The 72089-nt window shown below is 45.5% G+C and overlaps 1 protein-coding gene across 1 annotated transcript; it reads left to right on the top strand.

The window, feature by feature from the left end:
• The first annotated feature begins 35259 nt into the window (after nucleotides 1-35259).
• On the top strand, nucleotides 35260-53619 carry LOC136525932 (uncharacterized). Its single transcript, XM_066518755.1, has 2 exons — nucleotides 35260-35551; nucleotides 53258-53619. The coding sequence occupies exons 1-2, from the start codon at nucleotides 35260-35262 to the stop codon at nucleotides 53617-53619; spliced, it is 654 nt and encodes a 217-aa protein (XP_066374852.1).
• Nucleotides 53620-72089: the final 18470 nt, after the last annotated feature.

Genomic DNA, 72089 nt, shown 5'->3' with positions numbered 1-72089 from the left:
ATGTATACATATAGAATCTCTCTCTAGATATGCATGTGATATAGATAGAATTACTAATAAAATATCCAGTGATATATAGATAGAATTACTAAATAAAATATGCATGTGATATAGAGATAGAATTACTAATAAAATATGCATGTGTCAATTACTAAAACAAAATTAAATCTAACATATATATAGAGAGATAGAATATAATTACTAAATCCAATTAAATAAAATAACACACATATATCTAGATAGAAGTAATTACTAAATCTAATTAAACCCTAACATATATACATAGATAGAATTACTAAATCAAAATTAAATCTAACACCATATATAGAGAGAGATAGAATAATAATTACTAAATATACCAAAAGCTATAATAAAAAAAACTATCTAAAAAAACTATCTAAATAAAGTACTAATTAAATTTTAATACATTTAATCTAATTAACATATATAAAAAACTATCTAAAAAACTAACTAAAAAACTAAGAATAAACTACTAATTAAATTTTATACATTTTAATCTAACATATATATAAAAACTATCTAAAAACTATCTAAATAAACTAGTAATTAAATTTAACATACATTTAATCTATCATATATATCAAAAACAATCTAAAAAAAACTAGAAACTTTGTAAAAAATATGGCCGAGAGCAGCTAGCTAGCAGGCTAGCTGGGGCAGATGGCGGGCCGGGCAGGGCGTGCTGGCCGACCACGGGGTCGAGCTGAGCGCCTCGCGCGAGGACGACGTACGGCGGAGACGAGCTCAACGGCCGCCGGGCGGGGCTCGACGACGAGGCCGGGCGGGGGTAGACGATGACGGCGGCGCGACAGAGATGAGCTCGACGGCCGGGCGCGGCAGAGACGAGATCGACGTGTAGATCGAAAAGTAGAAGATGAACAGAACATGAACTATTCGATATATATAGGCCGGGACCCTTTAGTCCCGGCTGGTAACACTAGCTGGGACTAAACGCCATTTAGTCCCGTCTGGTAAGCCGAACCGGGACTAAAGGTCCAACCCTTTAGTCCCAGCTCGGCTTACCAGCCGAGACTAAAGGAGCTTTGGTCCCGGTTGGTGTTACCAGCCGGGACTAAAGGTATTTTTGGGTGGGCAATTCCGCCCACCCTTTAGTCCCAGTTCCTGGCCTGGGCCGGGACTGAAGGCCTAAAAATTTTAGCAGCCCGCCAGAGTAATTGGAAAGGCCTGGGATTTTGATTTTGTTCTCCTTGTTTAATACTAGGTTAATCAATTAATTCTATAGCAACTTCAATACTTTGCAATATTTATTTTAAAAAATACTATTGATCAAACTAATTATTTATTGTAAATAGAAAAATTTTGTACCTAAAGTTTATAATTTCTTTTATGAATATAGAATATAAATGTTACTAATACTAAGTATTTTGTTAATGCAAAAATATATTTGTAACTTAAAATTAATAAAACTAATATTATTCGATAGGAAATTTATTATCACATTATTGTACGTCCATGTTTCAATTTTTTCTCGGTTTTTTGACCAAATGACATAAAAGTTTTGTTGAACCTATAAAAATAAAGAAAATATAGTATTTTTGTTCTACAACTTTTTCAAATAAAAAAATGGCCTATATAATGATTGTATATTTTGATGAGTTGAACAAACTTAATATTCAAAACTTTTCAATTTGAGACAATCTAGGGTTCCGAAAACTAGTTTGTAGGCATCGAAATTTAAAAATCATAAATTTGAACCATCTAAACTTTCTCAAATGGAACGTTGACCAAAACAACAATTGTATATATTGATGATCTGAACAAACTTGGTATTCAAAACTTTTCAATTTGAGACAATCTAGGGTTCTGAAAACTAGTTTGTAAGTGTCGTAATTTAAAAATCACAAATTTGAACCATCCAAACTATCTCAAATGAAAAGTTGACCAAAACAAAAATTGTAGATCTTGATGAGTTTAACAAACTTGGTATTCAAAACTTTTCAATTTGAAGTCATTTAGAGTTCATAATACTAGAGTCAAAGTGTTGTTTTTTCATTTGACCAAATTTGACTTGGTCAAACTTGCTCAAATGAGACACTAAATGACCTCAGATGAAAAATTTTTGAATACCAAGTTTGATCATCTCAGCAAGATCTACAATTGTTACATAGCTCATTTTTCGATTTCAGAAAGTTTTATCAAACACTAGTCACGAATTCTTGAATCTCATATAGACTTTCTAAAACTATGTCACACTTGTGAAATTTGAACTACATTTTGTTCAAACTTTCTCAAATAAAAAAATGGCCTATATAAGTATTGTATATGTTGATGAGCTGAACAAACTTGGTATTCAAAACTTTTCAATTTGAGACAATCTAGGGTTCCGAAAAACTAGTTTGTAGGCGTCGAAATTTAAAAAATCACAAATTTGAACCATCCAAACTTTCTCAAATGGAAAGTTGACCAAAACAATAATTGTAGATATTGATGAGTTTTAAAAAACCTTGGTATTCAAAACTTTTCAATTTGAAGTCATTTAGAGTTCATAATACTAGAGTCAAAGTGTTGTTTTTTTCATTTGACCAAATTTGACTTGGTCAAACTTGCTCAAATGAGACACTAAATGACCTCAGATGAAAAAACTCTGAATACCAAGTTTGATCATCTCAGCAAGATCTACAATTGTTACATAGCTCATTTTCCCATTTGAGAAAGTTTTATCAAACACTAGTCATAAATTCTTGAATCTCATATAGACTTTCTAAAACTATGTCATACACTTGTGAAATTTGAAACATATATTAAACATATTACAATGTGAAGTCATAACATATTACATAATATCCATCTCTAAAACATAATATATTAAACATGCATCGTTGTATCATGCGGGCCCAACAGTGAATTTCTTCTTGACGTATGACCCTTGTTATGATCCTGTCGTAACCATGGAGTGTCTTCATCATTTAACATGATGCTTGGATCTTTCTTCACTATAAAGGGTGGAATTCAGACATTTCTTTCATAATCTTCTGACATGTCTGACTTGTCTTCAATTCCCACTATATTTATTTTCCTAGAAAGAACTATGTGGCGCTTTGGCTCATTGATCATTGAGTTGATGTCTTCGTTTTTTCATCTCTTTGATTTTGTAGACATGTCTTTCACATAGAACACCTGACTCACATCGGCAGCAAGGACGAATGGTTCATCTTTGTACCTAATATTATTGAGGTCCACTGTTGTCATTCCACACTCTTTGTCGACTGTTACCCCTCCTCCGGTTAGCTTCACCCGTTGACACCGGAACAAAGGGACTTTAAAATTAGGTGCGTAGTCTAGTTCCCATATCTCTTCTATGCGTCCATAATATGTTTGTATATTCCTAGTTGGATCTGTGCCATCTATGCGAACACCACTATTTTGATTGGTGCTCCTTTTTATCTTGGACAACTATGTAAAATATATTCCCATTTATCTCGTACCCTTGGTACGTGAGGATATGCCACGATGGTTGCCTAGCCAACAAATACAGTTGCTCATCAATATTATCATCGCCTTGACATTCTTTTCGCAACCAACCACTGAAACTTTCCATGTGCTGACGCCTAATCCAAGCTTCAGTCTTCCCTAGAAACTTGGATCGTAAGAACTCCTTATGTATCTCGATGTATGGATGCACCAATGACGAGTTCTGAAGAACTGTGTAGTGTGCTTTATTGAAATAATCGTCTTCCATGCCAATATATGTTTTCTTCCCTAAAGTTCCTTTACCACTGAGTCTCCCCTCATGTCACGATTCGGGAACGCCAATCGGGGCAAGGTCAGGAATAAAGTCAACACAGAACTCAATGACCTCCTCTGTTCCATAGCCCTGGGCGATGCTTCCTTCAGGCTTAGAACGGACTTTCACATATTTCTTCAAGACTCCCATAAACCTCTCGAAGGGGAACATGTTATGTAAGAACACAGGTCCAAGAATACTAATCTCCTTCACCAAATGAACTAGGAGGTGTGTCATGATATTAAAGAAGGATGGAGGGAACACCAACTCAAAGCTGACAAGACATTGAACCACATCATTCTGTAGAGTAGCTAGTTCCACTGGATTGATTGCCTTCTGAGAAATTGCATTGAGGAATGCACATAGCTTCACGGTGGCTAGACGTACATGTGGAGGTAGAATTCCTCTTAAAGCAACTGGAAGCAATTGTGTCATAAGCACGTGGCAGTCGTGGGACTTTAAGTTTAGGAATTTCTTCTCTGGCACATTTATTATACCCTTTATATTGGAGGAGAATCCCGATGGGACCTTGATGCTACTTAGACATTCGAACATGATGTCCCTCTCTTCTTTGCTAAGCGTGTAGCTAGCAGGACTTAAGTAATGACGTCCATCATCTGTCTTCTTTGGATGAAGGTTGTCTTGTTATTTCATGCCCTGCAAGTCCTGGCGTGCTTCAAGTGAATCCTTTGGCTTCCCGTACACACCCATGAATCCTAACAGGTTCACACAAAGATTCTTTGTCAGGTGCATCACGTCGATTGCGTTGCGGACCTCTAGGACTTGCCAATAGGGTAGCTCCCAAAAGATGGACTTCTTCTTCCACATGGGTGCATGTCCCTTAGCATCTTTGGGAACAGATTCACTGCCTTGTCCCTTTCCAAATACTACTTTCACATCCTTGACCATTGCAAGTACATCTTCCCCTGTTCGGTTATGAGGCTTCTTCCGATGGTCTGGCTTACCTTTAAAATGCTTCCCTTTCTTTCTTACTTGGTGATTCAAAGGAAGGAATCGACGATGGCCAAGGTACACGACCTTTCGACATCTTTTCAAATATATACTATCAATGTGTGCATGCATTATATCCTTTGTTTATCTGACCTGAAAGATTACTTAAAGCAGGCCAATCATTGATTGTTACGAACAACATTGCTCGTAGGTCAAAGTGTTCTTGTTTGTACTCATCCCAGACACGTACACCTGGTTGGTTCCATAAAACTAGAAGTTCTTCAACTAATGGCTTCAGATAGACATCAATGTCGTTGCTAGGTTGCCTCGGACCTTGGATGAGGATCGGCATCATAATGAACTTCCGCTTCATGCATAACCATGGAGGAAGGTTGTAGATACATAGAGTAACTGGCCAAGTGCTATGACTAGTGCTCTGCTCCCCAAAAGGATTCATACCATCTGTACTTAAGGCGAACCTTAAGTTTTTAGCCTCATTTGCAAACTCTAGAAATTCCCTATCTATCGCTCTCCACTGGGACCCACCAGCTAGGTGTCTCAGCATATTGTCTACCTTACGGTCTTCTTTATGCCACCGCAACAACTTTGCATGGTCTTTATTTCTGAACAAACGTTTTAAGCGTGGTATTATAGGAGCATACCACATAATCTTGGCAGGGATTTTCTTTCTAGGATGTTGTTCACCCTCGACGTCACCAGGATCATCACGCCTGATCTTATACCGCGATGCTTTACATACCGGGCATTCATCCAAATTCTCGTATTCATTGCCATGGTAGAGGATGCAGTCATTAGGACATGCATGTATCTTCTGGATTTTTAATCCCAAAGGGCAGACAACCTTTTTTGCTTCATACGTAGTGGTGGGCAATTCATTTGGCTTCGGAAGCATCTTCTTTATGAGGTTCAATAAATTCCCAAATGCCTTGTCGGATACACCAATCTTTGCCTTCCACTGTAGCAATTCTAGTGTTGTACCCAGCTTTTTTTGCCCCTCTTCGGCCGTCGTGTATAGCAACTTCCTATGATCCTCAAGCATGCGCTCGAACTTAACTTTCTCTTTTTCACTTTTGCATTCTTGTTGTGCATCACGAATGGCATCGCCAAGAGCATCACCGAGATCATCTTCTGCCGCTACCTCTTCTTCATCTCCCCCATTGTAGTATCATCAAAGGCACCATACTGAGCAATAATGTCATCAATGTCTAAATCTTCTTCTTCACCTTCTTCCATCATGACCCCGCTTTCTCCATGCTTAGTCCAACATATATAGTTTGACATGAAACCTGACTTAAGCAAATGTGAATGAAGACTCATTGAGTTTGAATATTCCTTTAAATTCTTACATAGGGCACATGGACAGCACATGAAACCATCCCGCTTATTTGCCTCGGCCACACCTAAGAAATAGTGCACACCCTCAATAAAGTCTTGGGAGCGGCGATCAGCATTGTACATCCAATGGCGTGACATAATCTGCATTACAAGCCAAATTATGAAAACCTTGAACATAATTAAGTATTTTATTACATAACATAGATGACACACACACGGTTGATTAATTAACTAAGCCTGGCTACAACGTAAGCAATCCCAACTATCACTAAACAAACTAAAACTACAATGCACTTCAGTAACATAATTATTTCATGACCGTATGCAACTAAAATAGACAAATCATTCGTCTGTTGAATATCAATAAGCTTCTCCTGCTGGCTCACTGCCTCATCATCAGCAGCCGCTACCTCAAGCGCACCCGAATTCTGCACGTATGTAGCATAATCTTCCTCCCAGTACCAACCATCGCATCCATTGCCCTCCCACTGAAATTAAAGCCAAAAAATATTTAGTCAAAAATATTCAAGAAAAGCAGGTCAATTAGCCATAATAATCAAATGCGTAAGAAACTCACATCGCGATCCGGGCACTTGTAGAAAACACGACCCTTGTTGGGTCCCTGTCTCTTGACTCGGTACTCCATCACAATCTTCTACTTACACTTACCGCAGATAATGAGAGGGAGTTCTGGCCTTAGTCGTTTCGCAACTGAACAAGAGGCCGAGGATCCGGTACCAGTTGTCATCTACTTTCTATACTTATTTTTGCAAACTAGTGTAAATTTCACATTTTCTAAAATAATATATTTAAACAAAACTAAAATTATTTATTTATCTAACTAAACCATGAAATATGTATTATGTATAATAGTAAAATACCAAACTATCAAGTGATTTTACTATTGTAAATCATCATGTGATTTTGAGCTAAAAATGACATAGAAATCATAATCAAATCCACCATATCAAGTTACTTTCTATACTTATTTTTGCAAACTATTGTAAATTTCTCATTTCTAAAGTAATATATTAAAAAAATATTTATTTATCTAACTAAACCATGAAATGTACTATATATACTAGCAATACTAAACTATCAAGTGATTTTGATGAACTAATTTAACTTTTGTTTATTCAAACATATATGCAAATCATCATGTGATTTTGAGCTAAAAATGACATAAAATCATAATAAAGTCCAACATATAAAGTTACACATGCATCTACATCGCAAAATGAGATAAGCTACTGATAAAACATAAGAGGATTAAGTTTGTTACCTCCAAAATCGAAGAGCAACACCAATGGAGGGGGAGAGAGCAAGAACAACAACAAGCTGAAGAACAGAGGCAGTGAGTTTGAATGGAATGGCTCGGGCTCGGGGAGGAAGAAATGAGCTGGTCTATAGGCTAGGATAATTAGTCCCGGTTAGGGGGCCAAACCGTGACTAAAGATTAATCTTTATTCCCGGGGCATCACCCAAACCGGGACTAAAAGCTTTAGTCCCGGCTGGTATTACCAACCGGGACTAAAGGTTTACCTTTAGTCCCGGTTGGTAATACTAGCTGGGACTAAAGATCCCTGCCCCGCGGATGACCGTTGGGCAGGAACCTTTAGTCCCGAGAGCAAAAAATGCCGAGGCTAATGCCAAATTAGGATATCGTTCTAAAGTCTGTTCTCTAGTAGTGCGTGGAGCAGCACAGCCCGTGCGTTAACTTCACTTGCCGACGCATCAACCAAGCTCCATCAAGTGTCTGCACCGAACGTCACCCTACCAAAAAGGTGGAATTCTCCTAGTACTTTTAAGTAGTAGTAAAACACTAGCACTAGTCATAGCACATGAGAATCCTCACTAGGAGACATTTGGTAGAGAGTTTATACTAAATTTTGAATGCTAAAACACTAGGACAAGCCCACATCACTAGGAGAATTAAAAAATTCTGGTTGTGTCAGCTGGAAGGGCGCGTGGAGAAACCGCCCCACCCACTAGCAGAAGGCCCCAAAATGACCTCGGGGGTTGTGTCAGCCCCTCCGCCAAGGATTCTGGGACCCGACAACTAATGGGCACCCCATGAACCCTCCCCGAGTGTGATGAAAGATCAGAGCAGCGGGCATTGAGCGGTGGACCCAATGGGAGCCACCCGAGCCCGATGTGAAGAACGCGCCGACCACTGCTAAGTGCAACTCAAGCCAAGGAGGCCTGCTACCGAGTGTCAGAATGGCACCGAGCCAAGGCCCCGACACACCAATCACTCGACCCTTGGAGGCCAAGGTAAGCGGGGTGCCCCACATGGGCTCAGAACTGGCGGCTCCTCGATGAGTTAGCTAGGCCCTCGCTTGGGCTTTCCTCACACAATGCTCAAACCAAGCATCGCCGGGCTCAAAAGCTGAGCGCACAACCAAAGGCTCAGGCGCCCCTAGAAGGGTGTCTGATCCAGATAGCAAAGGTATGACCACCCTGGTTGACCCAGTCACCAGAGATCGGGTTCAGCCCCTCGTTGTCATCGTGGACTCGACCCGGAAGGCCACAAAGGGTTCAGGGGCTCCTGACGAGAGTCAAACATAGGGGTATGCTATGTCCTCTGAACAGGAGAGCCGACAAATAGACCCGCTGACCAATCTCACAGAAGGAATCAACAACAGCCAGAGCACGATTGTGGCCACTGCTCGGGGCTCGGGAGCTCGACAGTGCCCCAGACTATCGAGCAATTGCAGCCCGAGCATGAATTCGACCCAGCACATATCCGATCCAACGCTTGAACGATGAACCAATGTCTTGATCCATGGGCAACCTGCCAGGCATCCGAGGCCTGGTAGTTATGGAGATTCCACGTCATCTGCTCATTCAACAGAAGCGAGGCCTTGTCAGCCACTTCTTCAACAAGTTTACGCAACCAGCGTGACACAACAGGACAAATGACTTCATCAACTCCTAGGGCAGCGGGTTCTAGGGCCCAATCATCAACCCCTTAGGCGGAGTTCCTTCATAGCCAAGGAAGCCTTGAGAAGGTTCACACGGGGGAGGCCGCGCCGTACCAGACAGCTCGGACAGTCAGGAGCCAGGCGGTGGCTGTGGCATCAGGTAGCGGCTACAGCTCCATTGACTCCTCCCTACGCAACAAAGGCGATGTCCATTCACGCCGCGATAAGGTACTTGTGTACCCTAGTGTACATGGAATGAAGACTAGAACCCAAAACCGACTTGTGCCCGACGTACCCGTCCTTGGAATATAAGGGCAGGGTCGGCTCCTATAGAGGGTGGACGATCGAACAATAGATAATTCCCAAACAGACAAACTTGACAACCCAGCTAGAGAATGCCACTTCCTTACTCGTTGAGGAAGAACACCGATGAACCCGTAGGATAGCACCGAGCGATCTCCTATCAAACTCCCGATATCCATCATTGTAATCCCCAATTTGGGTGCTCTGAACACGAAGAACACTACACTACTTAACGTAGGGCTTAGAAGCCCAAACAAGGATATATTATTGTGTCTCCCTTGTGTTTTTGATTGCTCGAGCCACCAGAGACCCACATCAACATCTAACGAACAACCACGATACTTGCCACGGTTACGGACCTGTGACATATGTGTTTGCCAAGAATGGATGGCAAATAATAATAGACTTGCATATGATTTTCTCCTGTTTGAGCGCACACTACTATAGAATTGATAATCACCGCCGCCACTTTTACCGGCGGTTTGCTGAAAACCGGCGGTGATACTCATCACCGTCGGTTCGTATTATGAACCGTTGCTGAAATGATTTTCACTGTCGGTTCGTGTTACGAACCATTGGTGAAAATGATGGCGATTATCACCACCAACGGGTAACATGAACCGTTGGTGATGACCTATGGTTACAGGCGGTTTGTGTTACCAACCGGTAGTGATGGTTGACCCATTTTTACTACTGGTTTGTGGTACCAACCAGCGGTGAAAATCATTTCACTAACGGTTCGTAATACAAACCGGCGGTGATAAGTTATGGTGCAACGCAATAAAATTCATAACTTTTTCAAACAAAGTCGAATAAAAACAAACTTTATTATCAAAGTTGTAGATCTCGATGAGATCTACAAATTTGAAGTTTTTGACTTTTTAATTTAAAATTATTTAGGGTCCCAAAATTCTATTTGACCCTCTTATATTTTAAAATTCAATTTTTTTGAATTGTACAACAACCTTAGATGAAAAATGATCAAAAGCAAAGTTGTAGATCTCGCTGTGATCTACATCTTTGTAGTTGGTAACTTTTTCATTAGAAATCATTTAGGGTCACAAATTTGTATCTAAAGTTCTAAAACTTTGACATTCAAAATTTTCAAAGGACCTCAGATGAAAAATTGATCAAAACCAAAGTTTTAGATCTCGCTGAGAACTACAGCTTTGTAGTTGATGACTTTTTATTTAAAATCATTTGAGGTCCCAAAAGTATGGCTGAATTTGCACATATTGAAATTCAAATTATTCAAATGACTTCGGATGACGAAACCACCAACATCAAAGTCGTTTAAGTTCCTAAATATTCATTTTAAAATTCTAAGGAGTGAATACTAGGGAAATGAATATGTCATATAGACACAAGTGACTTAGGGACGGAGTGGTTAGAGCAGCTATACGTGAAGGCCCATCTCTCAGGCTCAAATCCCAGCATCGTGTAGTGTGCGGATTTCTGCACGAAAAATCGTGTGACTTGTGATGCGTGACCTTGCGGCTGGTGGGGCCTTCTCGGGATTAAAACAAAATTTTTGCTATTTTTTGGCTCATTTTTGTGATTTCTGCAAATCCTAGTCACCATCGGTTGGTAACACAAACCGACAGTGATAACCTGTCATCGTCGCTGGCGCGTAACCAGCGGTGATGAAGTTCGACTATCACCGCCGACATTCACCGGGGTCAAAACCGTCGGAGAAGGGGTGTATGGAACCGGTGGTGATAAACTTTCTGTAGTAGTGCCACTCATTTTAGTAAGTCTTACCATATTTTTCATCAGTGAATAAGCTGAAATAATGTAAGACTCACTCACTGAGCGCCGTTGAAGAGACCGTAATTTTCTATTTTCTAAAAAAAGTATATTGTCAAGAGCATTTACGGGAGATCATACTACTAAAGTTGTTGCATTGGTTGTTAGCATGGTGGCAGTTGGCCGATGGGGGCTTAGAAAAGAAGCTGGCAGTTGGGAACATATAGATGCACGCTCTGTGGCAACTCGCAAATAAATTGCGTGCCGCTAAAATCATTGGGAATTAGTTTAAAATCATTGGGAATTTCTTTTAGTTCGGTGTTATTTTGTCTGGATCACACCTGGTCATGACCACTTGAATTCGGCGGCTGCATGCTTCAATTTTGCAGGTTGTTGATTTGGCGTGGTTTTTGTTCCGTAACCCTAATTCTGACATGAAACCGAAATGCACATTACGTACGTGTACGTCCTGCACATAGCGCGCTAGCTGTGTGATGCAGGACGACAGGACGTACATCCGACCACGTACGTAGTAGAGACACACGATCTACGCGCCGTCTAATGCTTGTGGGTTATGGCATCTCGAAGAATGCCCCTTCATGTCTTTGTTGTCATACTCACATGCTTTCGGTTCATGCGCATGTTTTGAAATTGATCGAAATTTTATCGCGCTAACAAACGTGATCTGCTAATGGGTTAAAACCAACCTCGTACCCAACCCACTCCATATTAAACTAACTCTCTTTAACAGCCAATCCATATTAAATGAACCCTCTTACATAACCGTTGACACTCAAATTAGCCAACTCGGGTTGATTTTGGAAATTACAGATTAGACTTCACCATGATGTTTCTTTCGTTGAGACAATCAAAATGCATATATAGAACGCCAATGTTGAGTCTATAAAAGAAAACCCTTCCAGAATGATTCAGCCCATGGTAACCAGCTAAGTCGGTTTTGGTAACCCAGATCGAGTTGGAATTGTATTTTTGACTGATTTATAAGGGATTTCGACCTCCTATGTAATAAATCTACCCAACCTATAAATATAAAGGGCCACAACCAATTGAGGAATGTAATCACACCAAATCAATCTATATTTTATCTTTTTACTGTTTTATATGCTTTTTATCCCTTAAACCCTACATTTCAATCCCCCATATGATGTCCTACGGAGAATCTCTATGGTGTTTGTAGGCGTTCCAGGAGACCTTCCCAACTCAAGAACAACCTTAGGTGCGCCTCCACGACAGGCTTGTTCCTAGATGGCGTTTCTCAGTTCTTCATGGTAGATCTACTGAAACTGAATAAGCCAGTTTTCCCTGCCTTGCTACAAATCAATAATCAAAGCAATCTAAGGCTATCTCCAACAACAACATCCAAAATACAAGACCAATTCATCCTTTGGGTAGCGCTACATGCAAAGGGTTCAATACCAATTCGGCATCTTCTCCAACAACAGGACTCAAAAGAGAATTCTTTCTGCAAATGGATTTCTAGAAGAGAGGATGTGTCGCAGAACGGACCAATTTATAAGAGCACAAGTACAATGGCAGCCCGCAAGCGGTCACACTGTCATACTTGAGCCCATATAAACCCGGTAGTCTGTCGAGTACCACGACGGGTCTCAATAAACGATCCACAAACAACCAATATCGTACATGATTCAATATATATGTCACATATTACATAAAGTTCGCAGATACATTTCCATCATCAGAGTATGAAATAAAGTTATTACAAACCAAGTTTGATAGATAATAGCGGAAGCAAATTAAGTTCAAAAGTAGCATTTGCCAACATAGTTTAATACAGTGCCAACATACGATCACAGTCCACAAAAGCATATATAGGGATTAGTAAAGAAGCCTGCCCAAGGCTTACTCCTCATCCACAGCGGGATATAAGCAACTCTTGCGATATCCATGATATACTGTGCCATCTGCAACAATGGGAATAAAACCCTGAGTACGAGAAGGTACTCAGCTAGACTTACCCGTCATAAACCAGAAATAAATTGACTCCAAGGATTATGCAAGGCTGTATAAGTGGAGGTAGCTTGACAACATTTTACATAAAAAACGATTCACTCAGTTATACAATTATAGTTCTGTCATCCAGTTAATTATAACTATCTATCTCTAGATTAGAAACTATCCTGTGCCAAACATGTGATATATCATTTTAAGAGCATACAATAGTAACCATAGCAGGTATAGTAATCCCATGTTTATCCGAACCATTATATTTCATAATACAATTACTACGATGTTGGTACTAGCCAAATTTCTCACTGTCTGGGAGAGACGGCGATTCGAATCGATTTCAACCAGCTGGGAATTTATTCCTAATACAAACCCAGGCAGATCAGATCAACGGTCACCTTTGGTACAACTCAAGTATACATTTCGCGGGTTCGCCCAATGCCGCACAATCAGGGACAACCAACTGCCAGGACGTTCAGGTCCAGCCTGCCCTTGGGCTCACATCTGGCTCCCCGCACATCCTTACTACCATCCAGAGTGCGCACTCTTACAGAGCGGGGCGAGCGGGGCCTGACTTGAGTTGAGCTACTCGGCTTCACGGTCGGAACGAGTTATCCGTCCAGCTACGTGATAGGCATGCGTTCAATCTTGTCAAACAGCGCCAACAACGGTACGGTCCTTAATCGGTACAGATGAAATCACATGAGTCAACCTACACATAGACTCCACCCGGCCTCCATTTACTTTTACCCCATGGTTATTTTCTATGATAGCAAATATAGCCAACCGTGCATCGGTATCCACCTATATCTCGCGGGTGACAGGAAATCACCTGACTTCTACCGGTCTAAGCAGGGCTAAGCATATATTTGATCCTAAACCTACAAAGGGTTAAAGGTGTATATATCTGGACAAGGTAGTTCCATGCATCAGGGGTTTCCAGACAACTCTTATAACCTAATGCATCAATCATAAAGGACTCAAGTAGTATTTTGTAAAACATTGGGAGACTTAGAATGCTCCGGGGCTTGCCTTTCAAAAGGAAGTAGGGCGGTAGTCAGGGCACTCCGGAAGCTCTTCTAGGGTCTGCTCCTCTTCGTCAGGAGCTGTGGCTTGAGGAATCTCCTGCTGGTCCCCTTCCTCTCCTTCGTTGAATTCCAGCAACGTTATTTCCTTTGTCGATCCTATATGCATGAATATGGCATAAGATATTACGAATGCATACATGCTGAGAAGTATAGTGTGATGATACATGATGAATGCATTCTTTTAAGTATTCTTAATAGCATGGTGTTAAAGTAATAACAAGTGCATCACATTTTACTGAGTAGGTGCATATCTCTTCTTGATTACTTAATCAAACACTTCTACCATTCATTTACTACACCACAAAATAGTAGCTATTTGTTTTACTCATAACTGGAGTTATATACATTGAAATCATATGGTTGTGGACATTATAGAAAGCTTATGAAATTGTCTACAACTTCATTTTAATACTCTTAAGGTAATTCAATAGTTATCTAGGTCAAACAAATCAGTCAATCAAATCTTTCCATAAAGTAAACATTTCGGATAGCAAACTTATAGCAGCTAGAACTCTAAAACCCTAAGGCCTGTGACTGTGAAAATTTAACATAAGGTAGATTTGTAAGTTATCTACAACTTTGTTATTAACAAGTTTTATAGCAAAGATCATTATCCACATGAAATCATCCACACAATCAAAACTATACATGCAACCATGTATTTGAAATATAAAGTGATAATTAGTTAGTTGCATACAATCAATGGCTTCTACACCTTACTATGAACATCAATAGTTACTATGCATCACAAGAATCATAGAAAACATCATGGTGAACCCTAATTTAATTACTTAAATGCCTTTATTAATTTAAAGACCATATTTAAATCATTAGTGCCATACTACTGTACAAAAATTTGCATAGCAATATATTACATATTTTTACCCCTACAAATTTCCTTAGAAAATGCCATTTATTAATAAATAAATAGAAAGACCATATTTAAATCAAGTTTACAGCAAGCTTAATATTTTTAATAGCCAGAGCATGTCAATACAAAACCAACAAAATTGGAATCACAATTTTAGGAGTTTTCTAGCTCAAGATATCTATTTTAAAAGATTATTAACATTCAAAAAATATTTATCTAAATACATTTAAATCCCCAATAAAAATATCAGAAACTGTACATACCATATTTTTACAAAACACTACACTTCATGAGGGACACAACAAAATTTGTTTCACAAAAAATGGACATCTAGAACTCAACTTATCATTTTTCAAAGTTTGCATCAAATATGAAAATAAATGAACTATCATTTGAAACTGTGTCGCTGACAGCAGGGGTCCACGCTTTAGATGGGCCCGCGCGTCAGCGAAACAAAACAGGGGAAGCGGCGCTGCTCGATGCGGATCGGCCCCAGCTCATCGCCGGCGATCTCTCTGGCCAAACCAACTGCACAGACGTGGTCTACAGACCAAGGCGCATTGGGTGACCTAGGTAGTTAAGGCGCGCGTGCACAGGAGCGTGCTCGTCGCCGGCCATGGTGGCACGACAGAGCGTTGCTGCGGTGCGCCGGCCATGGAAGGCCACAGCGGGGCTGAGCAAAGAGCACACAAGAACCACGGTGACTACACGGATCTATTACAACTATCTAGGTGACGCGAGGTGCTCCGACGTGCTCCGGCCACGTGCGCGGTGGCGTGGAGGTGAGAGCACGGCGACATAGGTTGCCGTGTTCCACGTCGGTGGAGCAACGAATCATAGTAACATTATGACACAAGCTAAAACACATCCTAACCAAGCCCTAACGCGAAGAATATGGAAGAATGCGTGTGCGAGTAGTGCGGCGGCTCGCTCGCCGTGGAGGCGGCCATGGTGGCCGAGATCTCCGACGAGATGAAAATGGTGAATACGCCCTCACCGAAGCTCGTCAGCTGCTGAAATCAAGTCGAGGAGGTAGAGGGGGACGTGGCGTAGCTGTGGTCTAGACGTAGGCGGTGGCGGTGTGGTGGAGCACGTGTGAGGTGACGACGGAGATGGTGCGGTGCTCGGCGGCGCTGTGCTTTTCCGCGGCGAGAGGAAAGACGAGCAGCCAAGAGCGAGGGAGCGGGTAGGAGTGAGTGGGAAGGAGGCGTGGGGTGGTGCAGATAATGAGCGCCAGCTCTTGGTGTCGAGGGCCTGTCGCCGGCCAGCGTTGGCCACGCGGTGGCCATGCTCTGTGGCCGGTCGGCCACGACCCGGCGCGGCACGGCAATCTTCAGTGCCTGAAAACCAACCTGACGACGTGATTTCGAAGCCGCTAATATACTAAACTAAATCGAATTTGAGCACGTCGATAAAACGAAAAGTGTAGACCTATGTACCAGGTACAAAAGTTCTTAAGAAACCTTCTCCTAATTCGCAATAGGTGGGGAGTAAAATCAGCCCAAAGTTGAGCTCGTCACACTGTCAGTGAAACATGACTTAGCTAAAATTCTAAGTGTTGAAAATAGTGCAAAGCTGATTTTTGTGAGCCCATTTCAAGCATGTTAGGAGCTGAACAAGCTTATGACCCAAAAATAAAAGTTGTTCCTTTCATTAAATACTACAACTTTGCTTTAGTAACTACATCCATGCAAAGTTTCTATCACATAGTTCAAGCTAGGTCAAACATGCTACATTCAAATGATGGTATACACTTAAACTATGACCTAGTGACCAAATTAGCCCTAGCCATGAATACCAAAGTTGTTCCTAATGACATTCCAAACATGTTTAAGCTATTCCTTGGGTCACACAATCATTTCATACATTGGTTACACATAAAGCTTTCTAGGTCAACATACATAGCATCACTTAAAGACTTGATCATGCAAAGTGACCTTCACGAACATTGTTCCACTAGTCATCCTAAGTGTAGCTAAGATGTTTTAGTGACTCACATCAACCATTTACATGTATTCACTCATGATCATATGTATATATTCAAGGAAACATAGAATAACAAGCATGTTTCATATGTTTCAATCACATGTTTCAATTGTAAAAGCTTATATATGAATGTTCGATGCTCATGCTCATGCAATGCAAGTCAAATTATGCAAGCCTAACACCTAGGGTGTTACAGGATGTCTATATTTGGGTTGTGCCTCTCAGGCGACCCAAAATAGATCTCTCATATAGGTACTCTGTTGGAGGCTGATTTTAGGTCTCTTGCTACCCATTTTGGGTTTAGTTTCCCATATGGGTTCCTTGTTGGAGACAGTCTAAGAGATCCTTTTGATTAAGATGGATTTCCTCTTTAAAGATAAATAGTCACATTGCCAAATCCCTAACCTCTATTGTTTTCTCATACAAATCCCAACTGTACTTTTGATAATTTTTAGTTTTTTTGATTGAAACTATTGTGGAGCAAAGCTCCCTAGGAAATATATTGAAAAACAAGGACAAGTTATAGGGGTGTTAGCTAGGAGCTAACAGGAACAAACCTTACAAAGGGAGGACTACCACTTACAAAGAATTCAACCAAAAGGAAATTACCTGTTGAGTTTCTGTGTTAATGTGTTAATGCAACAAAAGTGGAGCTTAAATTCACTAATAAAACGAGCCTGCCAAGTAGCTGGGGAGGTGATTTTATTGTTGATGTAGTCATTCCTCCCTTTCCAGATACACTAGGCCGCAATGAGGAACAGATCCATGAAGATAGGTGTACGAAGTTGAGCTCTCTTCTACATGATCATTTGATAGACTCCCCTAATCGACCATTGTATGCCTAGCATAAACCATCTAGTAATACTAGAGGTGCATTCAAAACACAAGTGCATAATTGTTTCCTCAATGTTATCCTGACAGTCCCTCATCCATGTGTTTCTTCCACCTTCTCAAGATATTCCTTGTGTTTAGACGATCACCAGAAGTAACCAAGTGAAGAACACTTTACTGTTGGCATATATTTTTCAAATCTAGATATATAGGCGGCATTATGGAGGTGAAAGCATGGTTGTACTAGTTGCTTGAAGTATAGCTAAGTGCCAAATGTAAGACCAGACATCCTCATTATGATTAGTATCTCGAATATGGTCTAGAACATTCTGTAGGAGGTGAAGCTTATTAAAAGCCGACCTTGACATAAGCAATCTAAAAAGCAGAAGAATATCGTCCTCAAGGAGAGCCTTCTAAACTGAGATATCCTGCCGCTTGGTGAATGAATAGAGGATGGGGAACTTGATACTTAGAGGTTGGTAATCAAAACAATCTTCCCAAAGACTAATTGAGGAACCATTATCAGGTGTACATTTAGCAATGCCTCTATATTAAATGTGAAGCTTCAAAATATCCCGCCACGAAAAAGAACCTTTGATGGGGGGACACAGGTGGGGCACTTTGATGCATAATAAGAATCCCAAACTAAGTGAACCCACAACGCATCTTACCTGTTGTAGAACTTGTCAAGTTGCTTCAAGAGAAGAGCTTCATTTCTACATATGTAAGTTTTGTACACCAAGACCCCCTTATCTTTTGGCACTACGACTGAGTTGCAAGCCGCTAAATTATAACCCATGGCATCAATGGCATTTCCTCTACAAAGGCAGTCTTTTCTAAATTTGTCAATGACTTCAATGACCGTTTTGGAAGCCTAAAGGAGCACAGGTAGTAAGTTGGGAAGGACGACATGACTGAGTTTACTAGTTGCAGTGTCCCACAGTAAGATAAGAAGTGGAGCTGGCAGACAGTCTTTGCTCTATTTTGCATATTAAAGGTGCAAAATCTCTTACCAGAGGTTTGGTTGTTCCAAGAGGAAGACCAAGGTAGGTGAAGGGGATTGTTCCAAGTGTGCAACCAAAGGTTCCAATTAGAAGATTGAGGCGGAACATTTGATTATTCAACATTGATGGGAATCATGCAGGACTTCTGATAATTTATTTTAAGACCAGTTGAATATGTAAAACTCTAAAGGAGTGCTTTAAGACAGAGAGGAGTTGTCTGATGTCAGCTTGCATAAGAGAAGAGTATCATCAGCATATTGAATTATTGGAAAATGATATGCGTCCCTATTTGGCAGGGGTCATCCATGGAGGCCAAGGGTGTAGGACTTGTTGACAACACTTTGCAACAAATCTGCAGCTATGACAAACAACAGTGGAGAAAAGGGGGTCTTCTTGGCTAACACCCCTTCTACAACTGAATTCCTTAATAGGCACTCCATTGAGAAGAACTAAAGAAAAACCTAAGGCTAGGATACTCTTGATCGAGTTATTCTATCTGGTTGGGAAGCCCATAGCTGTCATGATCTGCAAAATGGTAGTGTGTTCTACTTTATCAAAAGCTTTTTTGAAGTCCAACTTAAGAAAAATTATTTCTCTTCTCGAGTGGTGAAACTAATGGAGAAATTCAAAATTCCATCCAAGGCAGTCTTGTATAGTCCTTCCTTGCAAAAAAAATCATATTGATTTCTATGAATAACTTTCAAAATGTTCTTCTAAAGCCTGTTGCTCAAAATCTTGGTCATTATCTTTATTGAAGTATTCAGCAAAGAAACTTTGGCCTAGAGGGGTTTGGTTCTTATGATGGAAGAAGTGTGTTTATTTATGAAGTTTTCAAGAAATTTTACTTGTTCCGTCATAGGTTTGTGTGTAAACCAACCTCCGGCAGTCACGTCTAGGCATAGGTCAGCATCTATGTCAATACCCGAACAAAAGAGACGCAATATCATGCCATCGGGTAAAGTCAAGTTTGGGTTGGAGTGAATTAACTCTGAAAATCTAGCCTAGGCTGCACGTAAAGACTCCTTCTCATACTGCTCAAAGTCAAGGATTGCCCTTGGTAGAGGGTCGATATGGGATATAGGGAAATTGCAAGACAAAATTTGTCTTTATGTTCCTCCCAGTCCCCATTCGTACTTCCTACGAGAAGAGTGTACCATTGCTTCATCTTCCCCATGAGAGAGAAGGGAAACAATGTCCACTTTAGATTTTCTTGTGTCATTCCAGAGATGCTCAGGCATTAACACATTTCTTCAAACTCATGCAGGTGATGGTAGGGGTTTTCATTATGGTGCCCTGAGAAGGGTAGTGCCTGAACCATAGCTTTTAAACTAGGGTGGAGTTCACAGCCAGATGAACGATTAGGTTTTGAAACTAGTGATGGCTTGAGGAACTCCCCCTTTGAAGCAGAAAGGTTAGAATTTTGAGTTGGCTTCATGGTGAAAAAGATAAAAACAAAACTATTTTGTTTTTATAAAAATAAAAAGATACAAATATGAGGATGAACTACATTCGAAGAAAATAGCAACCGTTCCCTGGCAACGGCTCCAGAAAGCTTGTTGGTATTTCTTAACATTTACAGAAAGAATCCACAAGCGTATGGAATTACCGTTGTAGCTTTCACCTGGAAGTATTTAGGGTATCGTATTTTCCACAGGGAATGGAGGTATTTCTTGTAGCTAATCCGTCCAAGGACAACACAAGGATAGCTAATGAGGGTGGAGATGGATTCCTATGGCTTTAAGGTCTATGGATAGATAAACTCTACTTCTACTTGCTTACTTCGGGCACCGATGAGCACCTGGTCTGCCAAGCGTTGCTGGTCTATGGCTCTACGTCGAACCCGAATGTGGAGGATTATAAGGGACGGACATGGCTATCACCACCTGTCGCCTAACCCTCAACCATGGGGAACGAGGCAAACGAAGGTAGCCTCTAGCCTAGACACCACGTCTACGCTATCGACTACTACTCTAGCGTCCATGTAGGGTTATTCGTCTTTATCAGGGCCCTGTGCTACAGTATCCGGAAGGAGAGCGGATGACAAACCCGCAAACAAGTAAAAGTATAGATTAACTAATCAACAAACTTTTATAACCAAAGGAACCATGAACACTTAGTAAGATACCCATTGAGGTACAAAGCCGGTGTTCGTCAAGGTACAAGTAGGGAGACACTGACAAGTCTGGCTCTTCCCCGAACTCTCTCACATCTCTCCCTATTTCTTTGCTAGAGCCAGCTACCTAGGGCCTAAGCCCATTGGAGTGGTGTTGCTCTTGCTCTTCTTGGTGCTTTTCTCTCTTGTGTGTTGTTGAAGGAGAGCTCTTCCTTTCAACTTATACTACTGTGAGGTCGGTTTGGTGTGCTATACATGGAAACCCCTATGTAACTGACCTCCCCTAGCATTAATGGCACCTCCTGAGCAACATGGGCCCGAGAGGCGGTGGTGGGGGTGCGCCCGTACCCTAGCCGGCGCGCCTGGCCACCGACCTTCTCTGGTCGATTGTTGGGTGGGCCTGGGCCGCGTCTACGCCGGTGCTTGGCCCAGAATTGGTAGTTGGATGGCCTTCTTCTCCTTTGCAAATGTTCTTTTTGCGCTTTGATGGATGGTGTATTTTGACTATAATTCCCTTGTATTTAATTATGAGTCCTGCAAAATAGTAAATCTCCAATACAAGTGGAACTATGTCAATAGTAAAGGCATATGTGTATAAGTTTGCTCAATTTCTCCTATTTTGGTCTTACATTGGTGGTTGGATATGGTCGTTAAGGACCGCCAACAATGCTCCCCTTGATCCTAGGGAGTATTCTATTTTGGTGGGCCCTTTGATCTGTGTGATGCATCTTGATAGCCATCAGATCAAACCAACCTCTAACCCACGCATAGGATTGCTCCACATTGTGTTTCCTTGCATATATCCAAAGTTGAGGTGGTTTGGCCCAACTATGGAGTTGGGTAACCTAAGGGGAGGTCGGGTGACCTCCCCTTAGGACCTATGCTTTGTGGCCCACTTCCCTTCGGCTCTAGGATGGATAAGGAGTCTCCACACCAAAGCTGAGAGCCATTGGGCTTACTGGTAGGTCGCCCAACCTAGTTAGGGTAGCCCAACCTCAAATATCTCCATTTCACCCTGTCGTCTTTCGGAAAGCGTAATGTTTATGTCTGAACTCCAGATTAGGTGATCCAAATGTCCATTTCATTCAACTCGATGAGCTCTTCGACATGGTAGGTTCAAATATGTGATTTGAGAAAGTATTTGGACCATGTTCATGTATCCTTTTGTTCCTTGCTTGGAATCATGTGGAGTTATCTGCATAAGACCTAGTTTATTTCTCATTGATCATTATCCATATGGGCTGATGTTGCTCCTCTACCATCCATGGTATTTGTGCACCAAATCATTTACATTCCCTGTGAAACACTATAGGACACAAAAATTGTGGAACTAGTAAGATTAAAGCCCTATAACTACAGTGTTGCTAATGTAAGACGTGGAAGTTTTTATTTTTATACTAATTTGATGGTTAGATTAGCAAGTTAATGACCGTCAACAACCACAACCAGCGCCATGTTAGTTTTTGATCCTATGTGGCATTTGCCCATGTGGAATGGCTTTGGGCTTTGTGACAATAAACCAAGGTCATAAACCTATATGACACTAAAATCCATTGTCATAAGCTTGTGATAATAAATATACAAACGTCATATAATCAACTTGTGATGCTGGTTTTTTGACATTTGAATTTTTGTCAACTAAAAATCAAAAATCTTAAGTTGTGACATTAATTCCATATATTTTGACGTAAATAGAATGTCAAAAAACCACATATTTCTAGTAGTGCGCGCACTGGGAGAAAGCCTTCATGATTAGCTTCCATCGGCATCTGGGTGCAGCGCACTACTAGAAATACCCCCTATAGTGACGCTTTATTTTTACGTTAGACACGTTTTATTTCATCTCTACAACATTGTAGGCACGTTTTATTATAAAGCGTGTTAGAAGTGTCTTCACATGGACTGTGTCAGGACTTGTAGAGAAGAGTTGCTTAAGCGTGTTAAGGTGATAAAGAGATGTTTTGTAGAGATGATTCTTGCACGACTACGCATATTGATACACTTTTATAGATACATTTATATAATGTGCATATTTGTGTAGTTACGTTATATAGTAGCGCTTTGTTGAGACGTTCTCATAGATGCATTTGTATGTGTGTACTAATGTAGTCATGTTGTGTAACGATGTTGTATTATGTGTTAAAAAGTGTAGAGATGTTCTCATAGATACATTTATATTATGTGTCATGTAGTCACATTTTGTAATGACTTCATATTGTGTATTAAGAAGTATAGAGATGTTTGAGTAGATACATTTATATTATGTGTCTAGCAATATAGATACATTGTTTAGTAACATCATTTTGCATTTTAAGAAAATATAGAGACAATTTTATACATACATTTATATTATGTTGCTATAGCATATATTGCCACGCCAAATGATGAAGCCGATAGTCCACATTGCAACCTTTGTTTTTCGAAAACAATATATGGTCAATAAAGCATTTAGACAAAACCATTAATTTTAACCAAAATATGACTAGTTTGTATACATCATTAATGATACCATCCAATGTCAAACTTGGCTCAGACACATGCATTGCTCAAACACATAGGTATCGGACACACACTTATTTGTACACATCAAAACCTAATGAGCTATGTCTACCACTGTAGCAAAGGTTGGCTTGACATTGACCATCCCATCACTCGTGCGCTCCACTCAAACTCTAGCTCCCTCCTGAAAAGAATCATTAACATTGGTATATGCATCGTTTCAACTGAAATTGTAATGTTTTGGCAACAACACACTTGAGCATTCAGGTTCATGTTTTTGAGCATTCAACCTAAGCACAAGAAATTTAATAACTAGATAATGTTGGTTTTCTTGCCAAAAGAATGAATTTGGCAATAACCTACCCATTCTGGCTACACTATTCTCATTAATTAGGTTCACAACTTACTGCAAACTATAATCTACCCATTCACATTGCACTCTTCTAATTACCAATGTTCAAGGACTCTAGTAGTGCTTATAGAGTTCAGAGAAAAAAACTTGTTCAGAGTTCAGAGCAGCAAAGAGCTTACAACTCCAGTTGTGCTTGTCAGTGCTCCCTCATACTCCAGTTGCACTATATCCACTGTCAGTTGTATCTGCAACCGGCAGGGATGGTGCCTTGCAATATATCCATTCCAGCAGCTCCTCCTTATTTATACCCTACAAGCCTGCTCCCCACCCTCTCCTCCTCACCGCTGATGTTCCTCAGCACTGATCTTGCTCACCATTGCACACAACTAAAGGTTGTTCATCCTCAACGGTCACACGCTGCAGCTCACTGGTGTGCAAGCCACCACTGCTCACCAGCACGCAAGCCACCACTGCTCACTGAAGTGCAAGCCTCCACTGGCCGGCGTGCAAGCTGTTGCTCACTGGCGTGCCCGCTCATGCTCCCTGCCCTCCTACTCACTAGCCTACAAGCTAATTCTCACCGAAGGACCTGCTCCCCGATGCAGCAACTACACACATTAAGGTAAGAAACTTATTCCGTCTAGACTTCTGGGTCTAATTCGTTGATAGAAATCGGTGCCTATAAGTCTATGTATTTAGTAATTAAAAGGCTTTGTTCAGTGACTTCTTATACAATCATGTTGATACTGCTGAATCGTTCAATAGGAATACAGATGTGAGGTGCCTGTTCCAAAATTTGTAGGTAGTTTCTTCAATAATATCACTCTATTGTCTATTTTGATTGACATATCACATACATGTAAAAACTGCATTTTTGCCGAAACACCATTTGTCAAGGCATAAGGTCACACAAGAGAGGCTGACAAAAGGAATCATTACCAATGTAATTCAACAAGAACACTTTAATTCATATCCTTCCATTATGTTTGGGACTAACTATTTTCAATCATCACCCTGATGCACATGGGAATCATAATTAGACGTTTGTCTATCTGACAAACATATCTGCGACGTAATTTAACAAAGGATCACTTCAATTCACATCCTTCAATTCCGTTTGGATCTAATTATATGTTTACTCATCATAATGGAGCACTGGGGAAGCATACGTACGCATAGTCCTTATGAGCAACATCACTAGGTACGTACTTGGATAAGAAGAGCAACTAAATCACTTTGACTGAAATGCTTCAATTCAGTTTGGATCTAATTATATTCACTTAATGTTGCAGGCACTAGTGGCACATACCAGAGAGCTATCTAATGAAGCACAACTACCACATTTTCGTTAGCTAAGTCCACGTAGAGATCAATGCCATATTATATTAATCAAGGGGCAGCTTGTGCGGATTGCTCACACACATACTTTGATAGCGTGGATTGCTATTGTAAAAAGTACACTTGTTCCTAGACATGATGTATGGATTTGATGATTATATTTGTATGGTGTGTTCGGTAGGCTACTAAGGTAGATCTTAGTTAATAAAATATTGTGAAAACCAGGATGCAATATAATTCCGGCAGTGAAGGTCATCGTCTCATCGACGCCACCTCTAACTACCGGCGGTGGTCTAGTAGTGATCGCCAATGGTTATGCATTGAACCGTCGTTGATCAATTGCTCATCATTGCCAGATTGGACCACTGACCGGTGATGATCAAGCTAGTCATCACCAGACTACACCACTGATCAGCGGTGAAGAAATCATCAACACCGCCCTTGTTGATGTCTGCACCGGCGGTGATCAAAAGCTCATAAACGCCGGATCATTTGTAAACCGACAGCGACTATAGGATCATCAACACCAGATCATACTGCAACCTAGCAATGATCATGCCATTATAATAGACGTATTAAACTCTAAAGCAGCAATGATAGCATACTATCACAGTCGGTTGTGAATCGACGGTGAAGTCCATTGCCATCACCATCGATGTTTCTCTGCTGAGGGTCAGAATCGGCAGCAATGGGGGTTCCAAACCGGCTATATGGCCTATCGATAGTAGTGAGAGGAAGGAGACACTACTACATTTAAAACAACGATATTATAATACATTTATCAATGTGTTCCAAGGAAATTTTATAGTAACATAAAACTATGTGTTACATACATGAGTTATAGCACAAAACACTTATTTTATAAAAATATGTTACTGACAACAATTATAGTAACACAAAATTAATATTACAAGTAAAATGTTACAAAAGTAATACTTTATTGTAACATATAAATCATCTAACAAATATATGCCCTATAATAACACAAAATAATGTTACAGTCCAAAATCTATTACTACTTAAAATATATGGACAGGTCTCGTCCAACAAAAGAAATAGTGCACGAGCCTTGCTTGCTGGGCCCCACCACCGGCCGCAGTGCCCGCGAGGTCTCTGACTCTAAATACGGACACACCTTGCTTGCTGGGCCCCACCACCGTCCGCAGCGCCCGCGAGATCTCCGACTCTGATAGGCTCCTGAGGTCTCTGACTCTGAAAAATGCGGCGATGCGGACCGCAAGCATGGGGGAGAGGCGGAGCACAGGTGCGAGCACGAAGGCAAGGGCACGCGGGTGCTGATGGCGATGCGGAGCATGGCATGGCCTCCTCAAGTCCTCCATGCCTCCACCATGTGCGCGGGCGCGGGTATCTCTCTGTGGCTCCATGCGTGCAGAGGCGAGTGAACAAAGGAAAGCTCTAGAACAAAGACGTGGAGGCGAGGGATAAAGAAAGCTCTAGAAGAAAGTAAAATAAATAAGAAAAAGTAATGAAAGAATAAAAATATAAGGTTATGGCTCTACCAGTTAAAGTGCAAAAAATACCCTTAATACATGGATTACTATTGTTGTTTCTTATATGTGAAGTCTTACATTTTGTAGATGATGGGATGCATCAAACAACCAAAATATGGATCCTAACAAAACAAATGATTGGATGCATAGGAACAATTTCGTGCAACACACGGGCATTTATCTAGTAAACTTATACATGTGAACCTTCCAATGCATAGGTGACATGGCGGACAAATATATATCACTTTTAAGGTTTATCGGCCTCTACATTCCAAATTGTAGTAGATACATTACTTTTACTATATATTTAGACGTATTGTATATCTAAGTGTATAGCAAAAGATATATTTAGATAAGCTAGACATCTTATATTTTGGAATGTAGGCATGTAGGGAGTATGAATTGAACTTTGAGGTATGATGCTTCTTAGAATTCTGATGAGATTCCTACAAACTTTCAAATAGCACATACCGGATAGAATTGACATCATGCAATTGTATTCACTCTCTGGCGCTAAAATGAAATTGCTGAAGAATACAAGACATATTATGAAACAAATTTCAATCGTTTCATACTTAAACAGTTAAATTTAGCTTTTTTGTATACTTTTTTCTTGAATACATAAAAGATTTGTGCATCTTTATAATTAAAGTAGAAATGTTTGATACAAATGACGCGCTTCTGCGAGTGCCCTAGGAGGTCTACAGGATTACTGTCATGGGGTTGACCATCCTAGCATACACATACAAATTTTGATACTCCCTCCGTTCCTTAATATAAGCCATATAGATTTCTAAAGAAAATTCCAAAATATAGGTACGTATCAGCTCCCACGCCGATTAGTTTGGAAACATTTCCACCGTACATAGCACATGCCCCAACCAATCCCTTAGATTTAGGAAACAATCTGATTGGGAGAGAGAAGATGTCCTGATTTTCCTTTTTTTCCTCGGTCTCACATCCTTCTTCAAGCCGTGCATTAATATTGGTGCTAAAAACTATATGGCTTATATTAAGGAACGGAGGGAGTATTACACAAATGATAGACAACCAGGATAAGGGTAGCGACACGGCTTAGGAAGCGGGCTTGCACTTCCGCTGCTGCCTGCGCGACTCATCCCCGACGCCATGGAAGAGTGCTTCTAGCACTTCGGCGATGGAAGCCTTGAGCTCGGCCTCATAGAGCGCCTCGTAAACCTTCTTCACCGATACGCTTGGTGTTGATAGACCTGTGTCCAAACCCAATCGTTGCATGAGTAGGATCTCACCTCACTTGGAAGTAGCAGGCACCCGAGAGAGGTTTTGAGCTGCTAGATGCTTGCTTTGCAGCAGCAGCACCGCCTTTGCAGGCGGCAGCTTGGGCGGCTCATGAATTACCGAGTGGCCTTCTTACACACGTCACTTTCTTGATGAAGTTCTCAAGGCGGCGGTTGGCGGAGGCATTGTTGTCCATGGTCTAGTGGTTATCCACCGGCACCGTACTAGGAGGGCCAGCATCTGCTGTGAGATCGACCAGACTGAAGCCAGGTGGGTAGCCCATTTCGTGCCCCATGGATCATTGACCTATTTGCGCCCCTGCTGAGGCGACACCGGTGGCGAGTTTGCTACACACCGAGTGGGGCGCGGTGGTGTAGTATGCAGCACCAAGTCAGCATGTTGGGACGACGTCTGTTGCCCTCCTGGAAGGCTGCATGTGTAGGTAGGAGACCAGCACCATGGCCTCATCCTTCAGCTAGCGGCCGCCGGAGCTACAGCCTGGCTCCCAAGTGGAGGGCACGTGATGAGTTGGCTGGCGGTGAATAAGGCTACGAACTCCTCTTGCATCAGGTCCTCCATGGCGGCGTGACTAGCAAGCGTGTCATGAGACCATAGGGTAAGCACCAGCAGGTCAGTCAAAGAGAATGCGTGGTCCATTGGCGGGCTTGCCACAATCTGCTAGAGCGGCTGCTGCACCGCCGGATGAGCTTGTCGGCACAACCAAGTTGTCATCCCCCAGCCGCCTCTAGCATCTCCTACATCAGTGTCGTCGCCCTTCGCTGTCATGTGCAGCGTCAACCGGCTCAGGCATAGCTCTTCCCGAGCCCTTCGGCGCACCGTGGGTGGTTGGAGGGCCTGAGGTGTGGCCACGACGAGGTCCACCCGTGATGGAAGCACCGACTCTTCACCACCCGGTGTGAGGAAGGAGGCAGTTGAGGCACTTCCCATGTCAGTCTGGTAGTAAGCGGGTATAGGGCCAATGACCAGTAAGCGGGCATGGGGCCAACGACCAGTGGACGCGCTGATCGTGCCTTGTCGCTCCCACTTGATCCCCCCCGCGACAGGACTTCACACCATCCGTCAGCATCCGGAGTGAAGATGAGCTTGTGGGCGTCAGAGGGAGGCTGAAGTCCGAGCCGCAGGTGGCCCAGCACGCGTCGTGCACAATCGCGTGCAGCCCTCCTGATTCCGCCGCCATCGTCCCTGGCTCTGGACCGGAAGCCCACGAACCATGCGTGGGCGTGGCCGATGATGGTTGGGGCACTTGCCCCACCCACCCCCCGGCGCGTGACTCAATGGTGGAATCACCATGTGCGCCTCCATTGATGGTGGAGCACAGTTGGGCATGCTCCGGCAATGGCGACGTCCATATCTACGACCCTAGCCGAACTGCGTTGAGGTAGGCGGTTGAGGAGATGGCTGGCGACAACTCCGCATCGGAGGTGTCAAGGTCCTCCTCTGCCCACCGCCAAGCCTGGGAATGCCCCATCGAGTTCCTCCGGTGGAATGGGAGGCAAAGGGGACAGTGAGGATGCTGGGCTCGAAGAGTGGTTGGTCATCCTATCCCTGCGCACTGGGCTAGGGCGACAAAGCTGAGCTAGGAGCGGAACGGTGGACAAGGAAGTTGTCGATCCCTAATACCGAAGGAGGCCGCTACGGCGAGCTAGGGGACGAGGCCACCATTTTAGGTGCACCCACAGTTGCTGGCCGAGGGAAAGCCTTCATGGGCACCTTCCCAACCACCGGCGAGGTCGTGGGCTATGGTGGCGATGGCAGCTGCCGTGCGGCAGTCTCCCCATCGTCGGTGGCAGTAGATCATCCCGCACGGGATCTGGCCATTTCCTACATGGGTGTCGGCGACTGCGGCGGCTGCGGATGTACCCGCACAAGGACCTCCCGCACAAGATCCGCTCTTCTCCTTCGTGGGCGGCGGTAGCTGCGGCAGTGGCCATGCAGTGGGTGCACCATCTCCGGTGGTCGTGGATCCGGCCGGTCGGGAGCGGAAGGCCTTCTCTAAGGGTGGCTGCGGCGATGGCACCGCAGACCTTCACCAGCCTTGGCACGAGGTAGGAGAGGGGTGGCCAGGGCGTGGGTGGAGATGGGGGAGGGGAGGGGATGGCGGGCGCCAGTGCCAGGGCGGCGACCAACGTTGGCGGTGGCAGGGTAGAGGAGATGGCCACCACGGGGTGACTCCCTAGGATTGGGTACACTGGATCCCTGCTGGTGGGCCTGCCATATCCTTCAACGCCAGCAGCCGTGCAATGCTGCGGAGGGCGGCACGCGGGGGATGGAGGAAGGGGCTGGAGGGGAGGGGGAGGTGGGTGCCGCAGTCGGGGCTGCAGCCGGCGCTGGCGCAGGCGGGGGAGGGGGGCGCGCGCTACTCGGCTTCGCGGTCGAAACGAGTTATCCGTCCAGCTACGTGATAGGCATGCGTTCAATCTTGTCAAATAGCGCCAACAACGGTACGGTCCTTAATCGGCACAGACGAAATCACATGAGTCAACCTATACATAGACTCCGTCCCGGCCTCCATTTACTTTTACCCCATGGTTCTTTTCCACGATAGCAAATATAGCCAACCGTGCATCGGTATCCACCTATATCTCGCAGGGTGACAGGAAATCACCCGACTTCTACCGGTCTAAGCAGGGCTAAGCATATATTCGATCCTGGACCTACACAGGGTTAAAGGTGTATATATCTGGACAAGGTAGTTCCATGCATCAAGGGTTTCCAGACAACTCTTATAATCCTAATGCATCAATCATAAAGGACTCAAGTAGTATTTTGTAAAACACTGGGAGACTTAGAATGCTCCGGGGCTTGCCTTTCAGAAAGGAAGTAGGGCGGTGGTCAGGGCACTCCGGAAGCTCTTCTAGGGTCTGCTCCTCTTCGTCAGGAGCTATGGCTTGAGGAATCTCCTGCTGGTCCCCTTCCTCTCCTTCGTTGAATTCCAGCAACGTTATTTCCTTTGTCGATCCTATATGCATGAATATGGCATAAGATATTACGAATGCATACATGCTGAGAAGTATAGTATGATGACACATGATGAATGCATTCTTGTAAGTATTCTTAACAGCATGGTGTTAAAGTAATAACAAGTGCATCACATTTTACTGAGTAGGTGCATATCTCTTCTTATTACTTAATCAAACACTTCTACCATTCATTTACTACACCACAAAATAGCAGCTATTTGTTTTACTCATAACTAGAGTTATATACATTGAAATCATATGGTTGTGGACATTCTGTAAAGCTTATGAAATTGTCTACAACTTCATTTTAATACTCTTAAGGTAATTCAATAGTTATCTAGGTCAAACAAATCAGTCAATCAAATCTGTCCATAAAGTAAACATTTCAGACAGCAAACTTATAGCAGCTAGAACTCTAAAACCCTAAGGCCTAGTGACTGTGAAAATTTAACACAAGGTAGATTAGTAAGTTATCTACAACTTTGTTATTAACAAGTTTTACAACAAAGATCATTATCCACATGAAATCATCCACACAATCAAAACTATACATGCAACCATGTATTTGAAATATAAAGTGATAATTAGTTAGTTGCATACAATCAATGGCTTCTACACCTTACTATGAACATCAATAGTTACTATGCATCACAAGAATCATAGAAAACATCATGGTGAACCCTAATTTAATTACTTAAATGCCTTTATTAATTTAATTAAATAATTAGGGTAAATAATAAACATACACCAAAGCTGCACAACAAATTCTCATAAAACTACAGTGGACTCCTAATGCTCACAATAGGCTACTGTGAAAATTTTGTACCATTTGCACATGTATAACATCCTATGCAAAAATGATAAGCTAGCAAGGGTTAATTTAGTTAAAATAGTAAACCCTATAGAAAAGTGTCAAGCAATAGAATATATATTTTTCCTAGCTTCATATTAGTGCCATACTACTGTACAAAAATTTGCATAGTAATATATTACATATTTTTACCGCTACAAATTTCCTTAGAAAATACCATTTATTAATAAATAAATAGAAAGACCATATTTAAATCAAGTTTACAGCAAGCTTAAACTTTTTAATAGCTAGAGCATGTCAATACAAAACCAACAAAATTGGAATCACAATTTTAGGAGTTTTCTAGCTCAAGATATCTATTTTACAAGATTATTAACATTCAAAAAGCATTTATCTAAATACATTTAAATCCCCAATAAAAATATCAGAACTGTACATACCATATTTTTACAAAACACTACACTTCATGAGGGACACAACAAAATTTGTTTCACCAAAAATGGACATCTAGAACTCAACTTATCATTTTCAAAGTTTGCATCAAATATGAAAATAAATGAACTATCCTTTGAAACTGTGTCGCTGACAGCAGGGGTCCACGCTTTAGACGGGCCCGCGTGTCAGCGAAACAAAACAGGGGAAGCGGCGCTGCTCGATGTGGATCGGCCCCAGCTCATCGCCGGCGATCTCTCCGGCCAAACCAACTGCACAGACGTGTTCCACAGACCAAGGCGCATCGGGTGACCTAGGTAGTTAAGGCGCGCGTGCACAGGAGCGTGCTCATCGCCGGCCATGGTGGCACGGCAGAGCGGTGCTGCGGTGCGCCGGCCATGGAAGGCCACAGCGGGGCTCAGCAAAGAGCACACAAGAACCACGGTGACTACACGGATCTATTACGGCTATCTAGGTGACGCGAGGTGCTCCGACGTGCTCCGACCACGTGCGCGGTGGCGCGGAGGTGAGAGCAAGGCGGCGCGGGTCGCCGTGTTCCGCGCCGGTGGAGCAACGAATCATAGTAACATCATGACACAAGCTAAAACACATCCTAACCAAGCCCTAACGCGAAGAATATGGAAGAATGCGTGTGCGAGTAGTGCGGCGGCGAGCTCGTCGTGGAGGCGGCCATGGCGGCCGAGATCTCCGATGAGATGAAAATGGTGAATGCGCCCTCACCGAAGCTCGTCAGCTGCTGAAATCAAGTCGAGGAGGTAGAGGGGGACGTGGCGCAGCTGTGGTCTAGACATAGGCTGTGGTGATGTGGTGGAGCGCGCGTGAGGCGACGACAGAGCTGGTGCGGTGCTCGGCGGCGCTGTACTTTTTTGCGGCGAGAGGAAAGACGAGCAGCCGAGAGCGAGGGAGTGGGCAGGAGTGAGTGGGAAGGAGGCACGGTGATGAGGACATCACTTCTTCAGAGGTACCCGCTGATCCTCCAACCGTCATGCAAGGTCCAATGACCCGGGCTCGAAAGCGACAACTCAATTTAGAGGTGAGCTCGTTCTTAAGCGATACTTTTCATACTTTTGAGAATAGACTACTACCAAATGATGTTATCTTGCTTAGAAACATTGGAGAGGGTCATGAAGGACTTAGAGGAAGTGGTGGAGGTGATGATGACCCGCAAGGACGTCCAACACAAGCCGGAGGCCCAGTCCAACAAGAATTCGAGTCTGCCTCGGCCTCCAGGACCAGTCTGCCTTAAACTGGTCGCCCAGGACGCATCCGGACTCCATTTGTGATGATCCACATATGGATGGAAAGATAATTTGATAAGGAAGCCAATCCAAGTGGTTTCACATCAAAATCTGTTCGGAATCAACGGGAATCGTCGAAACAAGTCAACGTCCAGAATCTGCCAGGGTGCTGCGACACCGTCTTTTGGTCCGTTGGACCATGTATCGAGTTTGGGCCCATTAGGGGCCCGTCCAGGGGTCTTGCACGACCCTAGAGTATTCATAAACAGCTGCCACCCCTCCATTAGGGTTCGGGTTTTACTTAGATTATTCTGTCAAGAACAATTTCGCCGTTCATCGGTTTGTGAGACCCCAACTTCGTGAGATAATCATTCATCTGCAATTTGGTTGTGTTCTTTCTTATTCTTGCTTGTGTTCTTCATTGTGTAGGCAAGGATTAGCCTTCTTGGTGAGGTCAACCTGGTCCGTGACTTGGTTGATAACCAGAGGAGCTGTGGTGCTAAGATTGCAGGGTTCGATCTTTCGATCTGAAGCCGGATCGGTGTGTCATTCTCCGCCACAACGATGGTTACCATCACCTGACGGAAGATCGGGATCCCCATCTCCATTAAGTGGTAATCAGAGCTAAGGTATACCATCAGGTTCACTTTTATTCCCTAGTTTTTAGTGTTTCGCATTCGTTCCATAGTCTAGTGCCATACTCGTTTTTCCTGTCCTAGAACCTTTCGCGCCATAGCCTTTGCATATTTCAGTTTCAGAGTCCGTCGTGTTGAGTTTGTGTCCTAGTCGAGATCTTGTTGCTGGTTAGGTCGTGTTAGAGTCCAGTTCGTGTGTTTTCCCCCATCGTTTCCATCAAATCTTTGCTGTTGTGACCAGTTTTGTGCACATTGTTCTCATTTTGTCCTCTAATTCGGAGTCAATTCTTAAAACTGGTCTAGTTTTTGCATACGAACTCCGATTTCGACGTTCCATATATCAAAATCGATCAGAAAAAAACTTCGGATCCGTCCATCCCCGGCTTTGCCGGGGTTCAGAAATTTTAAATTGGTCAAAAAGTGGTCACAAGATCCTCTTTTTGTGGTCACAAGGTTTGTGTCGATTTTGAGCAAGTTTTCTGAAAATTCTATAGGACATGTCTTACACTTGTTTGAGCTCATATTTTCTGTGGTTACTTCTTTTGTGCTCCTAAGTAAAGGAAAAATATCAAAAAAATAAAATAAAAAAGTAAAAATTTCTCAAAAAAACAACGATAGCCCAAAAAATAGGAAAAAAGAGGGGCAAAAGAGGAACAATATTTAGAGGAGCACATAGAGAAGACCAAAGTGAGCTGTGTTAGAGTGTGCTGTCTGGTTCCTTGTTTGTATTGCTGTTTCCATCCACCATACTTGTTTTTCATACACCTGTCACCTTGCTATCCACCATACTTTTGTCACACACCTAGTACTTGGAACATTTTAGACCAGCAACGAGAATAAGTACTTTAGACTATAATTCAGCATTACTTTCTGTTACTGACTTGTGTGCCATATATACATATTACTCTTTGTGTGCCTTCCAAGCTCCACAAACTCTTTAGATCAGTACAGACAAAGGGCCTTGCAATCTCGGTACCACTGCCTCATAGGTATCACGAACTAGCCGCCGGTTGTACCGCCCACTGCTTGTGTTGGTAAGAACTTTGTAAGAGCTTGGTAAGACGCTTCCACTTGCTGTGAAAAGTGACACCACTGCAACCACGTAGTCATTTGATAGGGATAACTTTCACCTGTTTGTTCCTGTTTTTGTGTTTTCAATGGCAGGAGGTGAACAGACTGGAGATAACAATCCTAAGGGTTTCAACGAGTGTGTTAGTCAAGAGCAACTACAAGCTGTTGTAGAGGATGCCCAAAAAAGGATGAATAAGGCCGTCAAGAAGGCCGTCACTGACGCACTCATTGAGCTCAACATTGGCAATAGCATGGAGAGATTGGATAAGCGAATTTCCACGCTAACCGACAAGGTTACTGAGTTAGAAACCTTTATGGCGGGCAACAACGACGTCTCCGGCAGCAACACCGATGGTCAAGACATGGTGTATGATGCCAACGGGAACTTAGGTCGAGCAACTTTCCGACAAGACAGATTACGACAACGTCTTCGTCGCAACACGACAGGTATGGGTGGTGTCCACCACCACCACCATCAAGGTAATAATCACCGTGTGCCCGATGATCCTTATGCTAAAATTAAGTTCACAATACCATCTTTTTCGGGTCATTATGATGTTGAGGGATATCTTGATTGGGAGATGACGGTAGAACAAAAGTTTAGTGCCCACCTTGTACCTGAGCAGCATAGAGTTAGACAAGCTACTAGTGAGTTTAAGGATTTTGCCATTATTTGGTGGAATGGGCTAGCTGCACAGAATGCTTTACCTGGTATGTGGAAAGAACTTAAGGTAGCTATGCGTGATCATTTTGTTCCTCCTTCTTATCATAGAGACTTGCGTAAGAAATTAATGCGTTTAGAACAAGGAGATAAATCTGTACAGGATTACTATGGTGAGCTCCAAAAGGGATTGATGCGCTGTAGTGTTGTGGAGGGAAACGAAGATGCCATTTGTCGTTTTTATTCGGGTTTGAGGCGTGAGATTCAGGACATTGTTGATTATAAAGAATTTAACACTGTCAACTAGTTGTTTTAGTTTGCTATGCTTGCAGAAAAGGAATTGCAGGGGCGTGAACAGCAGGGCAAGAGCAAGGTCCGCACCAGCACATACACGCCACGCTCGGCACCATCTTCAGGGCTGACCAAGCCAACCACTTTTTGGGTGCCTCCACCAGCGAGCAAGCGACTAGCAACCTCTAGAGTTTCCGCTACACCTAAGGCACCTCCCGCAAGACCTTCAGATTCAGGTAAAAATTCTTTGCAGGTGCCTACCAAGAGTTCCTCATCCGTTGCATCGACGGGATGCACTTCGGGTATTCAGTGCCACCGCTGCCATGGCATTGGCCATGTGCAGAAGGACTGCCCAAGTCAGTGGGCATATATTGCTACAGAAGATGGTTACATCAGCACCTCTGACATTGAGGATGAAGAAGACCAAGATGCAGATGAGGAGGATGATGAAGTCCTTGGTGACGAGGCCACGGCGTCCTATAGGAGCATCATTGTACAGCGGGTGCTCAGCTCACAAGTCCAGCAACCTGAGAAGCTACAACGCCATAACTTGTTCTAGATTTTCTTCATCATCAGCGATCGTCGAGCACGTGTCATTATTGATGGAGGTAGCTGCAACAATTTGGTGAGTTCTGATTTGGTCAAGAAGCTTGGCTTGACCGCACGCCCACATCAACGTCCATACCATATTCAGTGGCTAAATGATTCTGGTAAAGCGAAGGTAACACAAACTTGCAGAGTTTCATTTTCCATTGGTTCTTATGCTGATTCTATTGATTGTGATGTGGTACCTATGTAAGCTTGTTCACTCTTATTGGGTCGTCCTTGGGAACATGATAATGATGCTACACACCATGGTAGAAGTAATAAATACCACTTTTGTGCATAAAGGAAAGAAAATTACTTTGGTACCTTTGACCCTGCTCAAATTGTACAAGCTGATAGAGAACGCGCTACTAGTTTTAATGATGTTCAATCTGAAAATCAGCAAGTTGCTAATTCTATTTTCTCACCTAAAAAGGATAAGTCTACATCTATTTCTAAGGCTAAGGGGATTAAATTGAAGGGTGGTGTTATGTTTGCAACAAAATGTGACTTTGCTGAAATTTCTGATGATGATATTTGCTATGCTTTGGTATGCAAACGAGCTATGTTTTCGCTTGATGATATTGTTAGCTCGGTACCTCCTGCTATCACTAACCTTTTGCAGGAGTATGAGGACATTTTTCTAGCTGAGACACCCCCGGGGCTGCCACATATGAGAGGGATAGAGCATCAAATCGATTTGATTCCGGGAGCAACCTTGCCCAACCAAGCTGCCTATCGAACCAATCCTGAGGAGACTAAGGAAATTCAGCGGCAAGTCCAAGATCTTTTGGACCACGGGTATGTACGTGAAAGCCTTAGTCCTTGTGCTGTTCCTGTACTTTTAGTTCCTAAGAAAGATGGAACTTGGCGTATGTGTGTTGATTGTAGAGCCTTCAATAATATTACTATTTGGTATCATCATCCTATTCCTAGGCTAGACGACATGCTTGATGAGTTGTGTGGTTCTATAATTTTCACTAAGATTGACTTGCGAAGTGGCTACCACCAGATTAGAATGAAACTTGGAGATGAATGGAAAACTGCGTTTAATACCAAATTCAGGTTGTATGAGTGGTTAGTTATGCCTTTTGGTTTGACAAATGCACCTAGCACTTTCATGCACTTAATGAATGAGGTTTTAAGAGCTTTTATTGGTCATTTTGTGGTAGTTTACTTTGATGATATATTGATTTACAGCCAGTCTTTTGATGAACATATGGATCACTTACGTGCTGTTTTTAATGCTTTACGTGATGCACGTTTATTTGGTAACCTTGAGAAGTGCATCCTTTGCACAGATCGAGTTTCTTTTCTTGGCTATGTTGTAACTCCACAGGGAATTGAGGTGGACGAGATGAAAATTGAAGCCATAAGGAGCTGGCCGGTTCCCCAAACTGTCACATAGGTGAGGAGCTTTCTTGGTGTTGCAGGGTTCTACCGCCGCTTCGTCAAATATTTCAGCACCATTGCTGCCCCGTTGCATGAGTTGACGAAGAAAGGAGTGGTGTTCCATTGGGGAAAGGCACATGAGGAGTCCTTTGATACTTTGAAGGACAAGCTTACACACGCACCATTGCTGCAACTTCCAAACTTTGGTAAGACTTTTGAGCTAGAATGTGATGCTAGTGGAGTTGGCATTGGAGGTGTTTTGATGCAAGATGGTAAACCCATTGCTTACTTTAGTGAAAAATTACATGGCCATGTTCTTAATTATTCCATGTATGATAAGGAATTGTATGCACTTGTTCGTTCTTTAGAGACGTGGCGTCATTATTTGTGGCCTAAAGAATTTGTTATTCATTCTGATCATGAATCACTTAAGTACCTTCGTTCTCAAAATAATCTAAATCGTAGGCATGCTAAATGGGTTGAATTTATTGAATCTTTTCCTTATATTATCAAACACAAGAAAGGGAAGGATAATGTGATTACTGATGCTTTGTCTAGAAGATATACATTGCTGTCCCAACTTGATTGCTAGATTTTTGGTCTTCAATCCATTAAAGAACAATATGCGCTTGATCCTGATTTTATGGATGTGTTGCTTAATTGTAGAGAGGGATGCACATGGAATAAGTTTATGATCAACGATGGGTTTTTGTTTAGAGCTAACCGCCTATGCATTCCAGTTGGTTCTGTTCGTCTTTTGTTGTTGCAGGAGGCACATGGAGGTGGATTGATGGGACATTTTGGTGCCAAGAAGACGGAGGAGGTGCTGTCCATACACTTTTTTGGCCAAGGATGAGGCGAGATGTAGAGCGGTACGTGGCTCGGTGTGCCACATGTCAAAAAGCTAAGTCACGGTTGAACCCACATGGTTTGTATATGCCTCTTCATGTTCCTTCTACTCCTTGGGCAGATATATCTATGGATTTTGTGTTGGGATTGCCAAGGACTAAGAGGGGGAGGGATAGTATTTTTGTAGTGGTTGATCATTTTTCTAAGATGGCACATTTTATTCCTTGTCATAAGAGCGACGATGCTGTTCATATTGTTGACCTTTTCTTTCAAGAAATCGTTCGCTTGCATGGTATGCCTTCTACTATTGTTTCAGATCACGATGCAAAATTCTTGAGTCATTTTTGGCGCACGTTGTGGAATAAATTGGGGACCAAGCTGTTGTTTTCTACAACATGTCATCCCCAAACTGATGGGCAAACTGAGGTTGTGAATCGAACATTGTCCACCATGTTGAGAGCCATTTTGAAGCGCAATTTGAGGATGTGGGAAGAGTGTTTGCCGCATGTGAAGTTTGCATATAACAGGACGAAACATTCCACCACCAAGGTAAGTCCTTTTCAGGTAGTGTATGGTTTTAACCCCCGTGCTCCTATTGATCTTTTGCCTTTACCTACCACTGAGAGAATACATAGTGATGCTAGAGAGCGTATTGATTTTATTCGTAAGTTGCATGAAACAACTAAAGCAAATATTGAAAGAATGAATGAAAAGTATAGAATTGCTGGTAGTAAAGGTAGAAAAGAGATTAAACTTGAACTGGGTGATTTGGTTTGGTTACATTTGAGAAAAGATAGATTCCCCTGAGCTGTGTAAGTCTAAATTAATGCCAAGAGCAGCTGGTCCTTATAAGATCATTGAGAAAATAAATGATAATGCCTACAAACTTGAATTGCCACCCGAGTTCGGGGTTAGTCCCACCTTTAACATTGCAGATTTGAAACCTTATTTGGGAGAAGAAGATGAGCTTGAGTTGAGGATGACTCCAATTCAAGAGGGGGAGGATGATGAGGACATCACTTCTTCAGAGGTACCCGCTGATCCTCCAACCGTCATGCAAGGTCCAATGACCCGGGCTCGAAAGCGACAACTCAATTTAGAGGTGAGCTCGTTCTTAAGTGATACTTTTCATACTTTTGAGAATAGACTACTACCTAATGATGTTATCTTGCTTAGGAACATTGGAGAGGGTCATGAAGGACTTAGAGGAAGTGGTGGAGGTGATGATGACTAGCAAGGACGTCCAACACAAGCCGGAGGCCCAGTCCAACAAGAATTCGAGTCTGCCTCGGCCTCCAAGACCAGTCTTCCTTAAACTGGTTGCCCAAGATGCATCCGGACTCCGTTTTAGATGATCCACATATGGATGGAAAGCTAATTTGATCAGGAAGCCAATCCAAGTGGTTTCACGTCAAAATCTGTTCGGAATCAACGGGAATCATCGAAAATTTCAGCGTCCAGAATCTGCTAGGGTGCTGCGACATCGTCTTTTGGTCCGTTGGACCATGTATCGAGTTTGGACCCATTAGGGGCGCGTCCAGGGGTCTTGCACAACCATAGAGTCTTCATAAACAGCTGCCGCCCCTCCATTAGGGTTCAGGTTTTGCTTAGATTATTCTATCAAGAACAGTTTCACCGTTCATCGGTTTGTGAGACCCCAACTTCGTGAGATAATCATTCATCTGCAATTTGGTTGTGTTCTTTCTTGTTCTTGCTTGTGTTCTTCGTTGCGTAGGCAAGGATTAGCCTTCTTGGCAAGGTCAACCTGGTCCGTGACTTGGTTGATAACCAGAGGAGCTATGGTGCTAAGATTGCAGGGTTCGATCTTTCGATCTGAAGCCGGATCGGTGTGTCATTCTCCTCCACAACGATAGTTACCATCACCTGATGGAAGATCGGGATCCCCCTCTCCATTACGCGGGGTGGTGCAGATAATGAGCGCCAGCTCTCGGCGTCGAGGGCCCATCACCGGCCAGAGTTGGCCACACGGCGGCCATGCTCTGTGGCCGGTCGGCCATGACCCGGCGCGGCACGGCGATCTTCAGTGCCTGAAAACCGACCTGACGATGTGATTTCGAAGCCGCTAATATACTAAACTAAATCAAATTTGAGCACGTCGATAAAACGAAAAGTGTAGACCTATGTACCAGGTACAAAAGTTCTTAAGAAACCTTCTCCTAATTCGGAATAGGTGGGGAGTAAAATCAGCCCAAAGTTGAGCTCGTCACACTGTTAGTGAAACATGACTTAGCAAAAATTCTTAGTGTTGAAAATAGTGCAAAGCTGATTTTTGTGAGCCCATTTCAAGCATGTTCCTTTCATCAAATACTAGCTTATGACCCAAAAATAAAAGTTGTTCCTTTCATCAAATACTACAACTTTGCTTTAGTGACCACATCGATGTAAAGTCTCTATCACATAGTTCAAACTAGGTCAAACATGCTACATTCAAATGATGGTATACACTTAAACTATGACCTAGTGACCAAATTAGCCCTAGCCATGAATACCAAAGTTGTTCCTAATGACATTCCAAACATGTTTAAGCTATTCCTCAGGTCACACAATTATTTCATACATTGGTTACACATAAAGCTTTCTAGGTCAACATACATAGCATCACTTAAAGACTTGATCATGCAAAGTGACCTTCATGAACATTGTTCCACTAGTCATCCTAAGTGTAGCTAAGATGTTTTAGTGACTCACATCAACCATTTACATGTATTCACTCATGATCATATGCATATATTCAAGGAAACATAGAATAACAAGCATGTTTCATATATTTCAATCACATGTTTCAATTGTAAAAGCTTATATATGAATGCTCGATGCTCATGCTCATGCAATGCAAATCAAATTATGCAAGCCTAACACCTAGGGTGTTACAGGATGTCTATATTTGGGTTGTGCCTCTCAGGCGACCCAAAATAGATCTCTCATATAGGTACTCTGTTTGAGGCTGATTTTGGGTCTCTTGCTACCCATTTTGGGTTTAGTTTCCCATATGGGTTCCTTGTTGGAGATAGTCTAAGAGATCCTTTTGATTAAGATGGATTTCCTCTTTAAAGATAAATAGTCACATTGCCAAATCCCTAACCTCTATTGTTTTCTCATACAAATCCCAACTGTACTTTTGATAATTTTCAGTTTTTTTGATTGAAACTGTTGTGGAGCAAAGCTCCCTAGGAAATATATTGAAAAACAAGGACAAGTTACAGGGGTGTTAGCTAGGAGCTAACAAGAACAAACCTTACAAAGGGAGGACTACCACTTACAAAGAATTCAACCAAAAGGAAATTACCTGTTGAGTTTCTGTGTTAATGTGTTAATGCGACAAAAGTGGAGCTTAAATTCACTAATAAACCGAGCCTGCCAAGTAGCTGGGGAGGTGACTTTATTGTTGATGTAGTCATTCCTCCCTTTCTAGATACACTAGGCCGCAATGAGGAACAGATCCATGAAGATAGGTGTACGAAGTTGAGCTCTCTTCTACATGATCATTTGATAGACTCCCCTAATCGACCATTGTATGCCTAGCATAAACCATCTAGTAATACTAGAGGTGCATTCAAAACACAAGTGCATAATTGTTTCCTCAATGTTATCCTGACAGAGGACACTGTTGTTTCCTTCATCCATGTGTTTCTTCCACCTTCTCAAGATATTCCTTGTGTTTAGACGATCACCAGAAGTAACCAAGTGAAGAACACTTTACTATTGGCATATATTTTTCAAATCTAGATATATAGGTGGCATTATGGAGGTGAAAGCATGGTTGTACTAGTTGCTTGAAGTATAGCTAAGCGCCAAATGTAAGACCAAACATCCTCATTATGATTAGTATCTCGAATATGGTCTAGAACATTCTATAGGAGGTGAAGCTTATTAAAAGCCGACCTTGACATAAGCAATCTAAAAAGCAGAAGAATATCATCCTCAAGGAGAGCCTTCTAAACTGAGATATCATGCCTCTTGGTGAATGAATAGAGGATGGGGAACTTGATACTTAGAGGTTGGTAATCAAAACAATCTTCCCAAAGACTAATTGAGGAACCATTATCAGGTGTACATTTAGCAATGCCTCTATATTAAATGTGAAGCTTCAAAATATCCCGCCACAAAAAAGAACCTTTGATGGGGGGACACAGGTGGGGCACTTTGATGCATAATAAGAATCCCAAACTAAGTGAACCCACAACACATCTTACCTGTTGTAGAACTTGTCAAGTTGCTTCAAGAGAAGAGCTTCATTTCTACATATGTAAGTTTTGTACACCAAGACCCCCTTATCTTTTGGCACTACGACTGAGTTCCAAGCCGCTAAATTATAACCCATGGCATCAATGGCATTTCCTCTACAAAGGCAGTCTTTTCTAAATTTGTCAATGACTTCAATGACCGTTTTGGAAGCCTAAAGGAGCACAGGTAGTAAGTTGGGAAGGACGACATGACTGAGTTTACTAGTTGCAGTGTCCCACAGTAAGATAAGAAGTGGAGCTGGCAGACAGTCTTTGCTCTATTTTGCATATTAAAGGTGCAAAATCTCTTACCAGAGGTTTGGTTGTTCCAAGAGGAAGACCAAGGTAGGTGAAGGGGATTGTTCCAAGTGTGCAACCAAAGGTTCCAATTAGAAGATTGAGGCGGAACATTTGATTATTCAACATTGATGGGAATCAGGTAGGACTTCTGATAATTTATTTTATGACCAGTTGAATATGTAAAACTCTAAAGGAGTGCTTTAAGACAGAGAGGAGTTGTCTGATGTCAGCTTGCATAAGAGAAGAGTATCATCAGCATATTGAATTATTGGAAAATGATATGCGTCTCTATTTGGCAGGGGTCATCCAAGGAGGCCAAGGGTGTAGGCCTTGTTGACAACACTTTGCAACAAATCTGCAGCTATGACAAAAAATAGTGGAGAAAAGGGGGTCTTCTTGGCTGACACCCCTTCTACAACTGAATTCCTTAATAGGCACTCCATTGAGAAGAACTAAAGAAAAACTTGAGGCTAGGATACTCTTGATCGAGTTATTCTATCTAGTTGGGAAGCCCATAGCTATCATGATCTGCAAAATTGTAGTATGTTCTACTTTATCAAAAGCTTTTTTGAAGTCCAACTTAAGAAAAATTATTTCTCTTCTCGAGTGGTGAAACTAATGGAGAAATTCAAAATTCCATCCAAGGCAGTCTTGTATAGTCCTTCCTTGCAAAAAAATCATATTGATTTCTATGAATAACTTTCAAAATGTTCTTCTAAAGCCTGTTGCTCAAAATCTTGGCCATGATCTTTATTGAAGTATTCAGCAAAGAAATGGGCCTGAAGTCTGAGACCCCCTCTGGATGGATTATCTTTCTTGGAAACCAGACTAATATAAGAGTGTCGGGTTCATAAACCTAGGGTCCCCAATGGGCCCGCTTCACAGCAAAATCTCGGCCCAGCAGACGGCGCAGCGACAACGTGCACCTCCCGGGCAAGCCTAGTTACCTAACGACCGGCCGGGAGAACGATCCGGTCTCCGACCAGAAGGCCTGGCCAAGGAGGGGACATAGTCTGACTCTGACCTCCTTTTTCGATCAGGGATACGCCGAACCTCTGCTTGTAGCTCTTCCCTGACTAACACGGTCGGGGTCGACTGGGAACGACCGGGACGCCTGCTCGGTGAGGGCATAGGGATCAGGCAGAGCAGATAAGGTAAGGCGCTAAAAGTCAAACTGCAATACCAAGGACCGTACCCTACCATACCCTGCACACCTGTAGGACGGTGCCACCAGGCCATGCCAGATAGGCACAATGCAACCTTCCTAGCATGTCAGAACCCGAACAGTGTTGTGGGCGCCGACATTTGCCTTATAGTATTGTAGGCACTGACATTTGCCATACCAGGCAAACACAATAAAGCCTGCCACATGCATCTAGACATGAACAGTATTGTGGGTGCCGATGATCGTCTCGTACCCGATAGCCTGGGCAACAAGACTAGGTAGCACACGTATCCATTCTCTCTTTCTTTGACTTGTAAGGCCATCTCCTTCAAACTATAAAAGGGATGCGCTCTCTCCTCTCTAGAGGACGTTCTCTCTGGCATTCATTTGAACCTCAACAGCTCTAGAACTCAAAAGTTACATAGAGCATATGCTTCAATACTTAGCGCATGTTAGAGCTCCCGTCACTCTCGGCTTTTTGGTTTAGAGTCCGACTGGGCCTTTAACACCCCCTTCTTATTCCTACTCGTTTGTAATCCCACAGCAAACTTCAAGCACCTGGGCTCAGGAATAAAGTCACCGATCGACTGAAACTAGACGTAGGGCACGTTGTCTGAACTAGTATAAATCATGTGTCATTGCATGCTAGGCCACATCCGATCACAACGCATGGTAAAACTACAAATATTTACTTGTTTGTCACTTTTTGAACCGACAAAGAGATAATTCAATCATGTGAGATCAACATTATTGATATAGAACTCATGGCACAAGTAATAAAAATCAAGCTTGATTGATTCCCAACATGTCTTAAAAAAGCCCATTAAAGCCATCAAGGCCAGAGGCTTTATCAGTAGGAGATAGTGGATTACAACATCAATCTCTTCAGATGAAAAAAGGAAGTGTTAAATCCTCTAGAGGAGTAGGCATGATCAGCTCATCTAGGTTGAAGACCATTTGTGGGTTAGAAGTAATCCCCATCCTTTCTTTATATTATTTCCAGAAAAGGGAAGCCTTCTCTGCATGGTCAGTCATAGTTCTACCATTTAGTCCTATGATATGAGCAATAGCATTTCTTCTAAAACTCTCAGTAGCCATTGAATGAAAAAAATTGTGTCCTCATCTCCAAACCTGACCAGATTATTAGTGAACTATTGTATCCAGCAGATTTGTTGATACTTTAGGAGCTTGCCTAAGTGTTCTGTAATAATTAATCTAAAATTTTCCTCTAGAACAAAAAGATCATTGTCTTTCTCTAGATCATCCAAGAAGGAAAGGACCACATTGAATTCTTGATCAAAAGAGCCAAATTTGATCAACTTTTGTCCTAAGCTTTAAGACTGTTGTGAGGCCTTTTCAATTTGGCAGAAATGAAGCGAGCAGGCCCCCTAGGTGCTAAAGGTGAGGCCTAGGAGTCATTGACCAAATCAAAGAAACCTAGTAGCAGGGGAAGAAGTTCTCAAAACAAAATAAGTTGGACTAGGGATGGAGGTGCCAATCTAAATCTTACAGGGGGTGTGATCTGACGTTGTCTTTGCTAGTGGGAAAACCATAGTATTGGGATTAGGGATGAAAACGGATCGGATACGGACGAATATCATCGATATTACATTTGTTTTCATATTTCTGTCCGGATTCGGATTCGAATACGGATAGTGTCAACTATGTCGGATAGGATACGATTGGATATCAACATCATAAATATGTGATTTGAGTATTCGGATACGAATACGGTATCGGATGTTGGATATCCGGACTCGGATACGGACTTTTCTCAACCCCTCTAAATGGATTCGGTTTTGAATACGGTCGGAAAATATCCGTACCATTTTCATCCCTAATTGGGATAACTGATCCTCCAGTGAGGTGAAGTGAAAAACCAGCTTTTAGGTTGGGCGCATAACACTGGATTATTGTTGTGCTTGTGATGTAAAAAAAGATGTTCTTGAGCCAGCCTGTTATGATGATGTGACTTGACTTATTTTTACAGTTTGTAAGGCCTAAAGTCCTGCCTTTTTTTATATATAGCTTAAGTGTTTTGGGTCTCGGCTATGGGCGTGTTTTGGGTCATGAGTAATCCTTTCGCACTACCTCTTGGATCTAGGAAAGAGGCGCAGGAGTTTACCAATCCTACGACAATTTTCGTTGGATGCGTCCTTAGCGTTCTCTCTAACCAGCTGTGTGATGTTTATATGAACATCAAAAGTGTTGTTGAACTATGGGAGGCGCTTGAGCACATGTTCTCTGCCTCAGACGCTGGGCGTGAGCTGTATGTGATGGAGCAATACCATGACTTTGAAATGGTTGATAACCATTCTATCGTGGAATAGGCTCATGAGTTCCAACTTATTGTGACGGAACTCGAACAGCTCGAACACATCTTGCCTGATAAGTTTGTGGCGGGTGGCATTATTGCCAAGTTGCCTTCCACATGGCAGAACTTTGCCATAGCTCTGAAACATAAAAGACAAAAAATCTCCGTTGAAGAATTATTGGCTGGTCTTTATGTTGAAGAGAAGGCTCGGGCAAAGGATGCTCTACCAAGACCACCCGAAGGGCAGTCTAGCACTAACATGATACAGCAAGCTAGAAAGAACAAGTAAGGTTGTTCAAACTACTCAGTTCAAGAAGATGAAGATGAACATGGACGAGGTTGTGTGCTCCCTTTGCGGTGAGACTGGACATTTTACCAAGAAGTGCAAGAACCACAAGGGAAAGAAGCATCAGTAGGGGCAAAAATATCCCAACGTGACTATTGGCGATCCTAGCAGATCTGGGTATGGTAATTTATTACCTAGTATATTTTCTGTATGTCAATCTAATGATTGGTGGATAGATACAGGAGCCAATATTCATGTTTATACTGATATCTCCATGTTTTCATCTTACTAGGTCACATGAGGTTCAACCATCATGATGGGGAATGGCTCGTATGCTACTGTTCTTGGTGTTGGTTCGATCGATCTGAAGTTCACTTTGGGAAAGATCGTGCAGCTCAAGAACGTGTAGTATGCCCCCTCAATAAAGAAGAACCTCATTAGTGGATCCCTCTTATGTCGAGATGGATTCAAGTTGGTATTTGAGTCCAATAAAGTAGTCGTCTCGAGGTATGACCAATTCATTGGAAAAGGCTATGATAGCGGAGGCTTGTTCTGCTTTTCACTCTTTGATTTCTGTAATAAAGTTGTGAACCATATGTGTGATTCAAACAATTTCTATGGCTGCTGTATGGCATTCTCATTTGTGCCACATTAATTTTGGTTGTATGTCACATCTATCCAGTATGAGTTTAATTCTGAATTTTTCTTCTGTCAAAGGTTCTAAATGGCAAGCATGTGTGCAAGCAAAGTGTTGGTATTTCTTAACGCAAATAGAAATAATCCACAAGCACATGAAAGTACCGTTGTAGCATCACCCGGAAGTATTTAGGGTATCATATTTTTCATAGGGAGCGGAAGTACTCTTCAAGCTAGTTTGTACAAAGACAACACAAGGGTAGAGTTAGTAGAGGTTGAGATGGATTCCTATGGTTTTTAAGTGTAGCAGAACCGTCCAATTTATAATAGCACAAGTACAATAGCAGTCCACAAGCGGTCGCACTGTCATACTTGAGCCCATATAAACCCGATAGTCCGTCGAGTACCATGAAGGGTCTCGATTCAACCAACATACAACCAAGATCGTACATGTTTTAACATACATGTCACACGTTACATAAAGTTCACAAATACAGTTCCATACATCAGAGTTCCATACCAAGATCGTATCGAACATTTAACACCCCCTTCTTATTCCTACTCGTTTGTAACCCCACAACAAACTTCAAGCACCTGGGCTCAGGAATAAAGTCACCGACCAACAGAAACTGGACATAGGGCATGTTGCCCGAACTAGTATAAATCCTGTGTCATTGCGTGCTAGGCCACATCTGATCACAACGCACGGCAAAACTACAAATATTTACTTGTTGGTCACTTTTCGCACCGACAGTTGGCGCCATCTGTGGGGAGGACGCCGTGCATTCACGCTTTTGGTCATCGGATGGCCCACCTTTCCACCATCTTCGGCATGGCGGGCTCGAGCGATATGATTTGCTTTGGCTCATTGGAGTTTCCTATGCTCCCGCCTGTTGGGATGTGGGTTCCTCCCGTCTTCTAGCCACTCTAGACTTTCTTCTTATGGAGTCTAGACTTCATCGCTGATCGGCTCGGTGTACTACGCGTCCATGAAGAGGCGCTCATCCCGGCATCCACTAGAGGAAGAGTGCTCTCCACTGGCCCTAGGCCACTCGACGACCCCAACGCTAAGACACCCATGCTTCATCTTGAACCCATACTGGGCTCAAACTCCACGGTGAGTAACGAACATGTTGTTCTTTACTCGCTATTTAATACCTTCTGCCGACTCTTCGGAGGGACCCCATTGTCTCCACCGTGACCGTTGTGTGACCAGTTCCCCTATGGCTTCGCGTCCCCTATGGACGCATACGCTCAGAGGGCTCTGAAGGATGCTGACGCCACCCCCTCTCACATCCAAATTCGTGGGAATGGCGGGCTACACTCCCACCACCTTTCATGACCTCATGGATGACGAGGTCGATAGTGACGGCTCCAAGCATTGGCGACATCGCTGGCACCTGGCTACCCTCTATCCTGGGAGTGTGCAATGGTGGATGCTTTAGGACTGCCACTGATGGTAAGCAGAGTCTCTATAGACTCACACCCCTCTAGAACCTCATACGGAGGCCCTCGCACGTGCGTAGAAGCACGACGAGGAGTTACGACAAAGGTGGCAAAGCCAGCTGGTGCGCTCAACGCAGCATGCTATGCCACATGTGCATAACCCGGAGAGCGGCGCCCGGGGTCATGCCCAACAAGTCTAGTGCAACATCCTGGATGGAGGGAATCACCCCCCTCAGTTCACTCGAGCTGGCAAGAACATTGCTACTACGGCGATGCTTCTACGTGGCCTCCCCTGAGCCGGCCAACCCCCAGGAGCAAGTAATGCACTAGAACATTTCGGACTGCTAGTGGAGACCACCGCCGTTCAATAGGTAGAGAGCTCCACGTTGCGACACCAGCTCACAGCCTCTTGCTCAAGCGGACGACAAGGGCCGCACTAGTCAAATCGCTCTGTCCACTCACCACTACTATTGCCAAGGATGGGGTAGGAGACCGTGGTAGCCCCATAGCTCGACCCGGTGCCTGCTCCACACCGATCACCTATGAGCGAGTGCCTTAGGCCAAACCGTGACGCTCGTAGCGTCATCTATAATCGACGCCATGCCCGACACGATGATGACGCCTATCGAGTGGCGGCGAGAGCAGGTGATATAGGCCCCGACCTGACCATCGAGGAGTGCAGGGGACACGCACCTCAGGCATGGTGGCTAACCAAATGGGCCTTTGGTCGTCACATCCAGAGAGCATCGTTCTCATAGCGCTTCCGACCACCCACCAACATCGCTAGGTACACCGGGGAAACGAACCCCGGTATATGGCTCGAAGACTTCTGGCTCGCCTACCTGAGGCAGAGGAGTGGATGATGACCACTTCATCATTTAGTATCTCCCCATCAGCATGTCTGAGCATGTTCAAGCATGGCTCGAATTCCTCTCGCCCGACAGCATCCACAACTGGTGGATCTCAAGAAGGTCTTCATCGGAAATTTCTATGGGACATATGTCTATCCTAGGAATTCTTGGGACCTCAAGAGCTACTAGCAGGAGCCCCATGAGTCCCTACAGGATTACATCCATAGATTCTCAAAGCAGTGCAACTCCCTTCCTGATGTCATCGACACATATGTCATTAGCGTGTTCCTCTCTAGGACAACCTGCAAGTCCTTGATCCTCAAGCTCAGCTATGTGAAGCCCCATACCACCCGTGACCTGCTCGACATCGCCATGAACCATGCCTCTGGTGAGGAGGCGGTTGGGGTGGTCTTCAGCGGTGGTCGAGATAGGGGCAAGGCCAAGCGTGAGGACCAAGGCAAGAGCCCCTCTACACAAAAGGGGAAGAAGAGCAAGAAGGATCGGTGCCGACCGACCAACCTAGCCTTGGTCGCCGCAGTTGATCGTGCAAGCAAGCAGCCCTAGCAGGGCTAGCCCGACCACTTTGATAAGGTCATGGAGAGTCCTCAAGCACCTCTACAAGGACCTCTACAAGGATTGCCCCATCAAGCACCTCTACAAGGACTGCGAGCTCCTCAAGCACTTTCTATGGTAGGACGGCAAGCCAAAGGAAGGGAAAGGCAAGGAGGCGGTGGCCCACAAAGGAGGTGTGGCGGGCAGGGATGACGATGGCTTCCCTGACCCCGAGGAATGCCTCATGATCTTTGGGGGATCTGATGCCATCCACTCCAAGTGCTAGCACAAGGTATGCTATAGAGAGGCATGTGCCGCTGAGATGGCCGTCCCCTCTTTCCTTAGCTAGTTAGACTCTCCGATCACTTTCGATTAGAGAGACCATCCTTCCCACATTCTCCTGACCAGGTCACTACCCGCTCAGTCGTTGACCCCATCATCCGCAAGAAGCACCTCACCAAGGTGTTGATGGACGGAGGCAGCGGCCTCAACATTCTCTACATTGACACAGTCGACGCCATGCGCATCCCCCGGTCAGAGCTTCGCCCAGTGAGGTCTCCCTTCCACGACATGATCCCAGGGACGTAGGCATACCCACTCGGGCAGATCGACCTACCTGTCACATTTGGCGACCGAGCCAACTTCCACTTGGAGGTCCTCACCTTCGAGGTGGTGGACTTTCTAGGGTCCTACCACGCCATCTTGGGGCGACCATGCTATGCTAAGTTCATGGTGATCCCCAACTACACCTACCTCAAGTTGAAGATGCCGAGATCGAATGGTGTCATCACTGTGGGTAGCACCTTTTCGCATGCCTACACATGCGACTGCGAGCATTATGAGCTTGCCAGTACCGTTATCAACTCTGCCGAGCTCCCGGAGCTTGGGAATTCATCGACTTTGGCAGTCCCAGACTGCAATGAGCTAACCTCATTGAGTGCCTTCCACCCAACCGAGGAAAGCAAGATGGTGGGGATCGACCCCACCGACCCAACCAAGACAGTGCGGATCAGGACCAAGATCCTGGCCAAATAGGAAAGTGAGCTCATGGACTTTCTATGTGCCAACCGTGATGTCTTCGCGTGGAAACCTTCTGACATGCCGGTCATACCAAGGGAGGTCGCCGAGCATGCATTATGCCTCATCCTAGGCTCAAAGCCCACCAAGCAATGCCTACATCGCTTTGATGACAAGAGGCATAGGGCCATAGGCGAGGAGATTGCCAAACTCCTGGCAGCCGGTTTCATCAAAGAGGTATACCACTCTGACTGGCTGGCCAATCCTGTTCTTATGAAAAAAGAAGACCGAGAAATGGAGAATGGGTGTTGATTATACTGGCCATAACAAGGTGTGCCCAAAGGACCATTTTCTTTGCCACACGTAGACCAGATAATCGATTCCACCTTAGGATGTGAAATTCTCTCCTTTTTGGTTGCCTACTTTGGCTACCACCTAGATCAGCGATGAAAGAGTCTGACCAGGTCACAACTTCATTCATCACCCCGTATGGTTCAGTACTATTACTAACCATGCCTTCTGGTCTAAAGAATGCTGGCGCCACCAATCAATGGTATATACAGCGATGCTTCATCAACCAAATCGACTCGCCCGACCAGCCTAACCAAGTCGAGCGGCCGAAACCAACAATTGCTATCTATGTAGATGACTTAGTGGTCAAAACGGCTCAAGCTAGCGACCCTGATCAGCAAACTTGGCAGTAACATTCGCGAACCTCCGAAGGTTCAGCGTCAAATTGAATCCCAAAAAAATGTATTTTTGGGGTCTCGAAGGGGAAGCTGCTCGAATACATCATGTTCGAGCGGGGCATCGAAGCCAACCCCGATAAAATCATGGCCATCTCCATCATGGACCCTATACGCAACATCAAGGGTGTACAGAGGCTCACCAATTATTTGGCCACCATGATCCAGGTTCATCTCCTGACTAGGCAAGTGGGGGATGCCTCTCTACAAACTTCTCAAGAAGATAGACACATTTGTCTAGATAGAGGAGGCACAGCAGGCTTTGGAAAGCCTCAAAGCATCACTAACATCGGTCCTAATCCTTGTCGCTCCTGAACTGGGAGAACCCCTCCTCCTTTACATCACGGCAAACAACCATGTGGTGAGCGTCCGCCCTAGTCATCAAAAGGGAGGAGCTGGGACACCCCTAGAAGGTCCAACGACCAGTATATTTCAGTTGGTGAGGTACTCACTGACTGCCAAGGTTCAATACCTCTAGGTTCAAAAGCTTCTATACACTGTGCTGATGGCTGACCCAGAAGCTCCTGCACTACTTCACCAAACATGAAGTCATGGTCTTCACTTCATACCCACTGGAAGACATCATCCGCAACCATGACACCATAGGATGGATCTCCAAGTGGGCACTCAAGCTCATGGGTCACAACATTAGGTATATCCCCCACACTGCTATTAAGTCGTAGGCTCTCGCCGAATGGATAGAGGTCCAGCTCCTGACCCCAGACGTCACCCACGAGTACTGGATGATGTACTTCGATGGGTCAGTCATGGCACTCGGCTCAGGGGCTAGAGTGGTTCTAATCTCCCTGGATGGGAGCAGGCTCTACTATGCGATCTGTCTCCATTTTCAGCCTCAAACAACACCGCGGAGTACAAGGCCCTCATCAACGGACTGCGCATTGCCATCGAGCTCGGCGCTATGCGACTGTACGTTCGTGATGACTCAGAGTTAGTTATTGACCAGGTCATGAAGGAGTCCTCCTACAAGAGCCCTCTCATGGAAGCATATTGCCAGGAGGTGAGCAAGCTTGAGGACAAATTCCAAGGGATCGAACTACATCATGTCCCCCAAAAGGACAATGATGCCGCCGATTTCATCACAAAATTTGTTGCCAGGCGGGTGCCATCTCCAGATGGGGTCTTCATCAACGATCTCCACGAGCCGTCTGCCCACATTCTAGAGGATCCTAATCCTGACGCACTCCAAAACTAATCTAGCATGCAAGGGTTCCAACCTCCCAACATGCCCTGACAGCGACCAAGTGCTTGGCGGCTCCGACTCGAGCACCTTCATGGCGATATCGCCTGACAGGCATCGCCATAATGGCGCTGGATCTAGTCGGCTAGAGAGCACCACTGCTCACCTACCTCCTCGAGGAGGTTCTCCCACTAGAAAGGACTGAAGCGCAACAAATCGCTCGATGCACCAAGACGTTCATCGCCATTGGCGACAAACTTTACAAACAGAGCCCATCGGGAGTACTGATGAGGTGCATCCCGACCGACCAAGGTAAACAGGCTTCTTCTCGAAATCCATGCCAGAATCTGTGGACACCACGTGGACCTAAGGTTGCTGGGTGGTAAAGCCTTCCATCAAGGTTTTTACTGGCCCACCGCACTACGAGATGTAGAGGAGGTCATCCACAGGTGTGAGGGATGCCAGTTCTATGCTCAGCAAACTCATTTGCCAGGCGTAGGAGCTTCAAACTGTCCCCATCACCTGGCCATTCAAGGTCTAGGGCCTCGACATGGTCGGCCCCTCAAAAAGGCCCTGGGTAGCTTCACTCACCTGGTCATAGTGGTGGACAAGTTTACCAAGTGGATAGAGGCGAAACCCATCACCAATATCCACTTGGAAGAGGTGGTCAAGTTCTTCCTTGACATCATCTATCGGTTTGGTGTTCCTAACTGTATCATCACCGACCATGGAACAAACTTCACCAGGAAAAAGTTCTAGGACTTCTATGATGGATACGGCATTAGGACTGGCTAGGCCTCAGTCGGACATCCATGTACTAATGGTCAGGTCGAGCGGGCCAATGGCATGATCCTCCAAGGACTCAAGCCCCGCATCTTCGATCGACTCAATAAGTATGCCAGGCGATGGGATGCAAAGGTCCCAGCAATCCTCTAGAGCCTGAGAACAACCCTGAACCTGATCCACGTGGTTCACATCCTTTCTTCCTGGCCTACGAGGCTAAAGCAGTGTTGCCCTCTAACCTCGACCACTGGTGCCCCAAGAGTAAAGGCCTTCGACCGAGACTGAGCCGTGGAGGCTCCATAGGACTGTGGTCGACCTACTCGATGAGGCTTGTGAGAGGACTAGTCATCCGCTCCACTTCGCTACCAGCAAACTCTCCATGGGTACCATGAAAGAAAAATCAAGGGGAGGATCCTTAAGGTCAGGTGATCTCGTGCTCCGGAGAATCCAGTCGACCAAGGAGAAACAAAAACTCTCTCCACCATGGGAAGGATCCTACACTGGTGACCGAGGTGATCCGACCGGGTGCCTACCGGCTGAAGGACGACAACAACAACGTTCTCACCAACACATGGATCATCGAACAGTTATGTCATTTCTTCCCCTAAAACTCGGTCTTACCATTTTCTTTCCATTCAATGTTTGCTCCTACAGCACCCTAGCCCAAGCACTCTCGGCCTGGGTCACTTGGGGTCTCCACGAGGGTGCGATACCCCCCTTTTTTTCTTTACTATCACATAGTAAAACTTTTCGCCCAAATGAAAGGGTGTCACCCGAGCGAAAGGGCATTCCGTTCCTTTGATTACCCAACATAACTTGTGTTTTAAACTCCCGACCGATCACACCCCACTATGACCTACGGTTACGAGCAGCTGAGCCTTGCGGCTTTGTGCCAAGGTTCTTAAAGTTGCAGCCAACAGGGTCAACTGGTAAGGTGCGAAAAAGAAAGGATAAAAAATAAAGCTACGCTAGGGTAAAAACAAGGGCGGATGGGACAAGCTTCCCCTCACTGAGTGATTTCATCACAAAAACGAACTCAAAATAGTCACAAGTGTAAAACTATTCATACAGGGGCTTCCCCACAAACTCGTCCTTTACATCTACCGACTATTTCTACTCTAAACTCTATTATGGCCATCCGGCGGCATCGGCTGATGGCACAGTCGACGAGGACGAAGGCAGCTCGCTCCCGGTCGAGATGACATTCGGCTCTATTGGGGGCAGGATGATGCTCACCTCCGACCAGGTCCCCACTCCCTTTATAGGTTGGACGACATCTTCTCGACGCACTTCTTCAGCCATGCTCGAAAGGCGAGCCTACATCACCCACTGCACTGGTGACCTACTCGGCGACCATCTATGCGTATAGCACCAAACTCTCCCCTAGCGCATGGATTTCATCTATGCTCCACCCGTCAGCGTATCTTCTATAGATGGCCGTGAAGTCTAGATCAGGGGTGGTGGGTCACCACTGAGGTCAACACCCCCGACGTCCCGTAGAACATGCCATCGGAGATGAGTGCCCCAAACTTCATTCGGGACCTCCACCAGCTAGATGGTGGGCATACTGGTGTTGGGTCCTGATCCAAACACCTCTGAGACGACCACCTATGCGACATTATGAATCTAGTCGAGCTCTCCTTTGAGAGCACATTGCTCCTCAAGGGACTGGGCTAGCGCCTCCACGCCCTGACTGACCGCCGCTTTGGCTATCTCCAGCTCTTGCTCCAGAGAGCCAATTTTTCCATCCAGTTCTGGAAAAAGATGGCAAATTTAGAAGCAAAGGAAAGAAGAAACCAAGGCATCAACCGAAGGCAAAATAGATACATACCATGGAAGGCACTTTCGAGGATGGAGAGTCCTTCCTCTTGCCGGGTCACCCTCTCGAGCAATCGAGCATTTGACTCCTCTGCCTCGAGCACCTACCCCCGGAGCATGACCACTTCTTGTTTAGCATCCGACTAGCCCTTTCACTCCATCTCTAGAGCCTACAAGGACTACTAAAGCACCGCCTCAGTCTCCGCCAAGTGGACCTTTGCCATGTTGAGTTCCTGCTCGGCAGCAGTCGCCCGCTCAATCACACGTAGTTCCGCAGCCCATGCTCCCATTGCCTTGGCCGTCCGGTCTTGGGACTCACAATGGGTGGATTCCAGCTGGTGCCTGAGCTCATCAACCCACTGCGATGTTGTTGCTTCCTGCTCCATCCGACCATGCTCCTCCCAAAGAAATCAAGACTTATGGATCAACATCATCTCCAGATCTTGTGAGACAAGAAGCAGGCATGCTAAGACAACCATTGAAAGGCCAAGGAGTCAAGGATAACACCAAAAATGCAGATAACTTACCTCTGCAACACGTGGCAGGTTGACTATCACCGCCTAATGGATGGGCTCAACCCTCTCCAAGGCCTCCTTGAGCCTTGCCTTTGTAAGGGCGAGATCGGACTCCATCAATAGTCCTCTCTCCCTGAGCAGATGCTAGAGCTTTGCCTCCTCCTTGTCACAAAGGACGAACCGAGCCTTTCCTGGCTCACCGGGGCAAGGCCACACCAGCTTGTGGGTCACCCCTGACCAGCTGGAAGATCTAGCCATCGCAATATCATGCGACGACCGGATCATCACCAGCTCCTGGGACAGCGGGATGGCCGATGGCTCCACCCTAGTGTTTTCCTCACCAAAGAAGGGGATCTCCACCACCTAGACTCCACGGCTCATCGGTAGATGTTCTACCTTTGGCCTAGCTGCATCTCCTCCTGAACCCTCCAGCTCTAACTAGGAGGGCGAACTGTGTGCTCCTCCGCAAGGCAAGGCAGGGAGCCCGGTTTCCCTCCTCTCCTCCTCCGCAGCTGTTGGGGAGGGATTGTGAGGGGCACCTCCAACCCAACCTCCGCTATCACCATGAGGATCGTCGCCATCACCACCGCTTGCCGCTGCCGTTGCACTCACAATTGGCCAGGAAGACAACCCCTAGTAGGGAAGGTTGTGCCGCAGCCAGCATGCTTCCTCTGCCACTCGCCAGTGACCCGCTATAGGCTGGGTCTCCACTCTTCTCACATGGGAGGTAGGGAGACTACTAGTCCCACTAGCCCTAGCTGCTATCAAATAAGCACGGGTTAGTCACACTCAAAAACTCTACTATGAAGACAGGAGGGAGCATGAATGCTTACCTAGATAAAAGCAGTAGAGCCCTAAAGCCCCGACTAGCTGATGATGAGTCGACTGGATGAAGACCGCTCATGGGTCATGACCCACGCCCCCTCATATCAACCGAGGGAGGAGCCAACCCAGCTGGTTCCTACTCGGCTCGCGAATGGCCATGATCGCAAGCTTGTACCAAAACCACTGGAGTAACTGACGAAGCATCTCCCCATTAGGGGTCGTGCACGCATGCCGACCCCAAAGATGCAGGGGAATGATCATGTCCCCCCGACTGATTGGCATGCTCCACCACACTCAGAGCAGGAGGGCATGGGGCCAACGATGATTCCAAAGGGCACGGCAACCACGCCTACTTCGCACCTTGTTCGACGGTGGTGTCTTCACTCGTGGTGTGCTTCCTTGACTTAGGAACATCGCCATGCATCTCCATATCATGCCTACCACCGACGGATGTGGCCGCAGGCTCACGGTGCTCCACCATGTTCACGATAGCGCCCTAGTCTCCTTCGTCCTTGGAGGCACTCAGCGTCGCCACCCATCTCCATGGGCTCCTCTGACTCGAGCTCTGCCTCCACGTTGCTCTGGCTCTCACCCCCCCCCCCCTGGACCCAATGGCTGATCTCCTTCTCCTTTTTGAACCTCCTCTGGGCCTTCTTGGCTTTCTTTGTCTTCTTGGCAAGCATCACCTCCCTCTAGGCAGCTTGCCGAGCCATGCCCTCTGGCCCCCTCAAAAGATGCTGGCTAGATTTTATAGCCCGAGAGTCCCTTCAAAATGGACAAACTCGAAATCAATCAAAACATCAAAACAAGGAGGATAAGGTCACGGGAAAAGGGGGCATACCAGATTGGACAGCTTTGCGGCAGTGAAGGGGTCCGGGCATTCCTTTGAGGGAGTCTTTATCCCTCAGTTGCAGCACCCGATCGAGTTCGACTCTAGACTCATCCTTTGGCAACTCCTCTGGCGACTTGCGATCGAGATCCATCAGGGCCAGAGTACTCCCACATTGGCCGCCTTCTCTCCACTAACAGGGCGACCCGACAGTGGAAGAAGGTGTGGAAGACCCACAACCCATCGAGGCCATGCTGCACAAGCCTCTAAAGCTCTATCTCGATAACCTCCAGCTTGTTCTACCGACCGGTGGGGCCCCACGACCTAGCTTTCCCTCCTCTCCGGCCTTCTTCCTGTGAACATCAGGAATGGCGCTTCCTACCGGGTTCCTAATGTAGAACCACTCACCATGCCACCCCTAGTTGGAGTCATAGGGGGAGTATGCAGGGTAGGGGACCGATGGCTTTAGTTTCTTCTGCAAGGCGAATCCCCAACCAGGCGTGGTTCTAGGCGGCCTCCCCTCGGACAAGGCTTGCCCACTAAAGATCTAGCAGAAGATGTCCATGTGCGGCTCCATTCCGAGAAAGGCCTCATAGATGGTGACGAAGCCAGCCGATGTGTAGCGCCCCAGTCAGGTTGAGGTGTTGTAGCTCTAGGCCCCACTCATTGAGGAGGACGCGCAGTAACCAGTGCATGGGATACCCAAGACCGTGCTCAGTGGAAGGCGAGGAAGGAGATGACCTCAGTTGGCCTAGGGTTGTGGAACAATTTCCCCCTAGCGCAGGAGCCCTCCTAATGTGCCACCTTCTTCGATGGGAGCATCCCCTTCTCAGTGAAGGCAGGCCTAGTACCTCCTCATCCATGTTGGAAGGCCTCTAGTTCGACATCAGCGCCTTGGATTCACGAATGAATCTATGAGTCTTCTTCCTTGCTCTACTCTCCTCTCTCCTAGAAACCACCATGGCACACAAATAGATTTGGTGAAAGGGAGGAAGGAGGAATGGTGGCGGTTGAAGGAAGGTGAAAGAATGGGAGGAAAAACCTCTCCCTTTGCCCCTATTTAATGCAAAAAAGCATGCGGCGGGACAGTGGCCCTGACTGATGGGACGCACCCTTGCCTGGTGAAATGTTGCCCGATTATTGGGACATGGCCTAGGTAGGGCCCACCACTACCACAACCCAGGCATGAGAAATAAGGCACAACTGCAAGCAAACGATCCTCTACCTTCCTAGGAAGGATTTGGAAGGGCCCACCAATGGAATCTCCATCGAGGAGAGACCAACAGGTCACCCAAGTCGATTGGATAGCTCGGGCGGCTACCGAGAGATAGGTAAGGAGCAGCGGGATGCCTCATGTAGGTTATACCAACCCTATCACGAATGATGGACACGGATCCCATTTGGACATATCCGATAGGAGCTCCCCAGACCCGTCACTCGAGCCATCGAGGTAACCATACCAAACCCTTTTTTGTTTTCTAGTCCATAATCATTCATCCATTCTCATGCATGCATTCATACATTCATCCCATACATCCAAGCATTGCATATGCTGTTGTTGCATCACAACGCTTCATGTTGCATCACAAAGCGACAATCGCCTCATTCGATATGAGCGACGACCAACCAAGGTTCGAAGGCTAGCCCGCGAAGGGCTCGAGGCCGCCTCATGTCAAATAGAGCTAGGGGAGAAAACGTAGATGAGCCCTAGCGGCCCTTGCTTGGTCTGCTCAGAAGCGGATAGGGTCATCTCAACCTTCTCGTTCGATCCTAAACTCAAGCCATGCCCATAGAATATCCATCGAGGGGAGGCCAGTGGGTCACCTGAGTTGGTCTTTGAAATGGCTTAGGCATCTATCAGGAGGTGGTTTAAGGAGCAGTGAAATGCCACATGGGGGCTATGCCAACCCTGTTATGGAACAATGGACCCAGATTCCACTCAGACGTACTCATTATTAAGCTCACCGAGTGCATCACTCGAGCCATCGAGGGAAGCGATGTTAGCTCAACCCCTCCGGATGTAGAAACTACTGGATGTGGTAGTGCACAAAACTAGACCAACCCCTCGGCCATGCCCAACACTTGGGTTGGCCCTCCATCTCATTCGACCCCTCGGCCATGCCCGACACTTGGGTTGGCACCCGACACTAGGGTTGGCGCTCTATCTCGCCCGACCCTCAGCTGCGCCCGACACTTGGGTTGGCGCTCCATCTCGCCTGACCCCTCGGCCGCCCCCGACGCTTGGGTTGGTGACTCCATCTCGCCTGACCCTGTGGCCATGCCTAACACTTGGGTTGGTGACTCCATCTCGCCCGACCCCTCAGCCACGCCCGATGCCTAGGTTGGCGCTCTGTCTTACCCAACCCCTCGCCCACGCCCGACACTTGGGTTGGCGACTCCATCTCACCCGAACCATCAGCCACTGCCCAACGCGTAGGTTGGCGCTCTGTCTCGCCCAACCCCTCGGCCATGCCCGATGCTTGGGTTGGCGACTCTATCTTGCCCGACCCCTTGGCCACGCCTGACATTTGGGTTAGCACCTGACACTTTAGGTTGGCGCTCCATCTCGCCCAACCCCTCGACCGCGCCTGACACTTGGGTTGGCGACTCCATTTTGCCCAACCACTTGGCCGTGCCTAACATTTAGGTTGGCACTCCGTCTCGCCCAACCCCTTGGCCATGCCCAACACTTCAAGTTGGTGCTCTGTCTCACCCAACCCTTTGGCCGCACCCGACGCCCGGGTTGGTGCTCTGTCTCGCTCGACGATGACTCATGATCTTACACCCACTAGGTGCGCTCGTAAAACAAGTGTAAACAACCCCTTCATGACTTTACAGAAGTCCCAAAAGGGTTCAGGGGCTCTTGTCTAGTTCATAAACCTAGGTTCCCCAATGGGCCCTGCTTCCCAGCAAAAACTCAGCCCAACAGACGGCGTAGCAACAACGCGTGCCTCTCGGGCTAGCCTAGTTACCTAACGATCGGCCGGGAGAACTGATCTAGTCTCTGAATGGAAGGTCTAGCCAAGGAGGGGACATAGTCTGACTCTGACCTTTTTTCTAACCAGGGATACGCCGAACCTCTGCTTGCAACTCTTCCCCAACCGACACGGTCAGGGTCGACTGGGAACGACCAACTGGGACGCCTGCTCAGTGAGGGCACAGGGATCAGGCAAAGCAGATAAGGTAAGGTGCTCAAAGTCAAAACGCAATACTGAGGACCATACCCTACCATACCCTACACACCTGCAGGACGGTGCCACTAGGCCATGCCAGATAGGCACAATGCAACCTTCTAGACATGTCAGAACCCGAACAGAGTTGTGGGCACCGACATTTGCCTTACAGTATTGTAGGCACCGACATTTGCCATACCAGGCGAACACGATAAAGCCTACCACATGCATCTAGACATGAATAATATTGTGGGCACCAATGATCGTCTCGTACCCGATAGCGTGGGCAACAAGACTAGGTAGCACACGTATCTATTCTCTCTTTCTCTGACTTGTAAGGCCATCCCCTTCAAACTATAAAAGGGGATGTGCTCTCTCCTCTCTAGAGGACGTTCTCTCTAGCATTCATTCGAACCTCAACAGCTCTAGAACTCAAAACTTACACAGAGCATACACTCCAATACTTAGCGCACGTTAGAGCTCCCTGTCACTCTCAGCTTTTCAGTTCAGAGTCCGACCGGACCTTTACCACCCCCTTCTTATCACTACAAAAAATCTGGGCTTGTATGACAAACACCATTTGTCACGTTAAGTCAAAAAATTGTCATATAAAGCAGCTTATGACGAAAATCACGTGTCACGTCGGTCATCATATAACGACTGTCACATAATGTACCGCGTGACGATTTCATAAGCAACCATCACAAATTGTCTGACCTTTTGTGACGGTTACCAAATGTCGTCACAAAATTGTTCCCTTTTATGCTGGTAGAAACCGTCACATAATAGTTGGTCAACGCGTCACATTTTGCAACTGTCGTCACAAATTGCGGGTTGGGAGTCAGGTTTGGATGACTTTTTGTGACGTCCCTCTCATGTCATGTTATGTTTATGTAGATTATATGACACTGATGTTTCGTCTTGTTTGGTATGGTTGTAGGCCATGTTTTGAGACAACTATATGGCGTCACAATTAGCCATGGCATTCATGACGATGCTGGCATTCATATTCAGTGACGACATACAAATCTTTCATCACATGGAACCAAAGCAGAATACACATAGATATATATATATATCAGCCCAGCCATCATCGCCAGGCTTGACATCAGAAGGCAGTAATCATACACAATTCACAGAAGTGCATACACATATATTCCACTGGTTCCAAACACAGTAGCAACCACATAGTTCCATCACAGATCCACCACATAGTTCCACCACAACTAAACCACAGAAGTTCCACCATACAAGCATAAAGCACCAAGTACTGACAAAGTTCCAACCACGGATCAAGTTGTAGCAAGGTAGCAATAACTTAGACAAAAGCCCCATCCACAGAAACTGCTTCAAACCTACCTCAATCTTTCTGAAGTTTTAGGACAGCTCGCAGCAGTGCATTAGTCTCTCAAACTTGGTATGCATCCCCTTCACTTCCTCTTGGGTCTGGCGCAGCAAACTCTAGTTTTCTTGAAGTGCGGCCTGCTGAGCTTGAAGCTGTTCTTGCAATTCTTCCTGCTTCCTAGCAGCTTCATCTCTTTTAGCTTGGAGTCTTGCCTCAAACTCAGCTTGCATGCGTGCTTGTGCTGCTATCGATGAGGCACGGCCAGTCTTCGATGGTCGAGGGACACCAGTGTTGGGAAGAAAGGTGGATGAACGGCTAATCTGGCTGAGACTGTCAGCAACAATCTTAGAGGGCGACTTTTGTGCTTCTCCTTCTTCTGGCTCTCTTTCCTTCTCTGCCACCATTTGTGCCTACAAAAATTGAATGTAGTAAATAAGAAGTCCATAGAACGGTGTTCAACCAGGCATGTAATTGAGTACAGTAGATGTATCCTATCATTTTGTAACTTACATATATTTCATTGGCAAGAGGAGTTCGACCACTTTGGGGACTATTCATGCATTCACCAAAGAAATCAACAACATCAGGTTCCATGTCGTTGTACTTAGCCCTCTGCAACATTTAAAAAACTTGGATTACAATGAAGCTAAAGAGAGGGTGAACTCTGAATTCTTAACTATGAGGTGCCACTAAAATTATTTGTGTGACCATGAAATCTAAACTAGGAACACTTAGCAGCAAGATTGGTTTTACTGAAATCTGAACTAGGAACTAGGAACACATGACAATAGCTAGATGCCAATTATTGTGCTAGAAATCACTAGACATAAGATTGGTTTTTGTATATTCTAAGAAATCAAACAACATGTGATAACTTGACACAAACCAAGCACATGGTAAGTACTCTGTTAAAATTGACCCATCTTTCTTGCTAATTATACAGAAAACACAATGCCAGCTTTGTAGCGAACTTTCAAGCAAACATGTACATATAGTTTGCATTGCACAGTAACGAAAAGGTTCAAGCCATTCATCAGGCAATCAGGTTTGCCTCCAAAACCTTTCACATTTCAGTGGAAGAAGCAATAGTATGCTTACCAGGCTGTACCGATGGGCAATATAGGACCTAGATCCAGTCCTTTGGTGTAGCTGCACTTGGCCTCGGTTGACTTTATTCTTAGCACATCTCTCCTGCACCACAAATGCAATACGAAGTTTACATTGACATGCATAGTTTGCATTCCATATTAACAAAAGCAGCTGATGCTGGTCATGGACCTGATTCTTTGGGTCACACCAATACTCCACTAGTTTGATCCATTCCTCTTTCTTCATCTTTGGTGGAGGTTCTTTGGCCAACAACTGTTCTCTTAACAGTGACTCATCGAAGTACTTCCTTTTTAGGTGATACCTCATCTGCCTTACTCCCCTCTTAATGATATCAGTGCATGCATCAAGGCTTGGTCCCTCGTTCTTAACGTCCACATCCAACCTAGACTGCAGGCACACAAATGATTTAGTAGACACAATTTTCACATGGGATTAGACTAATGCAGGGAAGTACTTGGAGTGAATTAGATATCTCATCGCCACTTTCTGAAGCACTTTTTTGACTTCTTGTTGCCTCGCCTCATCGTTATAATCCTTCTAGGATGGGAAGATAGGCAAGTTGTCTCTAAGGAGCACACCAGTTTCTGATGCTAGCTTTGCTGCCTGAAGTGGTACATCAGGTCTTTTCTTCCCTTCAACCACTTGGATAGCCAGCTTCTTTCCTCTATTTAGCATCTTCTCTAATCCATGACCCATGGTTTTCTTGCAGACTTCCTTTCGGCGCACTGCATTGGCAAATAATAAGCAACATGTGTTGCCATAGCAGTAACAAAGGATCATACTGAAATGGAGAAAATAATGTTTGGAAACACGTATTGTTTACCTGGAACCAAGTCACCAACTCGTTCTCCTTCATATGTATGACCCTCTGAAGTAGCAGCCCCAAATTGTTCAACTGACTCATTGAGGTCATTGCTTTGCCTAGAACTCTATGCACCTGGCGAGGTTTCCAGCACTTGGTTTACACTAGTTGTGGGAGTAGGTTCACGAGACAAGGTACCAGGGTTTGGACTAGGCGTAGACCTTGCTGCAGTTTGCCTAGGAGGACTAGGCACTGTGTTTGGAAGAGGTGAAGATATGGCTGCACCAGCCGTAGACATGGCTGCATCATTGGGAGTAGGTTGATGAGACAAGATAGCAGTGGAGACACTAGGATGATACGTAGGGTTTGCACCAGCCATAGGCTTGGCTGCAGTTTGCCTAGTGAACTTACGAGGACTAGGCACTATGTTTGGAAGAGGTGAAGACATGGCTAGACCGGTCCTAGTGATTATTGGATGAGTAGGCACTGTGCTTGTAGTTTGGTTGGTCTGGCTGCTGCTTGTAGTGAGCTAGGCTTGCAGTTGGTTGGTACTAGAAATAGGTGGAGGTTTAGGGTTGGCTTTGGAAGTGTACTTAGGAGGCAAGGGATGTCTTATTTTAGGTGGTGGACGGCCACCAGGCGAAGGCATGGCTGCACTTTGCCTAGTCAATCTGGTTGGCGTGCGCGGTGGCTCCTGGTTGGCAGCCACTTTTGTTGCCAACTTTTGCTTCTTTGAGCGAGTTCCTGGCACCATTGGACTTTCCTGACAAGAGAAAATGTATCTTATTAATTATGAAATAAGTGTCAAGTAGATCAATGAACTGCACTGAAGAATATGATTGAAATAGACAGACCATAAACTTGTCAATTGCCTAGTAATGCATCTCACCTCATCAGAATCATCAGTGTGAGATTGGTTATCAATATTAGATGATGGATCATAATCATTATCAGAATCATGATTATCAGATAGTAGTTTCTTCCCTTTGCCCTCGGGCTGTTTTAGCATAGAACCTCTAATCTCTTCTGTTAAGATTCAAATACCCAAATATTTAAAAACATCCTGAATTTCCTTAACATTCTTGTCCCTGTCCCGCTCATACTTGGTTTGGTCATTTTCTTCTATTACTTATTACATGCAAACGCATAGAATGAGCAGAAACTAGAGTCAGTTTCTGAAAAGAATTTGAAGAAAAAACTAACACATTAGTAGTGAAATTGTAAAGAAACAAAAAAAACCTAGAATAAAATGAACAAAATGGGTTCCTTTGTCTTAACCAGTGGAATTATTCAATTAAGCAAAAGTAGTTTAGCATAATTCGTGTGCCTAGGTTCTTAAAGTTGCAGCCAACGGGTCAACGGGAAGGTGCGAAAAAGAAAGGATAAAAAATAAAGCTACGCTAGGGTAAAAACAAGGGCGGATGGGACAAGCTTCCCCTCATGAGTGATTTCATCAAAAAAACGAACTCAAAATAGTCACAAGTGTAAAACTATTCATACAGGGGCTTCCCCACAAACTCGTCCTTTACATCTACCGACTATTTCTACTCTAAACTCTATTATGGCCATCCGGCGGCATCGGCTGATGGCACAGTCGACGAGGACGAAGGCAGCTCGCTCCCGGTCGAGATGACATTCGGCTCTATTGGGGGCAGGATGATGCTCACCTCCGACCAGGTCCCCACTCCCTTTATAGGTTGGACGACATCTTCTCGACGCACTTCTTCAGCCATGCTCGAAAGGCGAGCCTACATCACCCACTGCACTGGTGACCTACTCGGCGACCATCTATGCGTATAGCACCAAACTCTCCCCCTAGCGCATGGATTTCATCTATGCTCCACCCGTCAGCGTATCTTCTATAGATGGCCGTGAAGTCTAGATCAGGGGTGGTGGGTCACCACTGAGGTCAACACCCCCGACGTCCCGTAGAACATGCCATCGGAGATGAGTGCCCAAACTTCATTCGGGACCTCCACCAGCTAGATGGTGGGCATACTGGTGTTGGGTCCTGATCCAAACACCTCTGAGACGACCACCTATGCGACATTATGAATCTAGTCGAGCTCTCCTTTGAGAGCACATTGCTCCTCAAGGGACTGGGCTAGCGCCTCCACGCCCTGACTGACCGCCGCTTTGGCTATCTCCAGCTCTTGCTCCAGAGAGCCAATTTTTCCATCCAGTTCTGGAAAAAGATGGCAAATTTAGAAGCAAAGGAAAGAAGAAACCAAGGCATCAACCGAAGGCAAAATAGATACATACCATGGAAGGCACTTTCGAGGATGGAGAGTCCTTCCTCTTGCCGGGTCACCCTCTCGAGCAATCGAGCATTTGACTCCTCTGCCTCGAGCACCTACCCCCGGAGCATGACCACTTCTTGTTTAGCATCCGACTAGCCCTTTCACTCCATCTCTAGAGCCTACAAGGACTACTAAAGCACCGCCTCAGTCTCCGCCAAGTGGACCTTTGCCATGTTGAGTTCCTGCTCGGCAGCAGTCGCCCGCTCAATCACACGTAGTTCCGCAGCCCATGCTCCCATTGCCTTGGCCGTCCGGTCTTGGGACTCACAATGGGTGGATTCCAGCTGGTGCCTGAGCTCATCAACCCACTGCGATGTTGTTGCTTCCTGCTCCATCCGACCATGCTCCTCCCAAAGAAATCAAGACTTATGGATCAACATCATCTCCAGATCTTGTGAGACAAGAAGCAGGCATGCTAAGACAACCATTGAAAGGCCAAGGAGTCAAGGATAACACCAAAAATGCAGATAACTTACCTCTGCAACACGTGGCAGGTTGACTATCACCGCCTAATGGATGGGCTCAACCCTCTCCAAGGCCTCCTTGAGCCTTGCCTTTGTAAGGGCGAGATCGGACTCCATCAATAGTCCTCTCTCCCTGAGCAGATGCTAGAGCTTTGCCTCCTCCTTGTCACAAAGGACGAACCGAGCCTTTCCTGGCTCACCGGGGCAAGGCCACACCAGCTTGTGGGTCACCCCTGACCAGCTGGAAGATCTAGCCATCGCAATATCATGCGACGACCGGATCATCACCAGCTCCTGGGACAGCGGGATGGCCGATGGCTCCACCCTAGTGTTTTCCTCACCAAAGAAGGGGATCTCCACCACCTAGACTCCACGGCTCATCGGTAGATGTTCTACCTTTGGCCTAGCCGCATCTCCTCCTGAACCCTCCAGCTCTAACTAGGAGGGCGAACTGTGTGCTCCTCCGCAAGGCAAGGCAGGGAGCCCGGTTTCCCTCCTCTCCTCCTCCGCAGCTGTTGGGGAGGGATTGTGAGGGGCACCTCCAACCCAACCTCCGCTATCACCATGAGGATCGTCGCCATCACCACCGCTGCCGCTGCCGTTGCACTCACAATTGGCCAGGAAGACAACCCCTAGTAGGGAAGGTTGTGCCGCAGCCAGCATGCTTCCTCTGCCACTCGCCGTGACCCGCTATAGGCTGGGTCTCCACTCTTCTCACATGGGAGGTAGGGAGACTACCAGTCCCACTAGCCCTAGCTGCTATCAAATAAGCACGGGTTAGTCACACTCAAAAACTCTACTATGAAGACAGGAGGGAGCATGAATGCTTACCTAGATAAAAGCGGTAGAGCCCTAAAGCCCCGACTAGCTGATGATGAGTCGACTGGATGAAGACCGCTCATGGGTCATGACCCACGCCCCCTCATATCAATCGAGGGAGGAGCCAACCCAGCCGGTTCCTAATCGGCTCGCGAATGGCCATGATCGCAAGCTTGTAGCAAAACCACTGGAGTAACTGACGAAGCATCTCCCCATTGGGGGTCGTGCACGCATGCCGACCCCAAAGATGCAGGGGAATGATCACGTCCCCCCAACTGACTGGCATGCTCCACCACACTCAGAGCAGGAGGGCACGGGGCCAATGATGATTCCAAAGGGCACGGCAACCACGCCTACTTCGCACCTTGTTCGACGGTGGTGTCTTCACTCGTGGTGTGCTTCCTTGACTTAGGAACATCGCCATGCATCTCCATATCATGCCTACCACCGACGGATGTGGCCGCAGGCTCACGGTGCTCCACCATGTTCACGATAGCGCCCTAGTCTCCTTCGTCCTTGGAGGCACTCGCGTCGCCACCCATCTCCATGGGCTCCTCTGACTCGAGCTCTGCCTCCACGTTGCTCTGGCTCTCACCCCCCCTGGACCCAATGGCTGATCTCCTTCTCCTTTTTGAACCTCCTCTGGGCCTTCTTGGCTTTCTTTTTCTTCTTGGCAAGCGTCACCTCCCTCTAGGCAGCTTGCCAAGCCACGCCCTCTGGCCCCCTCAAAAGATGTGGCTAGATTTTATAGCCCGAGACTCCCTTCAAAATGGACAAACTCGAAATCAATCAAAACATCAAAACAAGGAGGATAAGGTCACGGGAAAAGGGGGCATACCAGATTGGACAGCTTTGCGGCGTGAAGGGGTCCGGGCATTCCTTTGAGGGAGTCTTTATCCCTCAGTTGCAGCACCCGATCGAGTCGACTCTAGACTCATCCTTTGGCAACTCCTCTGGCGACTTGCGATCGGGATCCATCAGGCCAGAGTACTCCCACATTGGCCGCCTTCTCTCCACTAACAGGGCGACCCGACAGTGGAAGAAGGTGTGGAAGACCCACAACCCATCGAGGCCATGCTGCACAAGCCTCTAAAGCTCTATCTCGATAACCTCCAGCTTGTTCTACCGACCGGTGGGGCCCCACGACTAGCTTTCCCTCCTCTCCGGCCTTCTTCCTGTGAACATCAGGAATGGCGCTTCTGCCGGGTTCCTAATGTAGAACCACTCACCATGCCACCCCTAGTTGGAGTCATAGGGGGAGTATGCAGGGTAGGGGACCGATGGCTTTAGTTTCTTCTGCAAGGCGAATCCCCAACCAGGCGTGGTTCTAGGCGGCCTCCCCTCGGACAAGGCTTGCCCACTAAAGATCTAGCAGGAAGATGTCCATGTGTGGCTCCATTCCGAGAAAGGCCTCATAGATGGTGACGAAGCCAGCGATGTGTAGCGCCCCAGTTAGGTTGAGGTGTTGTAGCTCTAGGCCCCACTCATTGAGGAGGACGCGCAGTAACCAGTGCATGGGATACCCAAGACCGTGCTCATGGAAGGCGAGGAAGGAGATGACCTCGTTGGCCTAGGGTTGTGGAACAATTTCCCCCTAGCGCAGGAGCCCTCCAATGTGCCACCTTCTTCGATGGGAGCATCCCCTTCTCAGTGAAGGCAGCCTAGTACCTCCTCATCCATGTTGGAAGGCCTCTAGTTCGACATCGCGCCTTGGATTCACGAATGAATCTATGAGTCTTCTTCCTTTCTCTACTCTCCTCTCTCCTAGAAACCGCCATGGCACACAAATAGATTTGGTGAAAGGGAGGAAGGAGGAATGGTGGCGGTTGAAGGAAGGTGAAAGAATGGGAGGAAAAACCTCTCCCTTTGCCCCTATTTAATGCAAAAAAGCATGCGGCGGGACGTGGCCCTGACTGATGGGACACACCCTGCCTGGTGAAATGTTGCCCGATTATTGGGACATGGCCTAGGTAGGGCCCACCACTACCACAACCCAGGCATGAGAAATAAGGCACAACTGCAAGCAAACGATCCTCTGCCTTCCCAGGAAGGATTTGGAAGGGCCCACCAATGGAATCTCCATCAAGGAGAGACCAATAGGTCACCCAAGTCGATTGGATAGCTCGGGCGGCTACCGAGAGACAGGTAAGGAGCAGCGGGATGCCTCATGCAGGTTATACCAACCCTATCACGAATGATGGACACGGATCCCATTTGGACATATCCGATAGGAGCTCCCCAGACTCGTCACTCGAGCCATCGAGGTAACCATACCAAACCCTTTTTTGTTTTCTAGTCCATAATCATTCATCCATTCTCATGCATGCATTCATACATTCATCCCATACATCCAAGCATTGCATATGCTATTGTTGCATCACAACGCTTCGTGTTGCATCACAAAGCGACAATCGCCTCATTCGATATGAGCGACGACCAACCAAGGTTTGAAGGCTAGCCCGCGAAGGGCTCGAGGCCGCCTCGTGTCAAATAGAGCTAGGGGAGAAAACGTAGATGAGCCCTAGTGGCCCTTGCTTGGTCTGCTCAGAAGCGGACAGGGTCATCTCAACCTTCTCGTTCGATCCTAAACTCAAGCCATGCCCATAGAATATCCATCGAGGGGAGGCCAGTGGTCACCTGAGTTGGTCTTTGAAATGGCTTAGGCATCTATCAGGAGGTGGTTTAAGGAGCAGTGAAATGCCACATGGGGGCTATGCCAACCCTGTTATGGACAACGGACCCGGATTCCACTCAGACGTACTCATTATTAAGCTCACCGAGTGCATCACTCGAGCCATCGAGGGAAGCGATGTTAGCTCAACCCCTCCGGATGTAGAAACTATGGATGTGGTAGTGCACAAAACTAGACCAACCCCTCGGCCATGCCCAACACTTGGGTTGGCCCTCCATCTCATTCGACCCCTCGGCCATGCCCGACACTTGGGTTGGCACCCGACACTAGGGTTGGCGCTCTATCTCGCCCGACCCTCAGCTGCGCCCGACACTTGGGTTGGCGCTCCATCTCGCCTGACCCCTCGGCCGCCCCCGACGCTTGGGTTGGTGACTCCATCTCGCCTGACCCCTGTGGCCATGCCTAACACTTGGGTTGGTGACTCCATCTCGCCCGACCCCTTAGCCACGCCCGATGCCTAGGTTGGCGCTCTATCTTACCCAACCCCTCGCCCATGCCTGACACTTGGGTTGGCGACTCCATCTCACCCGAACCATCAGCCACGCCCAATGCGTAGGTTGGCGCTCTGTCTCGCCCAACCCCTCGGCCATGCCCGACTGCTTGGGTTGGCGACTCTATCTTGCCCGACCCCTTGGCCACGCCTGACATTTGGGTTAGCGCCTAACACTTTAGGTTGGCGCTCCATCTCGCCCAACCCCTCGACCGCGCCTGACACTTGGGTTGGCGACTCCATTTTGCCCAACCACTTGGCTGTGCCTAACATTTAGGTTGGCACTCCGTCTCGCCCAACCCCTTGGCCATGCCCAACACTTCAAGTTGGTGCTCTGTCTCACCCAACCCTTTGGCTGCACCCGACGCCCGGGTTGGCGCTCCATCTCGCTCGATGATGACTCATGATCTTACGCCCACCGGGTGCGCTCGTAAAACAAGTGTAAACAACCCCTTCATGACTTTACAGAAGTCCCACAAGGGTTCAGGGGCTCTTGTCTAGTTCATAAACCTAGGGTCCC

Source organism: Miscanthus floridulus, chromosome 19 (assembly GCF_019320115.1).
Source record: "Miscanthus floridulus cultivar M001 chromosome 19, ASM1932011v1, whole genome shotgun sequence".
In the NCBI taxonomy this organism is placed as follows: Eukaryota; Viridiplantae; Streptophyta; class Magnoliopsida; order Poales; family Poaceae; genus Miscanthus; species Miscanthus floridulus.
Note: the sequence above shows the minus strand (reverse complement) of the source record. Positions and strands in the feature narration are given on the sequence as shown.

Coding starts and splice junctions, on each gene's coding strand:
- LOC136525932 (XM_066518755.1), top strand. CDS start 35,260: ATGAATAAGGCCGTCAAGAAGGCCGTCACTGACGCACTCATTGAGCTC. Junction 35,552..53,257: donor CCACCACCACCACCATCAAG/GTAATAATCACC, acceptor CTCCATTTTCAG/CCTCAAACAACACCGCGGAG.